The 72,089-nt window shown below is 40.4% G+C and overlaps 1 protein-coding gene across 1 annotated transcript; it reads right to left on the reverse strand.

The window, feature by feature from the left end:
- Positions 1–4,587: 4,587 nt before the first annotated feature.
- CD9 (CD9 molecule) lies at positions 4,588–56,457 on the reverse strand. Its single transcript, XM_001364626.5, has 8 exons — positions 56,040–56,457; positions 25,929–26,034; positions 13,825–13,922; positions 12,914–12,988; positions 9,171–9,269; positions 8,928–9,017; positions 7,634–7,717; positions 4,588–5,033 (listed from the first exon to the last, which is right to left on the reverse strand). The coding sequence occupies exons 1-8, from the start codon at positions 56,103–56,105 to the stop codon at positions 4,968–4,970; spliced, it is 684 nt and encodes a 227-aa protein (XP_001364663.1). The 5' UTR covers positions 56,106–56,457; the 3' UTR covers positions 4,588–4,967.
- Between the last annotated feature and the right edge of the window lie 15,632 nt (positions 56,458–72,089).

The following is a 72,089-nucleotide window of genomic DNA, read 5'->3' on the forward strand; positions in this document are numbered from 1 at the left end:
CCCACAATCCATCTCCAGAGACTGGCAAGCTTCAGCTCCCCCCCCCCCCCCGACATTATAATGAGAACTTTTGACCAGGATGAGACATGGCTTGTTGAGATTTCCACAGTGAATGCAGATGGTTCAAAAAAAATCCAATTTAAAAAGAAAGGAATTGAGTTAGCTGCCCTGAGGTCTGCTATTGCTTCAGTGTTGATAATTACATTGGGAACTCAGAACTCAACTCCTAACAGCATTAAAGGTTAGGAGGTAAAGGGATATTTGAGCCAACATGCCCTGTCTGGGTTTTATCACCACTGGAGGGGAGAAGGAAGAGAAGAGAGCAGAACTCTTAAGCTTTCCAGATGGTCTTGAGCATCTCACAGGGCCTCTTAGGTTTTAGTGAAAGCCCAATGTGGGTACATAATTCCTGCCCAGTTTTCTCCCCTCCCGGGGTAGAGGGGATCTCTGAGGTTCTGATGAATATGGCCGTCACAGAGCCACATTTTTTCCAGAAAATATCATCTTAGCCTCCCTCTGCAAGTAATACTGCGGGGGCAGCAGTAATTTAGGCTGTAATATGCACCCATAATTACAATTACCTCAGGGCAAAAAGTCATTTCTGAAACCATCTGACCTCAGGCTTCATTTGCTGACTTTCTTCACTGATTCTTGTCTTCTTTTTTGGGACAAATCCTCAAATTTATAGGTTTAACTTGAGCTCAATCAGCCCCTGCCCTGTGGGGAAGTTCTTGAAAGTTTTTTTTTGTGTGTGTGTGTGTGTTGTTGGGGGGACAGTTGATTCTTTTCTCTTAAACTCCTTACCTTCCATCTTGGAATCAATACTGTGTATTGGTTCTAAGGCAGAAAAGTGGTGAGGGCTAGACAATGGGGGGCAAGTGACTTGCCCAGGGTCACACAGCTAAAAAGTATCTAAGGCTAATTTTGAACCCAGGGCCTCCCATCTCTGGGCCTGACTCTCAAACCATTTAGCCACCTGGTTGCCCCTGAGGGTTAATTCTTTAAGGGAGATTATTTTATTCTTTTTGTCCAACTATTGACAAGATACCTCTACTTGGATGTCCCACTAATGCCTCCGAGTCATGATGTCTCAAACAGGAGTTATCCTTTGTCCTAAATTGATGAGTCCTTCTGACTTTGCTCTCAGTGGTGTTGTCATTCATATATGCTCCTGTGTTCAAAATCTGAACTTTAGCTTTGCCTCTTCTTTATACTTGCTTGTCATAGCCAATTAATTGCCTCTGGATTTTATCCACACAATATCACTTCCACTTCTCCCCTTCTCTCTAATTCCATTGCTGCCACACTAAATAGAAGCCCTTATTTCTAATAGTTTGGACTATTCCAATTACTTCTACTCTTAGCAGCAGGCTTTTCTGCCTTTACTCTCACCACAATCTATCCTTCTTACTCCGGGCAGACACAAAGGCCTTTACTCACCCACCATTGCTAAATGAATATAATTCAGGCTCTTTATCTTGGTATCTAAGGGCTTTCACATTAAAAAAATAAGTTTATATTGTACATTTTTCACATCACTATGGTTTTCCTCAGTTTCATTCCCCTATCCTAGAGAAAGCCGTCCCATGTAACGTAATTTTTAAAGGCAAAAAAGAAAGAGGGGGACAAATAAGCATAACTGACCAATACATGAAAAACGTCCCAAAATATGTGCAATGTGCTCCTATCTCTGCAAAGCAGTGAGCTGGAAGTCTCTTCTTATATCTCCTTCTTTTAAATAATATTTTGTTTCTTCCCACAATTACATGTAAAAACAATTTTTAACTTTTTTTTAAATTGAGCTGCAAATTGTCTCCCTCCTTTCCACTTCTCCTTGCTGCTTGAGATGGTAAGCATAGATTATAAATGTGAACACATTCATATCCCATTTAAGATATTGCTTTTATAATCTTGCAACATTCTTCCTTTATTTATTTTTTTTGGTGATTGTTCTACTTACTTTGTTGCAGTTACTGTGACGGTTGTTTTCTTGCCCCTGCTTATTTCATTCTGCATCAGTTCATGGAGATCTTTCTAGGCTTCTTTGTACTCAGTATGTTTGTCCTTTATTACAACCCAGTAATATTCCATGGCATTCATTGTTTAGTCTGTCCCAAATTAATGTGCATCTACTTTGCTTCTAGTTCTTTGCTATCACAAAAAGTGCTGCTATAAATATTTTGGTGTATTTGGGGCCTTTTTTCTTTTCTTTCTTATCGATCATACTTTACACTCTAACCAGCCTGGCCATCTCTTGTCCTGTTGCAAGTTCTCCACCTCAGTTACTTTATCATGGCAGGTTAAGTCTCATTCAGGTTGTTTTAGTAGCTCAGGGCAAAGGCTTCAATAAAATGAGCCGTCCATAGATTATATAACAGTTTACAAAAGGAAATTTATTTAGCCATATCATGGAAGGGGTACTCAGTCAAGATACAATACTGATTCAGATAGACCCAGCTCCCTTTGTCTCTATATTGGCCAGTGGGGCAAGGCGTGTTGACTCATCACAGAGGAGTATTTGCCAAGTCACTAACTCCTCATGGATTGGTCTTTATGTCCTTAAGCATCCAGAAAGTCATGCTAAAGGGTTGGCCCTTAGGTTTTGGACCTAATCAAGTGTCTAGGGTAGTTTTCTTTCCTTTCAGGGAAAAACTAACTTAGCCTACATTATGTATTAGGAAATCCTGGCGGATATTGCTATGACTGTATCCATGCTGGATGCTCTGTCTGGAATGCTATCTTTCTCAACTGTTAAGCCTAAATCAAATGCACCTACCTTCTTCAATTCCCTCAGTTCATGACTTTTCTTCCTTGCATCTCCTTTAGCACGTTGAAGCCATTCACTTGAGAGCTCCTTCTTTCATCCTTCTTATCACACACTGCTTAAATATCTTCCCCTATTATTTCCTCCATAACTCTTGTCTCTGAAGAGGTGGACTTTTTCCTTCTCAGGGCCAATTCCTTTATATCAGAGCTATGCTGTCAGAACTAGATTAGAATGCTATTGGGAAATTTTAATAAAACAAGTAAAATTACAACACAGATAATGTCAATTTTTTTTTGTGTTTTTTTTTTGTGGTTTTCTAAGTCAATACAGGGTTAGGGATTTGTTTCTCTTTTGATCCTGAACTCTATTTTATGTGAATCCTCAATCACATCTTATGTAGAAGGTTGCTTCCACTATCATCCATCATGTATTCCTACCTTCTAGTGCCTTCCTCTATCCTTACATAATGGGGACTGGCAAATGTGCAAAGTGCCTCTGATGGTGAATTCCCATGTGGAGAGAGCTAGGGAGAGATAGTGACTTCCCATGTGGGGAAAGTGAGCTGTATCTAAGGAGTTAATAGAAATGTCATGGAAAGACATGAAAATGTGTAGGTGCCTTGTAGCTGCTTCCAATGTGCTAATCACATGGTTTGAAGACTTTCTATAGTCAGAAGAAAGAGTATCTTCAAAAAGGCATTAATGTTGTTTTTTTTTTTGGTTGTACAGCCTTGGTGATTCTCTGACTCCACTGATGGTGCCCAAAAAGAGATAATGCTATATAGGAAGATGCCCTGGGTCATCTCTTCTAGGAGGCACTGGGAATATTAGCCTGGGTTCTTTGGCACTCTTTTCTGTTCTTTTCTAGGTAAAAGGTCTGGAGACCTGGGTAACTCAATGTTTTTTGTAGTCAGCTTAGAATTAATACCTCGATGAGTAAGGAATCTGGATGTGATGGCACCTTTGGATCTGAACATGGTGGGAACAATGTTATGTGGAAACTGTGCTAAGAGTATATTCACTCTTTTCAGAGTCTGAGATGAAGTTATTTCCTTTCCCTGAGCCTTAATTCACTCATTTGTAAAACTAAGGTGCTGGTTCCCTAAGATAAAAGTGTGTCCCTTAAGATTAGGGTGTGTACCTGGGGGACTTTTGTTCTTTTGATATCTTCAAAGCAACTATCTCTTTATAAAAGCTAATTGATATTAAGTGGTTAAATCTCTAGGTAACAGAGACTTGATAGTTTTATTTATGGAATTAAGGGACTATTATGTGGAAGGATTAAATTTTTTTCCCTTTTGGTGGAGTGAACAGAACTGGGAGCAATGAGCAAAATTTGCAGAAGTACATGTAGGCTTGATGAAAGGAAAGCCTTCCTAAACAATAAGAGTAACCCAAAAGGAGAATGGACCTTCAGGGCAAACAGTGGCTTCCCCTCTGAGGGAGTTTTTTACATAAAGGCTGCACAACCATATGTGGAACATGGGGCAAAGAAGATTCTTGTTCAGGTACTGGTTGAACTAGACCATCATGGTCCCTTCCAACTCAGATTCTGGGATTGTATTATGAATCAGGACTCAGAGAAGGCCCAGAGAGGTAGGACTAATCAGATATGTGGATTATTTGACTCTATAGAAAACTCAAGAACATTCCATATCTGAGTGGGGGAAGAGTGAGGAAAAGGAAGAAATCCAGGGTAGAACTACAAAAAGCATCAATAAAGCATTTTAAAAAAGTGGATTGTAGGTAATTTAATCCAATAACACAATTTCCTTTTCAATGGTCAAGGGAGAAGAGGCCATTTAAAAAACCCAGTCAAACTTATTGTCATAATCTTTATTATGTATGAAATTGTCTTCAACATAAGTTACATCCTGATTAAATCTGAGATAAGATTTTTAATCTATTTAAAGAACCATATATGGTCCTTTATTATGTACAATATCTTTGACTAGAGTCTAGCAAATATAGTACCTTTCATTGCAGGATTTCTTTGACCACAAAAGCAAAAACCAAAAAACCCTCAACTACAAATATCAATATCAAATAAGGCATTAAAAAGATAACAAATATAGAACAACTTTGTCCATTTAAAAATGCAGAATGAATACTAAAGTTAGTGGCAAACAAAATAAAACAAGACACAAACAAAACAATTCTAGAGGGCAGACTTTCCTGCTCAGGGGATGAAAGCAAAGACTCTAGACCATTTCTCGGTTCCTCCGGATAGCACAGCACAGAATCATACTGAAAATCATGCCAAAGATCTGGAATGAAAAGAAGCCAGAAATCAGATGGTTCTATTTGAAGAAGACCAGAATGTCCTGCTTTTGGCAGAGAGGTGATGACAAGGGGTAGAGAACAAGGAAGACATTTTCAGACATGGTTAATGAATTATTTGTGGTACCTAATTGTTTTTAATTTAAGAGAATTCTATTTGGGAGGTGATGAGGAATCAAAAGGAAAGGATGGTATTTTTCAAAATGAAGGATATCAACTATTTAATAAGAAAAAAGAAAGTTGAAGGGAAGAAGAAAAGGAAGGTAAAGCAATTATCTCTAAGATAGAACAATTACAAGGAGAACATTTTCTTTTTTTTTTTAAGACCCAAACTTCTATTGTAGAATTATTACTATCAGTTGTAAGGCAGACAATTGGCAAGGGCTAGGAAATTAGGAGTAAGTAACTTGCCTAGTGTCACACAGCTAAGAAGGATAAGAGGCCACATTTGAACCCAGATTATCCCATCTCCAGGTCTGGCTCTCTTCTCATTGAGACACGTTAGAGCCCCTCAAAGACATTTTCCTTCTTTCTTTTAAAACAAATATTTATTTATTTAGAATAGTTACTTTAGAATTTTCCCTATGGTTACAAGATTCATGTTCTTTGCCTCTCTTCTTCCCTTCCCCGCTCCTGGAGCTGACAAACAATTCCACTGGGTTATACATGTGTCATTGTTCAAAATCTATTTCCATACTATTCATATTTGTAATAGAATGTTTTTCTAAAGCCAAAACCCCAGTCAGATACACATCAAAACATGTAATCAATCAATCATATATTTTCTTCTGTGTTTCTACTCCCACAGTCCTTTCACTGGATGTGGATAGTGTTCTTTCTCATAAGACCCTCAGAATTGTCTTGGATCATTGCATTATTACTAGTAGAAAAGTCTGTTACATTTGATTGTGCCATAATTTATCAGTCTCTGTGTATAATGTTCTCCTGGTTCTGCTCCTTTCATTCTGCATCAATTCCTGGAGGTCTTTCCAGTTTTTAGAAATCCAAGGATGACATTTTCTATGAGAAGCTAAGACTTTACTAAAGTTAGGCATCACAGAATTTCCTAAATATTGCTAAAACTTCTAGGAACCCGAAATCTATTGTCTCTGAACGCTATAGAACCTTCATCTTTTGGAGATCTCCAGTGTACGAAAGTCATAGTCAGAGCAGGAAGGATCAATATGAGCCCTCATTTCTTAGAATAGAATAGCATACAGTTGAGTAGAAAGAATGTTAGCAGTCAAAGGGCCTGGGCTTGAATTCTGGCACTGCTATGTAAGCCCTGTGCGAGATTTATTCAAAGCCAAAGAAGGAACAAATAGCTAAGGAAGGACTAGAATAAGCATCTTAAGATGTCTTTCCTTTTGGGTGGTGGCAGGGATGGGTCTGGAGGAAGTGAGACTATTAATTGGTCTCTGCTTTGGGATTCAAGTGGGAGATTTGTCACAACCAGAGCTCTTTGACTTGACTATAGGGAAACCTATTTGCTTAAGAAGGGTCAAGCTCTTTTACTGCCTTATCAATTTTTTGGGGTTGAGAACTCTACTGGCTATGCCCAATTCCATTATAGATAAAAGAATGTGCAATATCAGGGTCCTACATGGCTTAGTCATATCAGTGCAGCTTTTCTTTGGCCATTGCCTAGGGAGTTTGGAATTTGTCACAAGCTGTGTTGACTCACTGTAAAGTGAATTATTTGCTAGTTCAGCATTCTTTTCTTCTTTTCTCATTGGCTACCTTCTGGAGTTTTATTAAAGTACACACTATACTTGGTAATATATATATATATTTTTAAACCCTTACCTTCCATCTTGGAGTCAATACTGTGTATTGGCTCCAAGGCAGAAGAGTGGTAAGAGCTAGGCAATGGGGGTCAAGTGACTTGCCCAGGGTCACACAGCTGGGAAGTGTCTGAGGCCAGATTTGAACCCAGGACCTCCCATCTCTAGGCCTGGCTCTCAATCCACTGAGCTACCCAGCTGCCCCCTATACTTGGCAATATCTGAATCCCTTCTAGAAGCTCTCATGCTGCTTGTAGCGGATGCTGGACCACGGAATTAAGAGGTAAAAGTCAGTTAAGTAAATTTGGCTCATCGTGATCAGCCGATTTGTTAAAAAGTTGGAAAGGGAAGAGTTTGCAACAATGGCAAAATGGATTTTAGGACTGTATATATGTAAGCAAAGGGCCTGAATAATCCCTAATCTGACATCTGCCCTTGGAAAACTGAGCAGTCCATATTTGAGGAGTTGGGGTGGAGAATCACTGCCAAAATAACTGGTGGTGTGACTCATGCATGGCGTGGGCCTACAGGATTCCCCTCTGCCTTGCATAATCTGGACGTGGGGCTCTTTCAGCTATTCCTCTCTGATCCCCTTTCCCAGGTGGGACTTGTCTACTCACCACTTAACAAATGCCTATTGCTTATTCATATCCTGGTTTAATGACTCTATTTAGCTGTATTTCTTTTTCCCTGCCAATGCCCATCCTGGAGATGACTGAGGTCTGATTTCCATAACTTCCTTTCTAACCTTGCCTAGCATTACACCAGAAGCAAGCAACCCTTTATCCTTTGCCCTTACTCACCATCACAACAGCAATCCCTATGCCGACGGCTCCAATGATGTGGAATTTATTGTTGAAGATTTCCTCGATAGCTTGTGGGCAAGGCTTTAAGGGAGAGAACACAAGTTTGCATCACATGCTTTGACTCAACTTTACCCATTAGATTCTAGACATCTTCTTGTAAACAGCACACTCTGGGATAGATTGATAAGAAGGTCAACAAATGGGGAAAAGGCAGAGAATAAGCATTCAAGAGCAGAAATCCTAGCTAGAGGCCAAGAAAGAAAATGCAGGGGAAAAAATGTCACAAAAAACTGGCTGGGAGATGTAGAGAGGAATACATTTTTTAAAAGTCTTTACCTTCTATTTTAGAATCAATACTAAGTATCTGTACCAAGGCAGAAAAGCAATAAGGACTAGGCAATTGGAGTTAAAGTGATTTGCCCAAACACAGCTTGCAAGTGTCTGGGCAACTTTTGAACCCAGGATCTCCCTTCCATAGGTTTGGTTCTCAATTCACTGAGCCACCTAGCTGCACCCAAAGGAACATGGTTTTACTTTGCTACCTTAGGGTTTGGTTCAGGTTAGGTATTTTCAAAATTACATTAATATTTCATATTTACAAAGCATTTTTATACTTTTATATCATATGCAATTCTTGACTCTTGGAATGTTAGTTGTATATTTTTCTATTTTGCATATGAAAAAACTGAGTCTTAGAGATGTCAACTTTATTTGTTCAATAACACAAAGATTAAGCATTGAAACAAGGAGTTTAACATTCAGGGTTCTTTTAACTATGCCACATTAAAAATGCCACATTGACTGTGAGTCAGAGGAGAGAGTTCAAAGGTATGAAAGTTATACCCCATGTATGAGGTACTGTGGGTATCACAGTGATTGCCAGGAACATTTGGGGTCTCTCCCCAGCCTCCTCCTATTTTGCACTGTGGACAAAATAGAGACAGAAGGGTATCATAGAGGAGAGAACAGGGAAGACAAAGATACCAGCTACCATGTTTACACTTTTACCTTTTGTCTTAGAATAAATAGTAAGTATTGATTCCTAGGTAGATGAATGTAAGGGCTAGGCAATGGGGGTTAAGTGACTTGCCCAAGTTCACACAGCTAGGAAGTGTCTGAGGCAAGATTTGAACCCAGGACTTCCTGTCTTCAGGTCTGGCTCTCAATCCACTGAGCCACCTAGGTACCCCAAGAGGTATTTACTTAGAAGATATTTAGAGATTAAATGGTAGTTTACTCATATAGCTGGGGGTAGAGGAAGAGGGAGGAGAGAAGAAATTATTGTTTTTACCTTCACAGTAAATGATGAGATAACATCCTTGTTGGGACAGATATCCAAGATGAACTGTTCTGGAGCCCCAGTTAAACCACAACAATCTAGCTGTAATGAGATAAGTGCAGTGCATGTAAAAAAAAGGGTAGAAAAGCAAAGTTTGGGTCAACTATTATTGGAGTTGGTATGCCATGGACCTGCACACCTGTTCATATCCCAGCCCCTCTGAAGAAGTTAGAGCCACTAAACATGGAGACTTACCGCCTGGTGGATGGCTTTGAGGGTGTCCTTGTAGGGACTTTCTTTGTCCTTCATCTTCCTGTAAGTTTCCTTATAAAATGCCTGGACCTCACGAATCACCTATAGATGGACGCAAAGAAGAACAATGACTCTTATTTCACAATTTTTTTTTACCCATTCCTTGTAGCAACTGTTGAAAATCATGTCTATTTAAGTAGTCACCTTTCCCTCTTTCAGTAGATGATCTCATTACTTATTTTTGGAGAAAACAGAGGTCATGTGAATGAAGTGAGCCCTCATGTTCCTTAGTCTCCTCCTTCTCTTCTCCCCCATCTTCAGTCTTCTCCCCTTAACTGACTCCCTTTTGTCTCCAAATTTGTCCACTATATTTGAAAAATTCAAAACTTAGCAAAAAACCCCAAACCTTTTCACCTTTTTCTTTCTGTTTACTGCCCATCATCTCAACAGTAGAGGTTGCTAAGGTAGGCAGCTATCTGAGAAGACACTAATGTCACATTTTTATGGAAATGCACACATTTGGATGCTCTTAGAGCTTGCTTTCCATGGCATGCTGGAATACGTTTTGTAACGTAAAAGTCAAGTCCCATATTTGCTAGTGAAGTCTCAAAGAGTGAAGTTCACTGTAAAGTCCTCAAAGGTTAGAATGATGGACCAAGCCTAAGAGAGAGTACCTCTATCTAAAAGTCTGCTTATGTGACTGATCTGACTTTTGGAACCAGAATATAGCCCAGATATAGAGTGGAATCAGAGAAACTTGTAACTACACCAAGGAACTCAACTGGAGGTTGACTGGTCAACTGGAATCTCCTTGAAGGCTTTCATTGGTCTTAAAGACCTTAGAATTTACAAAATCTTTCACTTCACTACTTCTACCTACTGGTCCTGATAGCATGTCTAACCCTTCTTTCACAGAACCATCCTTCATATCCTTGGAGACAGCCACTGTGATCTGTCTGGTTTTCCTTTTTCAGGATAAGCCTCTCCTTTTTTGAGGCTCATTATATCCAGATATATCGACCTATCAAGAGCTGGTGGCTATTCTCTGGTCATAGCCTCGATCCCATTACTCACAGATATTCTACTTTCAAACTTCCTAACTCTGGAATTCCTGATTATAACTTTTTTACTTTTCATTTCTACTTGTATATCACCACTCTTCAACGTGTTCTATTTTCACTGCAATTTTCAGTCATTCCCCATCCATTTCCCACCTTTTCCAAGCCATCATGCTTCCTACGGCCTTATTTTCCTGCCTTCAAAATCTTGACCTTATATTATAGTTAACCAGTTCAACTTTTCACTGTCTTTGACCCTGGAATCCCTTCTTCCCTTGATCCTCCCAGGCAATATGTTTTTATTGTCTTAGTACTGTGCACTCCATTCTAGACTTGTGCCATCTGCCTTTTTGGTTCCTATTCATAAAGGAGAAATCATACAATTATATTGTTGCATAATCTCAACTGGGCCCTCACTGCTGCCTCTCAATCCATTTATCCTGCCAATCTATTGTACTTCCCACTGGATCTGTTCCAAACCTTCCTTTTTAAGCTACATATACCATCACCTCCTTCCCTGCCTCTCTTGACCCACATCTGTCTGGGGGGGGGGGGGAAGGGAAGCCACTCATCAACAATTCTCTTCCCCCTAATTCTACATTTCAAGTAACCTCACCTCTTCCCCCATTTCCCCCCCTCCTATCTCAGAGGAACACACAGTTCTTCTTAACAAACACCAATCCTTCTACTCATATCTTTGATTCGGAACCTTCCCTTCCCCCTAAGAACTCCCCTCTTCAATCATCCCTTTTCTCTCCCTAATTTTAAACTTATCTATTCCTTCTTTCCTTGCTATGAAGATTCTCAAAGTCACATATCTCCTACTCTTAAAAAACTTTCACATTATCCAATCCATCCCCTCAAGCTGTCATTCAATACCTTTTTCCTCTGTTTTGTAGGCAGATTCTTAGGAAAAGATATTCACACTCAGGGCCTTCCTTTCTCTACTCTAACTCACTTCTCAACTAATGATATGGCTTTAATATCTACTACTTAACTGAACTGCTTTCTTCAAGGTCATCAGTGACCCTTTTATTGTCAAATCTGCTGATTTTTCCTCAATTCCCATCCTCTTTTCACCTCTGCAGTATTTGACACTGGTAACTACTTCCTTTTAATCATTTCTCTTCCCAGGGTTTTCAAAACACTAAAGGATTCTTCTCAATCTCCTTTTTTTTTAACCCCTCACCTTCTGTCTTAAAATTGATACTAAATAAATGTTTCAAGGCAGAAGAGTGGAAAGGGGTACACAATTGGGGTCAAGTTACTTGCCCAGGGTCACATATGTAGGCAGTATCTGAGGCCAAATTTGAACCCATGGCCTCCCTCTAGGCTTGGCTCTTTATCCACTGACTAGCCCACATTTCTCCATCTCATCCACAAGAATGGCAGGAGAGCCTGGTAAATGATTTGCTAAAATCTAGGCAAATTCTAGCTGTAGCATTCCTTTGATCTAAAGTCTAGTAACCTTGTCTAAAAGGGAATATTTAGTTATACTGGTCTCACTTGTTCCTGAGGAAGCCATGCTTTCTCTTTATTGCTTTTTGGGGTTTCTACTGATTTTCTTCTTACATGGCAGCTGTTCTCTGGTGTCTGGGATCTATCTATCTCGATACACAGGGTATGAATATAGCTATTAATTAAACTTATTTAAACTAATAAACCTTAAAGCTGATTCAAGACCTATCTATCACAGACACACGGATCTATCAAGGACCTCCCCATGCATGTATCTATATAAGCATTTCTCCATATGTAAATAGATATAAATGCTTACTATAGCATTAAGCTTCATGGCTTAATTTCCAAACTGAAAAGGAAGGGTGAGATAAAAAACCCTTTCCAGCTTTCTGGCTTTGAGCATTCAGTCATCCTTTTATCACTGTGTGACATTGTCTCACATTACACCTTTACAATGCAGTCAAACTCAACGACTCCCCATTTCTTAGCTCATGACATTCCCTTGCTTGACATTTCCTACTATATCTCTGCCTCCAGAAAGTTTAGCTTGAAAGTTCCCTTCTTCCACGAAACCTTGGATGCCCTTAGTAGAGTGAGGCTTCTCTTACCTCTGAACTATTAGCTTACTTTTTGCCCTTCTTGTAACACTCAAGCATGCTGGGCTTTGTATTCTAGTTATTGTATTTATTTTATATTCTCTTCTAGAGGAGGAACCGTGTTTCCAACAGCTTTACAACCTCTATGATACTTATTACACCATTTGGCTTTGCATTGGCTCTATATAATATATATGGACTCAATAAAGATACTAAACATCTCCTCTTTGCTTTTCTTAGAAGGCCATGTCTTCTTGAGCACTCTTTTTTTTTTGGTGGGGGTCTGGGGGAGGATATTTAGGAGGAAAGGATAGTTTACAATGTATATCTAAGTGTTGGGAGAGCCAAAGGGGATGAGGACTAAGAAAAGGTCATTGGATCTGATGATTAGCCTGTTGACAATTAGACATTTTAGTTTCCATCAAAGACTTCAACATTTTCAACTGAAGGAACAGGGATGAATTACTGCTGGTCCCTAACATGAATATACATGAGTATGTGTGTGTATATTACTTCATGAAAAAATAAGATTTTGCTAAAAACCAGCAAAGAGGTCAGCTAAAACCAGTCTCATTCCTCTAACCCAGAGTATTCTAAGAAATGGAAAAGAGTCCTTTCAGGTGAAGCCTACCTCTTCTTTGTGGGAATAACCCCAGATGGCAGCAGCTATTTCGATGGCAAAAATCACCAAGAGGAAGGCAAAGAACTGAAAAAAACAAAATGGGCAGGAGTTAGGAACAAAACAACCCCTATATTCTCATACCCCCATAAAAGTAGTTAGATCATTCAGGATGTGTTCTGTACAATTTTCGGCATATCCTTGATAGATAAGATTTTTCCTTGTGTCCTTAAACAAAGGAGAATGGAAATCCTAGGAAATGGGCTTCTGGAGACACTAGACACATGCCAAAGAGGGAAGGGAAAGTATTATTGTAGCAGTAGGATTAAAAGTTCGGGGGTGGGGGGAAGCCAAAGATTTAGAAGAGAGAAAATAGGAAGTCCTTCCAAAGGGAAAGGTAGACCAAAACAATCCCTAAGTTGATAAATTTATAAAAGCATAGATTTGTGGTTAAACAGTATGGTCACATTTTACTCACAAAGACCCTTGGGAAAATGGAGAAAAGGTGATAGATGCTGGAAAGAGTTAAGGGAATGATAGTTATTTTCAGTTGAAAAAGAGCAAAGATACCTGTGGATTCAGGGAAAAAAAGCAAACGTGGTCTTCAGAAAAAGGAAAAGCAAAGTTCTGGCACTTAGTTGCCTAGGGGTGGCCATGAGATAGAATCCAGGAGGAAAGAAGAGAAAACCAGTCACTACCAAAGAGAACTAGGATATAACTAGGCTGATAACCCACCATTAAATCCACCCCCATTCTCTTGCTAATAGATAGGGAAGGCTCCCTAAGGAAGGGAGATATTGGGATGGTTTGTGTCTTTGGAGGATCCTCTTCCAAGACAAAGAGGCATTCTGCACCATCTTTGTATGGATGGGATTAAGAGCATCTGAGGAGAGTGATGGGACAACTTCAAAAGGGACACTCACCAAGCCCAACATGCATTGGGACTCCTGCACGGCCCCACAGCAGCCCAGGAAACCCACCAGCATCATAAGGGCACCAGCCCCAATCAAGATATAAACACCTAGAGGAGAGGGCAGAAGGGAGAGAAGAAAAAACACACGAGTTTTACAATCAATTCTTATAGTAGTTCTACAAATAATTAAAAAAAAAAGCATCTCCTGGTTTAGTTGATTTTGTACACTAGGCCCAAGAAAAAGGAATATCCAAGTAGAAAGAACATCGGATTGAGAGGCAGAGGAAAGACATAGCCATGCTGGATCACCCTGGCCAAATCAGTGGACTTTTTCTGTTGCATGTGAAACACAGTGCTAGCAACCATTTTTCTGGTTGGGATGACATAGTTAATGGAGAATACATGTCTATGAATTTGCCAAGGTAAATATTTGACAATTCAGGGAAGTGGTTAGTGAAACTGAATTTCATAGAAGATGCCCTTTCAGAGTATTATGACCTAATTGGATTTAAGTTGTAGAAGTCTCACACAACAATGAGATGTCAGCTTCTTAAGACTGGAGAATTCTAGAAAATAAGGATTGTATTTTGCATGTTCTTTATAAAGAGCCAAGCTTGTACAGGATTGTGGTTAGGTGGGTGCTTATGAATGCAGCTAGTGGTTTCAGGGCTGGACATGGAGTCAAACAGACACTGGCTATGTTAACTTGGATGAGTCACTTAACCTTTGTTGGCCTCCTCTGTAAAACAGGGATAACAATAGCACCTACTTCAGAGTTGTGAAGATCAAATGAGACTATCTGTAAAATTGAGACAATATCATAAAGCGCTTTAAGTGTCTTATTTTATTTCATTTTTTTGGGTAAAGATATATTTTGTTTTTACCAATTACATGTGATAACAATTTTCCATATAAGTTTTCTGAAGTTCTGTGATCCAAATTGTCTCCCTCCTTCCCTTCCCTCCCCTTTCCTAGAGCTGGGAAGCAATTTGATCTGAGTTATACATGTATTATCAAAGCACCTTAAAGCATTATGACTATTATTAATGCTTTTTTGCTGATGAATTTTTAAAATGCTGAAGGATATGAAAGACTTTGCAAATGAAAATACCCATTTCCTTGGTAGAATACTGTCCCCTTTAGAGAGGCTAGGGCACAGAGGTGGCAACAAATGTGCTGCTGCTCAAATTAAAAAAAAAAATGGATTAGAACATTATCTCATTGAACATCAAGACTGCGATATCATTTGGGATGATCAAATATATGAATGTAAATATATATATATATTCTCACCCTTACCTTCTGTCTTAAATTTGATACTAAATATCAGTTCTAAGGCAGGAGAGCAATAAGATCTAGGTGATTGGAGTTAAGTGACTTGTCCAGGATCACATAGCTAGGAAGTATCTGAGTCCACATTTGAAGCCAGGCCCTCCTATGCCCAGGTCTAGTGCTCTACCTAGCTGCCCTGATCAATATATTCTAATAGTACAATCTCATATTTATGGAGAATTCCAAGACTTTCCTTGCAGCCTGGTGAAGCATTGGTCCCACTTTACAGATTCCCCTACCCCCCCCCCCTCAGAAAAGTAGAATGATTTGCTCTGGTTCCATGGTTGGTTTGCCAAATGAGAGAATTGGACTAGATGATCTCTTCAGCCCCCTTCTACTTTGAAATTGTCTTTATTATTTTATCTGGATTCAGGTATGTTTAGGATGGAAAGGTTTGTGTACCCCCGACCCTGTGGCAGGAATGCCAGAGGGGAACTTGGTGAGTAACACCATTAAGAGTTGGAAATAAGGTGGTGTAAGTGGGTGGCCAACAATGCCTGCTTCATAGCAGAAGTAGCACTAAAGAGTGGTGGGGTTGAGGTCAAACACATCCATGCTCTGCCAGGGGGCAAGGAAAGAAGGCTTCAGAGTCTCCGCTTTTATATTTGCTCATCCTGCAGGGAAGACACCGCCATCAAGGACCATCCTATGCATCTGATTGGGTGGCAAAGGCAGTACCAGAATACAAACAGCGTGATGTGTAAAAGTTTCATGGGACAGTCAGCTGTTTGGACTTGAATCTACATTATGGAGGGGACAGCTCAGTGGATTGAGCCAGACCTAGAGAGAGAAGGTCTTGGGTTCAAATTTGGCCTCAGACACTTCCCAGCTGTGTGACCCTGGGCAAGTCACTTGACCCCCATTGCCTAGCCCTTACCACTCTTCTGCCTTGGAGCCAATACACAGTATTGATTCCAAGACGGAAGGTCAGACTTAAAAAAAAGACATGGAAACATGAGCTCAAGTCTGGACTTTGAGAAAGTCAACCAACTTGGGTCTGTGATCTCAAATTGGCAAAGGCAGGTCCTGGTGAGAAGCTACTTTAAAGGTCCACTGAGGCACAGGGAGACTCAGTTTTTTGACAAGGTCACACAGCCAACACTTACAGAGCCATCTACTCTGCATGTTGCTTTTATAGGTACCTGTTTATAGATCTTTCTCCCTCATTAGGATGTAAGCTCCTTAAGGGCAGGGACCGTCTTTTTCTTTCTTTTTTTTTTGGTATCCTCAGCACTTAGCCATAGTACTAGGACTAGAATCCAGGTCTTTCAGACTCTATGAACAGGTGGCACAGTGGATAGAATACTAAGCCTAGAATTGGGAGGACTTGGGTTCAAATATGACCTCAGACACATTTTAGCCTATGTGACCCTGGGAAAGTCACTTAACTCCAATTGTCTAGTTTTTAACACTCTTCTGCTTTGGACTCAATATTGATTCTAAGAAGATAGGGGTTAAGTAAATTGTTTTTCAAGTCTATGAACATGCTATGCTGCTTCTCACAAATACACAGACTTCCAGTTAAAATTATAACTACCGATATGGGGAGTGTTCAGATAATAATACTAGGACCATATGGCCATAGAGGTAAGACATGAAAGGTACCTCAGAGCTCTTCTAAACTAATGTCCTCATTTTCTAAATGCAGAAATGGAGTCCCAGAGAGGTCATATGATTTGCTTATCATTTTTTTTTACCCTTTTTTTCTGTCTTAGTAACAACTCTAAGACAGAAAGGCAAGAGCAAGGTAAACAGGGTTAAGTGACTTGCCCAGGGTCACAAAACTAGAAAGTGTCTGAGGTCAAACTCAGGAAGATGAGTCTTCCTGACTCCAAGCCCAGCACTCTATTCATTAAGCTACCTTGCTGCTCCTGATGAACAGTAATTATTTTAAAAATCCTTACTTTTTGTCTTAGTAACAACTCTAAGACAGAAAGGCAAGGGTTAAGTAATGAGGGTTAAGTGACTTGCCCAGGGTCACACAGCTAGGAAGTATCTGAGGCCATATTTGAACTCAGGAGGATTAGTCTTCTTCCCCTTCTTTTAAATCCTTACCTTCTATTTTGGAATCAATATTGATTCAAAGGCAGAAGAGTGGTAAGGGCTAGTAATGGGGATCAAGTGACTTGCCCAGGATCATAGCTAGGAAGCGTCTGAGGCCAGATTTGAATCTAGAATCTCTGGTCTCTAGGCTTAGCTCTCAATCCACTGAGCCACTCAGCTTCCCCCAGGAAGATGAGTCTTCTTAACACCAAGCCCAGTGCTCCAGCCACTGTTCCACCTAGCTGCCCCACTAATCATTGATTACAAAGATAAAAAGCCTATTTTGCATTCCAACCCAGGTGCTCTTGCCCCCACCCATAGCTACCTCTTCTCTGCTGGTTCTTTCAGAGGCTTCAAACATTTATGGGCATTTCACTAGTTCCTATTCAAGACATTCTTTTGAAAATTGGATGATGTAAAACTTAAATTAGCTTCTAGTAATAAAAAGTATTATATTTTATGAGGTTTATTAAGATTATTAGAAGTCAAGGATACAAAATAATAAACCCATGTGCCTAGGACTGATTAGCCCATTCACATTTTACTCACTACATCTTGCCAAGTCCAAGTAGAGGAAGAGAGAGGTCAAAGTAGGTGTTACAGCCAGTTTAAATACAAATTGTGATCTCGCCCAGGTGGGGACTCAGGTGAGATTATAGGGAATTCTGGGAAGTACCAAGGACTTCTGGGGATTGAAGTCTGGGGTTTAAATCTCCATTTTACACTCCCCCGAGGCCCAAGGAAGATTAGTCTGTCTGCTGGGGCTTGTAAACATACCAACTTTGAAATGACAACAATTTGAGGAGAAGAGAAAAAGAGAACAAAACCAATAATTGCTAGACGCATTGACAAAAAGCCAGTTAGGGGGCAGTCCCCTTTGGCATGAAAGTATACATACAAATAAATTTTCAATCAACCACACCCAAAGTTCATTCTTGATCTTCTCCTGCACAGCTTGTGGTCTATGGAGGCATCTTCATGGTGTCTTCTCCAAACAGTTCAGTTTCTGGATTCAGAGAGGTAGCATGTTTCTTAACCTAAAATTTCTCTCTCAAAGAATTTAAAGTTTGCAATTTAAAATAATAATAAATTTACATTACCCCCCTGAAGAGGGTGATTGAAAAACACAGGGATAATCTAGGGACGCATGGCTGAGTTATGAGGTATATGAATCAATTGGCAAGAGAAATTAAAAAACATAAAATCCAAATAAAAAAAGATAATTTGTGGATGAAATATAGACTATCAAAATCTTATGTGTAAAAATTCTAAGTAAAGGAAAAATAAATCTATAACAGGTCCTTGAATCAGGGCCCAATTAAAATGATATAAACAATTAAGCATTTACCCAGTCAGTAGCCAGGACTATAGAAAGTTGCCACATTATGAAAGACAGAAAAGGGACTAGATTATAAGAGCCAGGTAGGAGCCAAATTTGAGATACTCATCTGTAAGTATTTTCACAAAGAGTGTGGATACAAGGAAAGCCTACACCTTAACGTATGTCAACGTGTCTAGCAAAGTTGGTATGTTTACAAGCCCCAGTGGACAGACTAGTCTTCCTCGGGCCTCAGGGGGAATGTAAAATGGAGATTTAAACCCCAGACTTCAATCCCCAGAAGTCCTTGGTACTTCCCAGAATTCCCTATAATCTCACCTGAGTTCCCACCTGGGCGAGATCACAATTTGTACTTAAACTGGTTGTAACACCTATTTGACCTCTCTCTTCCTCTACTTGGACATGGCAAGATGTAGTGAGTAAAATGTGAATGGGCTAATCAGTCCTAGGCACATGGGTTTATTACTTTGTATCCTTGATTTCTAATATTGTGATTGTGATTTTTATAAATTTGTGATTTTTAGAGACTGCAATGATCACTTCCAATTTATGGAGAGAAAAAACCAGAGGCTTGAAAGTGGACTTATCTTAGATCAGGCACACAGGATGGCGAGGGCTCTCATTCCTACTGTACACATCCGGCCAGAAAGTCCCAAGCCCAAATCAGTACTGAGCCACAGCTTCACATGCAACAAACAACAAGGTGGGTGACGCGGAAGCTATGGGCCAGAGGCCAACAATTTACATTTCCTCAGCCTTTGTTGACCACCACCTATCTGGAGTGATAGCATCACTTGGGTTTACTGTAAAATCTTTGCTAATTATGGTTATGATTTCTGGACATTCCCAGGGTTGAATGGCTTATCTGGAGGGAGGAGCCCAAACCCAGATTACATCTCAATGTTGGGCCTCTTAGAACCAAGCTTTATTACTATATGATGTTGAATGCTGTATGTAGAAACTCTGCATGATGAGGAGCCACAAAAGATCCCAACTGCTAACATTTTTATAGCTCTTTTTGGCAAAGAAAAATGTTCTCAAAATAATCATAGGACAGAAAGAGTACAAGTATTAGCCCCATTTTAAAGAGAATGAAAGTGAGGCTCACGGAATTTAACTGATGCCCACAGCCACAGAGATAGGAAGTGTTGGAAGTTAAGCTTTGAACCCAGGACTCCTGATTCAAGAACAGTGCTCTTTAAACTAACAAGGCCTCTTGGCTGGCAGTTAAGAGGCTGAGGTTCTCATCCCAGTGCTGCCTCCAATTTGCTGGCTGTCCTCAGCTCAGTGGAGCAGTGAGTGCCTTTTGATGTTTCTACCTGGGGCATGGAAAGATGAGTTACGTCAAGGTCTTCCACTATCTGGCTCTAATCTACCTTACCTTTCCAGCTCTATTTCACAACAATTCCCTTGCTGAACTCTACATTTCCGGCCAAACTGGACTAGCAGTTATTTCCCTGAACTTAATATCATTTCATTCCCTGCCTCCAAGCCTTTGTATAATGCCCACCAGAAACAGAGTAGAGCTCTAAATGGGCAGCTGATTTTATCTTCATGAGAAATTCCACCCCTATTTCGACCAATAACCCTTAGAATCAGCAGCCTGTTACAGTTTACAAAACAAATGCATGTTAGCTTTTTGGGTCTGACTCATGGAAAAAGTCATCTGTCACTGAGCATTCTCTGCTCTAGGATTACAGTATTAGCTTTGGTAACAACAAGTTGTTTATCCCATTCTTTCGAGTGGGTGCTTCAGGCCTCCCCCATTACAGGCATTTGGATTAGGAACATTTGAATTCTGGGTGCGGCAACCAAATGCAGGGATAGCCATTACACCAGGATATATGACTACTTCTGTGAGACTCAACAAAAGGAAAAGAAAATTTCCTACTTGTTCTTCCTGACAACCACCCACTCCCAACTTCCCTCCACTGAAATGGTGCCTGTTCAAGAGGGTTCCCAGATCTCCTGGGGGTTGTGCATTTAAGTAAAATCCAGGAAAGCCTTTGAACTCTACTTGTAGTTTGGAATGATTCTATTTCTCAGAGGCACTTTATGAATCTAGGGAACTATTTCAAATATCAGATTCTCTTGATATCAATTCTTGTCCTAACAGGTTAAGTCCTTTCTTTGAAAATCAGTATCCCTGGGGAGCCTGAGGAGGGTAAAAGCGTAATTGCTCTTTCAGATGTCTGAAATCTCTGGTTCCTGCTCAGGTGAAAACACAAGTTTTTTCCCCCCCATGACAGCAAACTCTTTCCTTATCCCAAGTATTGAGTATCGTATTGCCTATTAGGACCCACCAGGGCTAAGAACTCCTTCATCTTTGAAGGTCTTTCAGTAAGAGAACTTGTTGCTTTCTTGCATGATATAGAAGGACAGAATTAATTGCTTGTATCAGCTAACCACAGCCTCCCAGCCATGACCATTATCAGTATCGAAATCCTCCCAATACCAAGAGCTTCACCAACCACCTATGAAGGCTCTCTGACCACAAACATCCTGGCGGGACTTCTCCGCACTGTAAGAACCCCAGCTGATAGTATCAGTGGTGAGCTGTCTACTCAGTTGAGGCTTGGGGGGTGCTACTGCCTGCTGAAGCATCTGGGCATGTGTCCTGGGGATAGTGGCATCGAGAGACGTGTGCTACACTGGATAAATGCTTCTTGCATCACCTCTCAGCTTCCCCCAGCTCCAGCCCAATTTGTGAGATTCTCATTCTGTCTCAGCATGCATATTAATAATATATGTTCTGAATAGACGTTCTGAAATTGGATTTGTCTGTGCTTGTTTGAGTGATCTCTTCTGCTCACCTCGAAGTGGATGACCACTCCTGCTACTTTAACTGGAAGCACAAGTGGGGCTCCTTCCTAGAGGGTTGGTTCCCAAGTTTTCAAGGACCTTGGGGTAGCTGCTATCTAGAGACAAGGGTGCTGTGGCCAGTCTAGGAGCCTTTGGGTTTATTCCCACTGGAAAGGACCTCCAAGAAGTGTCTGTATACTACTTGCTCCCTAACCCAGCGATGGGGATGAGGTTATAAAAATAGCTGTGTCTCTGGCATGTTACTACATGGTTTAATTTTTTTAGCCTTTACTCAGTTGCCAAAACGTTTCAAACCGGAGTCCTGCAACATGTTTGTTATATGTAATGCATTTGTTATTCACCCCAAGTTTGAAATAATTTACAGTTAAGTTATCTTAGTGATGAATCACCTACCTCAGCCATGCCCAGGTATAGACAGGTACAGATAGCGAAGAGACCAGTAATGAGTTGGCAGACAGGACATGGGCACGAGATCAAGTGACTCACTAACCTACCCAATATTATCTTCCATTACTTTCATTCACATGAGTGGCAGCTGCAGCACAGCCAATAGGGGGCTGGCCACAGAGCAAAGGAGCTCTAGGTTCAAGTTCTGCCTCTGACTCAGTGACCAAGTGACCCTGGGCAAGTCATTTTGATGTCTCAATTCTCTAGGGAACTCCCTAGGGCTCAAGTTTTTAAAGAAAGTCCTCATATATTAGTATTATATTAGTAGGGGGAGTTCCCTACACCAATGAGTCTGCAGGTTCAATCTCCCCCTTTATACCTGAGAAAATGATTGCCATTCTTTCCTAAGAAGGTTGTGCCTCAAAATGGTACTCGTGATTAGCTCAGGAAAAGATGGTGGTAGTCATGCCACTGAGGATGCAGGGCCTTGGGACATTTTTCAATTCCCCCTACTTGGGGAGCTTCTGTTCATGTATTCCTAGGGCTTCTTAAACAGTTTGCCCAACTGAAAGAGGAAGGGGCTGGCGTGGATGACCCCAAGCTCCTAAATCCCAGGATCCTCTAAGATTTCCTGCCTTGTTCCTCAACTCTAGGCAGAACTACCAGTTAGCATTGGCTATCTGTTTAATTTGGACACAAATGCTTCAGTGTGAGCTTGCGAGAGAAACAAATCTGCATTCCTCAAAAGCTTTCTGGGTCTTGCTCCCCATCATATCACCTGCATGCACATAGCCAGTGGTAGTTGATCTGCTTTCCCAGGGATTAGGTTAGGCTGTTGAGGGTCAGAGTTCTCTCTCCATGAGAGGCAATATAGCTCGGGTTCCTGACTGGCTCAGAGTTAATGCTTTCTTTCCTACTCTTAGTGGCATTCAAGGCCATTTACCAGCTGGAGGTATTCCCTGTAGCAATCTGATGTCTCTGAAAATAAGGGATAGAAGGGTCCTCCACACAATCTGATAGATGCGACGACCACCTTCCAAATCACAGGGAAAGGTTTCATGGGAAGGTATGGGAATAAGCACTGGTATTGTGCCTTCTATGTGCCAGGCACTGTGCTAAGTGCTTTATACAAATATTATCTCAAGTGACAGAAAACATTGGATAGATAATATCCTCATGTTTCCATATAAATCTCTATCCATTTACTCCATTTTACAAAACATCAACTATCCAAGTTACCTTCTAAATCTGCTCTGATCGACAAAGTTAGCCAGTATCCAGAGCATGATTAACAAAATAAACATTTGGTTGTTGGCAGCAATCAGAACGGGGAGGTTATTCACCCGGCAGGGAGTACAGTGAAAGAATTGAGGGCCTCTTTGGGGAGTGTGGGTGTGGAATACTGGTATGCTTTTGCCCTTTAGCCTGCTGGCAGTAAAGGGGCACTGAAACGGTTGCTTCTTGAGCTCCTGATCTTTCTCTACTGGCAATTCTGCTCTCCCTAAGGAGGGATCAGAGAATCTTGGGGTTGGAAAGAAGGGAACATTCATAAAGCATCTATTGGAGTATGTGCTAATGCTTCAAAAACTTAATATTTACAAATATAATCCACTGATCCTCACAACCACCTTGTGAGCACCTAGGTGCTCTTATTATCCCAATTTTACAGTTAAGGAAACAGAGGTTAAATACTCAGGCTCTCACAGCTAGGAAGTGTCTATGGCAGGATCTGAATTTAGGACTTCCTGACTCTGTGCCTTGGGTTTTACTTAGCCACTCAGCTATTTCTGAAGAAGCCAAGAGGCCATCTTAGGCCAAGCTACAATTGTACAGGAGTCAGTCCCTTCTAGGATCAAAATATTCCAGAACTAGAGGCATCAAAGGTCTTCTAGTCCCATTCTTTCATTTGAAAGATGTGAAGATTACGGGAGATTAAGTGACTTTGCCTAAGTTCATTCAGATAATAAAAGAAGCTTAAGAAGCAGGATTTGACCTCAACCTCGTTGACTCTAAAGCCAGTGCCCTTTCCATTGTACCCTACTACTTCCAACCTCCAACAGACTGTTCTTGAAGCCCTCAGATGATCAGAAACCTGTTACCTACCTCTCATTGTTAGGAAATCTGCTTCTAATCTTTTCTACTCTTCCTACTGCTGCCCTCTGGGGCCAATCAAGACAAATGGAATCCTGATTTCATATGACATTCCCTCAAATACTTGGGCATTCTTTCTGGCCAGAAAGAATAAAGAACTTAAAAAAAAGGGCAAAATGTTGTTTTATCTCAAAAGGAGATTATGTGGGGGCAGCTAGTTTGGCTCACTGGACAGAGCACTAGACCTGGATTCAAATCTAGCCTCAGACACTTACCAGCTGTGTGATCCTGGGCAAGTCACTTGACCTCAATTGCCTAGCCCTTTTACTAATCTTCTGCCTTGGAAGTGATGCTCAATATAGATTCTAAGCCAGAAAGGAAGGATTTTTTAAAAAGGGAGATTATTTGCCTCCCAATTCCTCCCAACTCTGCCCAAAGATCCTTCAACACCCCCTTTTCCCCTATTTCCTTTTAAGCTGCCTCATTGTAAACACTTCTCCTGAAGCAACTGTACAGGATGGCACTACAATCCTCTCCCTCTCTGTTACTAAAAACAAGTTGGAACTCTATGGAAACCTGTTCTCTTCAAACTGGTTTTCTTACCCTAAGCTCACTACTGTATTTCACTTTTTTTTTTGGTGGTACACCCTAAAACAAAACAAAAGACAAAGCAGGAAAGGCCCTGCATTGAGTCTAGTTTGGAATGCACCTAAACGGGCTGTGTGAATAGCCTCCTTCCTGCCCCAACCAAGCTGAGTAGAAAATCAAAGTCAAAATTATCATCCCATTTCAGGCTGAGGGAGAAGAGAAGCTCTGTCCACCAATGTTGTTTCACCTCCTTTAAATTATGTCTCTGGTGGGTGGGAAGGCTTGAGCTCTGGATCATTTTAAAATCAAGCAGTTTCTTCTGTGTTTTGTAAACGAAGCCACCTATTTATTCAAAACCCTCAGCAGAAAATAGAACATTCTGTGTTTTACTTGGAAGCCTGGAAATCCAGTTTGATGGCCCTCAACCAACATTTAACTCTGCCTTACACCGTTTGTGTGAGGCATGCCATTATAGAACGATGCTTTTTCAAAGTCTTTTGAAGAGTTTAAATTTAAGAGGGAATAAAATAAACAATGATGGAGCTTGACTCCAGGAAATGGTTGAGAAAATACATCTTTCCTTCTCTGCGATAGATAAGGGAAACAAGAAAGCTAAATGCTTTCCACTCCATCCTTAATATATTTTAGAATCTTTGTAACAAGGAGTGACACATTTGGTGATGGAATAAAGGGCAGTTAAGTGATACAGTGGAAAGAGTGAGGAGCTTGGAGTCAGGAACACCTGAATTCAAATCTGGCCTCAGACACTTAGCTGTGTGACCCTAGGCAAGTCATTTAACCTGCTTGCCTCAGTTTCCTCAACTATAAAATGGGGACAACAATAACACCTATCTCCCAAGGTTGTTGTGAGGATAAAATGAGAATATTTGTAAAAGGGCTTGGCACATAGTAGGTGATTGATAACTTCTTCCTTTCCATGTGCATTTAAATTTAAAATCTTTACTATGCAATACAACCAATTTGGAAAACAAAGCCTAGGGTTCACATGAATCTGAAGTCTACATTCTTGGCTTCTTTGATTTACTACTACTAAGTGGCTTGGGAAACAAGTCTTACAGGGTTTCAAGTTCCCTTATTTGGAAAAACATAGGAACAATTAAAGCCTACCCAATTCCCTCCCTCTCTGGGTTTCAGTGAGTGGATCAAATGAACTTGAATTCCTTGAATAAAAGAGACAGCACAAAATGATGATCACCAGGGAAGGATTTTTTTAGCCTTTGAGGCCCAAGCTAACTTCCTGAAAACCAACTTAGTATTTCTGGCTCAAAGTGCCCCTTATTCAGACTTCACTGGAAAAATTATCCTTCAGTTTCTGAGGGTTCCCTGGACTGAAACTCCATGACTCAGTAGTGAAAGGAAGCAGGCAGCTTATCTTTCCAGCTAGTAAGCATAGTTAGCTGGAGAAAAGGGCACTCTTCTCATTCCTTCCCTGTGAGACCACTTCTCCAAGTGGGAAGCTTCCTATCCTCTTTCTCCCTTTCTGGTCTTACCTGTGTAGAAACTAGAATTGTTGTTGTCTTCCTGATCGAAGATGCTCTTCGTCTGAGTGTCGAATCTGAGCCATAGGCCAATGGCGAGGACTGCGATTCCTGCGAGCTATGAGACAGAAGATGTACCCATATTAGTAGCACTCCTGCACCCTACACTGTTATGCTTGCTTTTTTCCCTTTCCTTCCTTTTTAAATCCTTACCTTTTGTCTCATCATCAAATGTAAGACAGAAGTCAAGGGCTAGGTAGTGGGGTTGGATGGCTTGCCCAGGGTCACATAGCTAGAAAGTGTCTGAGGCCATATTTGAACCCAGGATCTCCTGACTGTAGGCCTGGCTCTCTGTCCACTGAGCTACCTAGTTGTCCTTACTCTTATACTTTCACAGTGTTTTGTGATCATGTTTAATTAGTGTTCCTTACCACATGCCAGCAAAAGGCTATTAGCTTGCAAATTTTACACACAAGACAGCAACCACTCAGATGAGAATAGACCCAGCAATCCTAAAGCCACCTAGTGTATGAATGAATACCAAAGAAATAATCCCCCCCCTTTCCTCTTCCCTGTTTCCCTAACTTTCCCACTAGTAACCCTCAAACCAAATAGTCCTAAGTGAAGTTTTTTTTTCCCCCCACCAAATATTAACCAATGGGATCACATGTTTAGTAGGGGACACATTTGCTGGAAGTGGTTGGAAGAAATCATCTCATTTTAAAGATGGAGAAATTGAGCCATGGGAAAATGGGGGATGGCTAGCTTGCCCATTGTGTAAGAATTGGGGCAACCTGAGTTTTTTTAGGGTAATAGGACAAAGTTGGAGGCAGGCTTTCTAGGGCTGTGTGTTCCATATGACCCTTACCTGTGTCATCCTAGGTGTTGGTACATTAGAGCTCCCTACCTAAAATCTCTCCCAATTAGGTGTATATGGCTACAACTGAAAGAGATCAAGCCTATGGTATAATGGCAAGCTAGACATACAACCCAGGCAGACTCCAGACCAGTTTCCTAAATCTGTAGCTTTCTTTTGCTATTGACCTGGAGGGACTTTGATGGCAGCGTTATAGACTCTAACAGCTGAGCATCTTCCACTTGGAAAATAGACCTTGTTGTTGTTAAAGAGGTCGCTTCCCTTCTGTTCTGTTCTGAGGTGACATGGATAATACTGGAGACTTGGGTTTGAAATTCAATGTAGCCATTTTCATGAAAGTTATCTTAAATAAAGCAATCCATCTCTGAGCTAGGATCTCAAATCTGCTTGTGTTTTCCTGATGGGAAGGAGAAACGTTCTTCTGAATGAACTTGAGCAGGGCACTCTCAAGTCACAACCGCCTCATCTATAAAATAGGAATAGGATTTATTTTTTGTATATTTTATATTTTTATTATATCATCTTTGCTATGGACAGTTTTTTGTTCCCCAACTTAGGTGTATCTTCTCAATTGGGGAAGTTCCAGGTTGGCTTAGTTTGATTTGGTAGTTTTATATAGGCATTTCTTTAGACTTAGAGAAGAACAATAACTGTGAATTCTTGGATTTTAGTCTGTGCTTCAGTTTTTCTACCTTTAAAAAAAACAACCCCAATAAGGCAACATTATCTAACCAAGAATAATTAAAGGGCCAGAAGGTCAATCAATCAACAAGTCTTTATTAATTACCTACTCTGTGTCAGAAGCCAGGCTTTCAAGCTCAAGGAAGGAAATAATCCCAACTTGCAAGGGACATATATTCCAAAGTAGTGACCATAAGTACATATGAAAATATATTGCACAAATATAAAAAGAATAAATATTAATAAACTCAAAAGTAATTAAATGCAAGGTAGTTTTGGGAAGGGGACTAGCAATTTAGGGGGAGGGAAATCAGAAAATGAAATCATGAAAACAAAAGATAGTGTCTGAGCTGCATTTAAAAAAGAAGAGATGGCCTTATGGGGTAGTGGATGGCATTATAGGCACACCCCATTTTATCATGCTTCACAGATATTGCCTTTTTATCATTAAAAAATTTTTTTTATAAATTGGTCATGATGGAGAAATCCAGAGCAATACAGCCTGATGGGGAAAAAAAAACTTAGTAAAGTGCCTGGCACACAGTCAGCACTTTGTAAATGCATCTGACTATGTGAACAAGGAGAAGGTATTGACAGAGAAATATTGTGAAGGAAAAAATGACAAGATTTGACCACTGATCAGATGTGGAAGGGTTCCCTCATATGGAGGGCAAATGAGGGGTCAAGGATAATATAAGATTATAAAACTGAGAGACTGAAAGCACAAAGATGCCTTTGCCAGAAACAAGGCAATTTGGAAGAAAGGACACACACTGTCAACAGAAAAAACATTCATTCTTGTATTTCAAATAATTTTTATCCATCCAAAATACTGCTTAAGGATCCAGAAGAGCTATGGTATTGAGATAAGAAAAAGCTGTGCTTGAGACTGATACACTGGTACAATCGAATGTGATGGACTTCTCCATTAGTGGCAATGCAGTGATCCTGAACAACTTGGAGGGATCTACAAGAAAAACCACTATCCACATTCAGAGGAAACACTGTGGGAGTAGAAACACAGAAGAAAAACAACTGCTTGACTACACGGATCAAGAGGGATATGGTTGGGGATGTAGACTCTAAAATGATCACCCTAGTGCAAACACCAACAACATGGAAATGGGTTCTGATCAAGGACACATGTAATACTCAGTGGAATTGCGAGTGGGCTATGGGAAGGGTGAGAGTAGGGGAGGGAGGGATAGAATATGATTATTGTAACCAAGGAATAATGTTCTAAATTGACTAAATAAATTAATTTAAAAAAAAAGAAAGAAAAAGCTGTGCTTTCATAGAATTTACAGTTTACTATATATATATATGATTAATGGGCAGCTACCTGGTGAGGCCTGGAGTCAGGAAGACTCATCTTTCTGAGTTCAAAACTGACATCAGACACTTGGCTGTTTGACCCTGGCAAGGCACTTTACTCCATTTAGCTTCATTTCCTCAACTGTAAAATGATCTGGAGAAGGAAAAGGCAAACCAAAAGGTAAACCCTGTTTACCTCCACTTCCTCAATTTTAAAATGATTTGGAGAAGGAAAAGGCAAACAAACCTAGTATCTTTGTCAACAAAAACCGAAATGGGTCATGGAGAGCTGGACTTGACAGAAAAATGACTGAACAACAAAAATATATACAATTATAAGACACAAAACTGCATTATACATATGGTAAAGAATAACACAAAGTGAGCTATGTCTCTCAAGGAGATCAGAGAAGACGCTGGTGGAAGTGATTTGAAAAGAGGAGGCATTTGGAACTCATTCAGCCCTGAAGAACCATAGAACCCCTTCTCAGTCATAAAAGTTCCCTCTAATATATGAAACCGGTTAGGTCACTTGAGACTGCCCTTTGAACACTGACTAGTTATTCCTCCCACAGGTCAGCAGGCTAACTGGTTCATTGCTCAATATCAGTATAAGTCCATTGACCGTTGTGGACAGCTTTGGAAGGGAAAAAGTAAGATTCAATGGAGATGATTTGAGTTCAAATAAATAGGCTGAATTTTTAGTTTAATTACAAAATAGCCATTCAAAGAGACAAAGGTCCATGGGTTTATTAAGAAAATAAAGAAAAATAAAGCAGTACTTCTTTTTAAAAAGCAAAAATGTATTCTTTTTTAATCTTCTCTCCACCCTTTTATGTTGAAGGCATTGTTCAGAATATTGCTGCTGGATTATAGATTATAGATGTAGATCTGGAAGGAACCATTTGGTTCAACACTCTCACACTAAGAAAGGTTGAGAGGTAAAGTAAATTGCCTAGGATCATATAGCTAGTATGGTTCTGGGGGCATGATTTGAATTTACATCTTCCTAAGTCCAAATCTGGTGCTCAATTAACTCTGCCACATCAGCCTTAGAACCTGTTCATCTAGAGGTCTGGCTAGTAAAATTGTAAAGATTCTTAGATGCCTTAATGACATTTTATTGGATTTGAGGGAAACACTCAACAGACTCCAATTCTGCAATTGGGAAGCTTGCCTGAGGTCCTGAAGGGGTTGTTCACCTCTTTAAACAAGCAGTTCATTTTTAGTATGAACTGAGCATAGCAGAAATATAGAGGGAGAATGAACAAATTCATATTGGCTTTCAAAGTGAAAAAAAAAATCAACTTTCCTCCTTTGAGCTTTCTGATTACCTTGCTTACTTGAAAAAGGGTTACAATCTAAAGCAAGTAGAATACAGCCCTATGAATAGCAATGGGCCCTGGCACAGGGTTTTGATTTTTGGAGAGACTTCAGCCCACAAATATTTTTCCTTAGTCAGTAGTGCTCTTGTGATGGAACACAAATGATAGCTAGGAGCAGTGGTGGCCTGGAGGAAGACTGTCTGTGGGCTGTGGGACAGTCCAATTTCCTTTCTTCTTTGAACCTATACTAAGGGGGCAGCCCTGGCATGGGTCATCTCCAGGTCCTTTTTACAGTAAGTTGTTGAGTGTAGTCATCCACTTGTTCCCTGAGATGATAAGAAAAACTCCAAATCCCAAAACACCATCCTGGGTTTGAATCTGGTCTCTCAAATATACAAAATCCTTGACCTTAGGTAAATTACTTAGCCCCACTAAATTTTCATTACCCATCAATAAAATAGGTATAATATTTGAACTGTTTTCTAGGGTTGTTGTAAGAAATGTGATGTATAAATCATAAGATGTAATAGAAATTATTATTATCAACTACTAAAAAACACCACGAAAAGAAGATAGGTGGTCTGAACAAACAAGTGAAATTTTATGTAGTTTTTGCTCTAATCTCTGAGCAGAAAAGGTGGGATGGGAAGAACTCTGGACCTGGGAGGCAGGAGGGAATCATGGTTCCAGTCGCAGCTTTGCCACCAATTAGCTTTGTGAATTTAGTTAAATCATTATCCTAGTTTTGTTCTCTGGGAGGGGCTTGGGATGAGATCCCTTCAAATGCTGTTATATTGAGTGACAAAGAGTTTCTCACGGGCAGCAAACTGACTGAAGTGGAAATGGGTTAAATGACTTGCCCAAAGAGGCACTTAAGTAGCAAGGCTTGATTCAAACCAACATCCTTAGACCCCAGACAATCTTTTCCACTGAACAACAGAGGATTCTGAGTCAAGAGGCTGTAGATCCCACCATTGGCAAAGCTACATAGAGAGCCTAGGAGCCCCATTTCTGTGGATGCTATTCCCAGAATTAATAGTGTCATTGCCTCGCTATATCAAAGCCAAAGGACATAATTACAATTGGCTGGAGAGGCATGAAGAATTGTAATGTTTCAGGCTCTGTGAGTAATTAAACTTTTATTCTGTTGATTGGAGGGAGGAGTTGAAAAGAAAGGAGGCCTGAGAGTTGTAACAAAACTCATAGTCACGGATGGATGAATGACTTTTGCTTCCTTAAAAAAAAAAAGCCCTTACTTTCTCTCTTAGAATCAATACTGGAAATGGGGATAAAGTGACTTGCCCAGAAGTGTCACCCAAAGTTTTCTCCCAAAGAGGATTTGATCATTTAAAGGAAGTACTTAAGACAAAAAAGGTTTCAGAATATAAACAAATAGAAATTTGGGAGGTTAAGAAGTTTTCCCCAACTCCAGGACAGGTTCTCCATCCACTAAGCCACTCCTCTTTGCTTCCTTTTCTGAATGAATTAGGGATTTAATTAGCCAAGGGAAATGTGTCACGTATGCCATTAAAAATAACACTTTACTCTAAATTTGCTGAAGAAATTGCCTGGCAGACCATTTAAAGAGGGCCAATGGAAGGAGACAATAAGTGATACCAAAAATAATAATTATAATATGGCCCTAACAGATCAAGATACACTTATAAGAAACTGTAAGAATACTAAAGGAAGTAAAGATGTCCACACTTATTAAGTATCTACTGTATACAAGGCAAGAGGCAGCATAAAACTATGAACTAGTTTTGTGATAGGAAGTCTGCCTTTTGATACATTGTGTACCAAAGAGCAAGTTACTATAGCATCTCAATGCCCCAGAGGCAACTAGAAGATCTTAGTTTTTTCCTTCCCCTCTTTCTTTCTCCTCCTCTCAGGCAGTCAATTTATTTAGAGCCCAAAGAGGAAACTACTCTCCCAAAGAGGATTTGGTCCTTAAAAGGAAGGACTCAAGACAAAAAAGGTTTCAGAATATAAACAAATAGGACTTTGGGAGGTTAAGAAACTGGCTGAGGGGGCAGCTGGGTAGCTCAGTGGATTGAGAGCCAGGCCTAGAGACGAGAGGTCCTAGGTTCAAATCTGACCTCAGCCACTTCCCAGCTGTGTGACCCTGGGCAAGTCACTTGACCCCCATTGCCTAGCCCTTACCACTCTTCTGCCTTGGAGCCAATACACAGTATTGACTCCAAGATGGAAGGTAAGGGTTTTAAAAGAAAAAAAGAAAAAAGAAACTGGCTGGATGTCCCTCAATGATGAAATGAAACTCAGCAATGAAAGTGACAGCATAGAGGTGCCATAGTTACAAGCACCTTAACAAAAGCCAATGCTTTAAGTTTTTATAGGGCTATTTATCCAGATAATCTCATATGAGTTTCATAATGATCCTATGAAGTAGATACAATAGAAGCTATTATTCTCCTTTTACTGAGGGAGAAAATGAGAAGCAAAAGTTAAGTGACTTACCTTTGGTCACACTATTGATAAGGATGGAAGAGAGTTCAAAGACAGGTTTCACCAGACTCCCAAATCCAGCAGTTTAATATCCTGTACTTCCTCCATACTTGCTATTCCATTATTGTCTGTCATCATAGCCCTGTCATTGGTTTGACCTATAGTCCCCTCTTAGGCCAATAGTTCATTGAAGGCTGCTTTTGCCTCAGTCACAGTTTTATCATGTGACAAGTAGGAACTTGTGTCTATACTGACAGCTTGGGGTAGAACCAGCCTCCTCTACACTTCACCTTGTTTTGTAACTTAGTAGAATGGAAATATTTTGTCTTGAACTTCTCATGTTATAATTGCATTAGATTTTCACTCCTTTTCTTTTAATTCCATTCCTGTGGAGTAATAGTGGCCTTGGGCATCCTGTCTTCTTCCAGCTGGACCTTGATCCTCTTATCTTCCATTCCTCCTTTCTATTGAATATTCAATCTTGCTGTCCTGTGAAATGCCTTGTTACTCCTCACCTCACCTATCTATTCCATGGCCAAGTCTTAATGATTCTATTTCCATAGCACTGCTTGAATCTGATCCCTTCTCTCTGAACTCACACAGCTATTTGCCCTAACTCAGGCCATCCTCATTTTCTTGCCTGTACCATTTTTAAAAATCAATTTATTAATTTAATTAATTAATTAATTTTAAAAGCTTAATTAAAAAAAAACACCAAAATGCCTTAAATTTCTTGTCTTAGAATTAATACTAACTGTCGGTTCCAAGGCAGAAGAGCAGTAAGGGGTAGGCAATTGGGGTTAAGTGACTTGTTCAGGGTCTGGCCTCAGTGTATGACCCAGGACTTCCCATCTCCAGACCTCACTCTCTTTCTGCTACGCAACTTGGTTATCCCCCTTGCCTACACTTTTGCATCAGCTTTCTAACTGGCATCTAGGTGATATAGTAGACAGAGTGCTGGATCTGGAGTGAGGAAGTCTTCAGTTCAATTCTAGCCTCAGACATTTAAGTGGCCCTGGGCAAGTCACTTAATTTTTGTCTGCTTTAGTTTCTTCCTTTGTAAAGTGGGAATAGTAATATCACTTAAGTCTCAAGGTTGTCATAAAGGATAAAATGAGATGTTTTAAAAGTAATTTATACATTTTAAAGTGCTATATAATGCTTATTTTTATGAATAATTATAATTACTGATCTCAAGTTGAATCCTTTATAATCCATCCTCCACTGAATTGCCAAAGTTGTTTTCCTAAAATGCGAGACTGAACAGGACACTCCTCTACTCAGACTCCACTGGCACCCCATTCTCTCTAGAATCCTATATGCTCCTCTGGTTGCTTTTTAAAGGCTGTTACAAGCTGGCTCCACCCAATCTTTCTAGCTTTGTTATATAAGACTTCCTTTTGACACTCTGTAGTCTAGCCAAATTAGCCTTAATTATGTTTCTCCCATTAGAGGCTCAACCTTCAGTCTCCAAGCCTATGCACTGATCATCATTCATGGGTGGAATATACCTCCTCCTCTACTTGGACTTCCAGACTACCTAGTTTCCTTTAAAATGCAGTTCAACACCGAGGAAAAGCAACTGCCTGAATACAGCAGTTGAGGGGACATGACAGAGGAGAGACTCTAAATGAACACTCTAATGCAAATATTATCAACATGGCAATGGGTTCAAATCAAGAAAACATGTAATGCCCAGTGGATTTACGCGTCGGCTATGGGGGGTGGGGGGGAGGAAAAGAAAATGATCTGTCTTTAATGAATAATGCTTGGAAATGATCAAATAAAATATTAAAAAAATAAAATAAAATAAAATGCAGTTCAAATACCATCCCTTGAACAGGGCGATTTCAAAAAGAGCCAGCAAGACCTATGTGAACTGATGCAGAGTGAAGGGAGCAGAACCAAAACACTGTACATAGTAACAGCAGTATTGTGAACAGCAATGTGAAAGACTTGGCTACTCTCAGTAATACAATGATCCAGGTCAATTCTAAGGGACTTTTAGGACAAAGAGAACCATCCACTTCCCGAGAAAGAAGTGTTGGAGTCAGAATACAGATGAAAACATATGATTTTTCACTTGTTTATTTGGGATTTTGTTTGGGGGGGGTTTGGTTTTATGTGATTATTCACTTATAAAAATGAAAAAAAAAATCAAATCAAGTACTGTCCTTTATATGAAGCCTTTCTCACTACCTCTCTGCAGATGCTAGTGCCTTTCCCCCCAAACACCTTTCATTTATTTTGTATATGCTGATATGGGTATTTAAATCTGGTCTCAAACATTTACTAGCTGTGTGACCCTGTTTGCCTCAGTATCCTTATTTGTAAAATAAGTTGGAGAAGGAAATGGCAAATTAACCTGGTATTTTTGCCAAGAAAACCCCAAATGGGGTCAACAAAGAGTCAGATATAATTGAAATGACTGAACAACAACAAATATATGGGTACATGGCATATCTTTCCTAAATCTTGAAGGAAGCTAAAATTTTGAGAGGTGAGGGAAAAAAAAACAGCTTATTTTGGGGAATGGGAAATAAGCCCCCTCTAAAGCATAAAGGCAGGCAATGGCATGTCCAGATCTGAAAAGAGGAAGTAGATTTGTCAGGTTAAAATTTAGGAGGGAAGACGGAGATCTATTCTATAAATGTAGAATGGAGTCAGTCTGTGAAGGACTTTTTAAAAGGCCAAACTAAGGAGTTTGTATTTTAGTCCAGTGATACTAGGGAACCACCAAAGATTCTTGAGCTAGAGAATAATATGGTTAGACATGTGTTTTAGGAGATTTACTTAGACAGTCATATGGAGTATGTAAAGAGTGGAAAAGACACTAATTTGGAGTCTCAGGGCCCAAATTCAAAACCCAGGTCTACCACTTAATGTGGAACCTTGAGCAAGATACTTTTGGGGCTTTGGTTTCCTCATCTGTAAAATAATGGGGTTAGACTAGACAACTTTTTTTTAACCCTTACTTTCTGTACTATCACAAGACAGAAGGACAAGGATTAGGCAAATGTAATCAAGTGATTTGCCCAGAGCCACATAGCTGGAAGTGTCTAATGCTAGACTGGAACCCATGGTTTCTGACAACTGGCCTGGCTGAACCACTTACCTCCCCTCATACTAGATGCCTTCTAAAGATCCTTGCAACTTTCTATGATCCTATAAAAAAGGAAAGAACAGGGGGCAGCTGGGTAGCTCAGTGTGTTGAGAGCTAGGCCTAGAGACGGGAGGTCCTAGGTTCAAATCTGGCCTCAGCCACTTCCCAGTTGTGTGACCCTGGGCAAGTCACTTGACCCCCATTGCCTAGCCCTTACCACTCTTCTGCCTTGGAGCCAATACACAGTATTGACTCCAAGACGGAAGGTAAGGGTTTAAAAAAAAATTAAAAAAGGAAAGAACAGAGATTTACCAGCAGACTAGCAACTGATTGGATATGGGAAGTGATGAAGAATGGGGAGTTCAAGAAAACTCATTAGTGACTGAGAGGATAGTGGTATACTCAACACTAATAGGAAAGTTAGAAGGAAGGGTAAGTGTGGAGTGGGGAGGGAGATGAGTTCCATTTTGGACCCTATGCATTTTAAGATGAGATGGGGCTTCCAGGTAGAGATGTCCAGCAAGGAGTTGCTAAAGTAGAACTGGGGTTCAGGAGAAAGACCAGGGATGGATATAGTATAAAGATTTGAAAGTCATTTAGAGAGATGATTGTTGTACCCATGGGAATGGAAGATATCACTATGACAGAAGATGTAGAGGGGAAAATTAAAGGGCCCAAGATTGCTGGGACTCTGGTTCAAGTTCTTCCACTAGCTAGTGTGTGATTTTGGCCAAGTCACTTTCTCTCTCTTTGTACTTAGCCTATTTTTTTGGTCTGACTCTGAAGTGACAGGGATAATGGGCAGTCAGATGACTGCTTGAATGTAGAATGAACACTTGGCACTGGGTTGGATCTAATTAATGTCTGTGCTCAGGGTATCAAAAAATTCAAATGTTTCAGTCTCTAGGCAAGGCAGGTTCAAGATGGCAAGAAGTCTATATCTGAGTGCTTGATTATTTGAAAGACAGAGGGTTTTTTGGTTGCTTTCCTTAGGTGGTTTGAGGAAGCAGGGTCAAATAAGGAAACAAACCCAGAAAGGTAAAAGACTTTGACTAAAATCACATAGCTGGCAGAGCTGAGATCAGAATTTAGGGCACAGAATCTCAAATTGACTTCTACTTTGATCTACACTTGAGGCGTACATCTCAGTGCTCATTCACCCACTGCTTATAGAACCTGGGTCTCCTGACTTTTAGGTCCTGAGGCTCTCTCCTCAACCAATTAAACCAGTCTGAGAGTGGCCCAGCCATATCAAGCTTATATTCATGAGTTACCTCAGCTTTGGCAAACAAAAAAACTTCCAAATTTAGCACCAGTCCACCATTTCTTGGTTATTCCTCTTTCCCATCCGCTATTCACTTACCTCTCTGTCAGCATATATGAGCTGAGCCAATAGCAACATTACTAAAACTCGTGGGACAAACCTTTATAAGGATAAGACCAGAAATTAAAAGGCAACAAAGGCATTTAGAGCTGAAATTGAAAACGTTTCCAATTCAAAATGAGGCTTAAATTTTTTTAAAAGTATTATGGAGATTTGGGTCACGTGGCAGTACAAAAGTTGCAAAACTGGTTTCTGTTTAGATGGAGTAAGTATTTCTATTCAGGTAGTCAGTTCAAAAGAAATACTTAAAGTAGGTGTGGACTAAGGAGGCAGGAGAAAATTGGGAGTCTAGGAATCAATGAGGGGGAAAAATTATTCAAGTAACTAAAAAACAGGTTCAGATATATCACAAAATGTCAGAGTTAGAAGAGACACCAGAAGTCCAACCCACACTTGGACAAATATCTACCCTATAACAAATGGCTATCACATGGAGGCAGTTCAGTTGGTGAAGTGGAAAGGGTGCTAGGATCTGGAATCAGAAAGACAAATTCATACCCTGTTCTCAGCATTTACTGGATGTGGGACTCTGAAATGTCCCTGAACCTCTTTGCTCAGCCTCAGCTTATCTATCTAGTTTCCTTCCTTCCTTCCTTCCTTCCTTCCTTCCTTCCTTCCTTCCTTCCTTCCTTCCTTCCTTCCTTCCTTCCTTCCTTCCTTCCTTCCTTCCTTCCTTCTTTCGTTCCCTCTTTCCTTCCTTCCTTCCTTTTCTAAAAAACAACCTTTCCTTTTAATTCCAAGGCAGAAGAGTAGTAAAGGTTAGATAGTGGGGTTCAGTGAAACCCTCAGGGTTACACAACTAAGAAACATCTGAGGCAATATTTGAACTCAGGGCTTCTCCACTGCAGGCCAGGTATTCTAGCTTCTGTGCTACCTATCTGCCTCCACCTGCAATTTTCTTCATCTTATTCATAATAGCACCTATCTCATAGGATTGTTATGAGGATCAAATGTGATTTTATAAGGATCTCTGAATCTTAGAAGCACTGTATAAATGTTGGCTATTCTTTGTATACGGTCATTCCATTTTCACTTGCCCTCTAATGAAGGAAAACTTCCTGAGGACTTTAATTATTTAGGAAAGTCTTAATCCTTAGAATGTTTTTCCTCCCATCAAATCTAGCTCTGCCTCTCTGAGACTCTACCCTTTCTATCTATTTCTAGTTTTCCTTTGAGGTCAAGCAAAATCAGAACAATCTGCTTCTAAAGTACTGCCCTTCAAATCCTGGAAGTTGACTATCATGGTACTCCTTTCCCCCAAGCATTCTTTTCTGTAGGATAAAAATTTCTTATAATATGGCATGAATTCCAGGTCCTTCTATATCTTAGTCAAGCTCTATCTTATTAGAGTTCTTCCTAAAATGTAGTTTAGAATTTAACAGGATACTTCAGATGTCATCTGAGCAAGGTAATCTCCACTTGAACTATGACCTGCCTAGTCCTGGACCCAGTGTCTCTCTTAATGATGCTTAAGATTCTATTGGGGTGACTTCTATTGAATCTGTCCCATGGGATCTTGCCTATCCTCTCTCTGAACCCCTTGAAATCTGTTCTCCAAGGCAAATCCTTTTGAAATTAATTATTTCCTTACAGCAGACATTTCTAAGCCCTACCTAGTTAGGTGTGTTTCCTTAAGCCCCTTCCCTGTTGAAATGCCCTGGACTTCCTCTACTATCTAGTTTGTGTTCATCTTAAAGTATCTTTCAGTATTTTAAAGAAAAGTTTGGTTTTTTAAGTGGACTTTATGTCACAAGCCTCTGTAATACACAAAAATCACCTCTTTCCTTTCTCCATCATCTACCCTTCAGAAGAGAAGCAATTTGGACCACTCTGTCCTTGATCAGTCTAGAGCCTGGAACTGTATTGAAAACAGATACAGAATGTGGTTCTCAATAGGTGCTTATTTTGAGTTTAGCAGGTGCCTCCAAGTTAGAGTACAAGATTGCTTCTTTAAAAATTTTAATTTAGGGAAGGAATAGAAAGTAGAGAGTTGGAGTTAGTGTATTTTGTAGGAAGGTTTTTCCCTATGTCTTGTCTAAATCCTACTGAAGGCATTATTTCTTTTGCCACTATGACCTTAAAGAATGAGGAAATGGTCATATGGTGGGGAAGAGAAAAGGAGGAAGGAGAAAATGCTACAGCAGAATTGGATAAATGCTTTGGGAAGATGGCACAAGATCACTGCTGATGAACATAGGGACTGATTAGATTTTTCTCTTCATAAGGGAAAGCAGTAAGAATCCTGGGAAATTCAGGACACCAGCCTCCAAAGTTAGGGGGGATCGGGAAGGAAGGTGGAAAAAATGGATAATAGTAGAAACTTCCCAGCTATCCCAGAACTATTCATTCAGCTCTTCAAGGCAGGAAGGCTCTAACTTAATTAGACCCAGGCAACAGCAGTAATACAGGCAAATTCCTGTGATTTTTTAATAAAGATGTATAGCTATTTAATATTTGCAAGGTCTTGATAGCAGTTAATTTGCTAGAATCTTACAACTCGGGGTAGGCATTATTAACCCCATTTTATGGTGAGGAAACTGAGGCAAAAAGATGTCAAATGACCTGTTTTCTCCTCTCTCCACCCTTTTCCTCCACTATGGTCACAGAATACCCCTTGTTCTTTACTGCCACTTGCAGGTTTTTCCTCTACCAACATCCCTCAGCAACTGCTCTTCCTTTGAGGTTCACACTATTCAAGTAATCCAGATTCTGATGGTGGTTATCTACTGACTCTCAGGACATACTTCTTTCTTCCTTAATGAGTTCACAGCCTAGCTTATAGTCTTTCTCTCCATCATACTAGGAAAACTCATCAAATATTTTTAAAAATCCTTACCATCTGTTTTTAGTATCAATGCTAAGTGGTAGATTTTTATTACTACTATTTAGAAGTAGTATCCATTCTAAGAAAGAAGAGTGGCAGGGGCTAGGCAATTAGGGTCACACAATCAGGATGTGTCTAAGACAACCTTGGTCCTCCCAACTCCAGGTCTGATGCCCTATCTATTGTGCTATGTAGCGGCCCCAAATTCAACACTTTGATGACCTCTCAAATAAACTAACATCCCAGTTCCTCAATCTACTTAGTTCCCAAGAGCTTCTTGTCAGCTATATCCAGAGAGGGTCATACCATTTATCCTGCCATTATTCAACTCCAAAATTCCTTTATCTGATCATAACCCTGACTCTTAATCTTGGTGTGTTTCCCCCCTCACTGTAACCCCCTCAGTTCTTTCTTAGACCATCATCCTTATACTGGCTACATTCTCTTGTCTTCCCTATCTTGACCCTTTGGTGAACCAGTTTAACTCTATGATTTTCTTCTCTCAAATCCTTTACTCCCCCTTGTTCTTTTACCACTGATCATACATACCCTGCTAACCTCAATCCTGGATTACTCCCACCATCTACTCTCTTCAGTCTTAAAAGTTTGTGTTTCTTGAGAAAAATTGCCAAACTGTGCTGAATGGGTCCATTATAAATTAGTTACTTAATACCATTTGGCCCTCACTGCAATTTTTTTTTACTCTTTTCTAATCAATTTGACCTCAATCTTCCCTAGAGCTGCTCCAAATTCATCTCCCCTTAGGTCTTCCCATAGTACTTCCTTTTTACACTCTCTCTCACACTGAGGACCTTATTTACTTTCCTTGAAAAAACTTAAGGTCATTGGCATAGTTTCCTCTTCTTTATTCCTCCTTTTTTCCTATTACTCAAACATCTTTCCCCACTATCACCTTTTTTATTCATATCTTGCATGAAGAAGCTTACCTTTTCTGGCCAAGGCCAATCCCTGCATATGCATTAAAAAAAATAACACTTACCTTCTGTCTTATGACTAAGGAATGTCTGAAGTCACATTTGAAACAAGGTCTCTATTTCTGTCTGTCTGTCTGTCTGTCTGTCTCAGACTGACGTGCTACCTACTGCACCAGAGTTACCTCCGAGCTAAATAAAAATACTACAAAGGAGGAACCGCTGGAGTCTGCTGCAGATTAAAGCATACCATCATCCACTTTTATTTCCTTCATGAGTTTTTAATTGTATGTGTGATGTGTGTTCTGTTGAGACATGGGCAATATAGAGATATGTACTGAATGAAAACACTGGTATAACCTATATCACAGTATTTACTGCCTGAGGGAGGTGAAGAAGAAAATCTGAATCCTAAAATGCCAGAAAACATTTATCAAAAATTTTCTATATGTAACTGAAAAAATAAACGAACTAATCAATTTTTAAAAATACCTTACTCTTTCCTGGAACCTTGACGTGGATCAGTAAAATGCTAAGTAAGAAGTCAAATCATCATGGGCAAACCTTAGCTAGGTAAATCCTTAATCTCAATTTCTGTTAAGTGAAACTGCCTTTCTATTTCTGTGCTCCCAAACCCAAGAACCAGAACAACTCTCAGGCAGAAATCATTTTTGCTGGAAAGGGTTTTAGATAACATCCAGGGCAAACACGGGTATATCGATTATAGAGGAAGAACCCAAGTCCCAGAGAAATCATATAACTTGCCCAAGGTAACCTAGTCAAGTTAAGTAGCAGAGGTGGATGTAATTAAGTTTATTTTTCCCTTCCAAACAAATTCTTCACCATATCTGTAATCTTACTGAGAGAGGCACTTCCTGGAATGATGCCGATCACACATAGTCCATTTATGTCTTCTCATTCTGTGTGACTCTGCTCAATGTTTTTCTGGGAATTCTTGATAGGACCGGCCCAGCCAGGAGCCTCCTTCCCCCCAGGTTTCTGACATCAATGGAACACACAAGTGATCTGTACTTGATCTGGGGTTTCCCAACATAACCGGTTCACCTTCTTTTCTAGATAGTCTCCCTAATGAAGCTCTTTATGCCATGTCTCTTGTATTATTCCTTGTGAAGGGCTGCATGTGCCCACCATGACCCTCTACATTACCCTATGAGTAGCCTCAATGTGAATCCTTCAGAAACTGTTACATAGAGCATTGCTAGAAAAACAGTATAGGCACTAGACCTGTTATTTCATTGATATGGGAAACCTCAGGATGAGGTTCCCTATACTCATTCAGGTCGGGACCATCTCATAGGTGCCTAGAACCCTAAGCACAGTCACAAGGCCAGGATGCTTCAAAGGCTAGAAGAGCAGAAGTGAGAGAAGACTTGGAATCAACAGAAGAACACGGTGGTTCAAGTGACCTAAATGTTAGGACATAGTCCTATGAGAAGGCAGGTGAGGGGATGAATTTGGAAACCACAGTTTACTAAACAGTAAAAGAGGAAGAGGGGGTAGAGCCATTACAGAGGTCTCCCACGCTGCTGATCATATGATTCTATTCAGGGGATGAACATTAGCCAAGGGAAACTTATTGCATAAGCAATGTGGATTCAGCATTTGTTATTCTAACGCTTCTCCTATTCAGGACTCAACCTCCCTCCCCTCTTCCCCCATCAGCTGGGGCCCAAGGATAGAACCAATAGTTTCCCATCAGTCCTTGGACATGGGGGGGGGGGGGGAATCAGGTAGTTACAAGAACTTGGAAAAACAGCAAAATTGAGAACTCTTTCTTGGGGTAAGGATAGCTTCAAAACTGGAGCCATCATCCTCGGAGACTAAATAGCTTTTAGCATGGTCCACTTTAGAACCCACTGTTTAAATCTTGCTAAACGAGTTTAGTCTGTTCACATATTGCCCTCCCAAATCCTTGACTTTGCTCAGGCCCAAATACAGCACTTGGAATGGAATGTTTATTGCCACCAACCCCATCACTGTTGAAATTCCTTTCTTATTTCAGACACAACTCACAAGTCACCATCTCCCATTTCCCTTTTTTTAATATTTTTCACAACAGTGCTTGGGATTCTCTGCTTGTCTCTTTCCTCCCTATCCTTTTCTACCTTATACTAGATTTATCTTTGTATGTGTTAACCCCTCCAGCTTTGGTCTGTAAGAACGTGGGGGTCAGAGCCCGTGATCTCAGCTTTGTCCCATCTTCACTGTCATTTAGCACCTGACCCAGGATTGTGTCCGTGGATTCCACATTCAGTTCAACATGCTGTGTATTATACATTGTTTAGTTTAATGGTAAACTAAATGGAGTCCAGAAAAGTCACCGGACCGAGGAATTTATGACAAACAAACCAAATAAACTGTCACAAGCTGACACACCTGCTTTCGATTGGGCTTGGGTCTCCAAGGGTCTAAGATTCCACCCTGCTGCCACAACAGGGCCAGCAATTTCCTGTCATCTGCGGACCAGCAGTTTCAGAGAAACTTTCTCTACAAAGTGCCCTGAGATTCTGAGCATATTATAGAACTTTAAAGCAAGGCTACGACAACGAGCAGACCCAAGTTATGAGTGAATTAGTACAAGCAAATGGAGCTCTTCGGCATTTCCCAAAGATATTTCCCTTTTTCACAAGCATGACTCAAGAGGAGGCTGGGTTACTGGGAGCATTGAGTCAGGCAAAGAAAAGAGAATGATTATTTTAGTCAGGCCAGAGCTAAACTCTACCCAAATTCTTCTTCTCCTCCTGCTCTTTCTGGCCTGCTGCCACATAGGTTATATTCCCAGAATCTGTAGTACTTTTACCTTTTTAATGAGCCTTTTATCCTTTGCTGTATACAGATCCTTTCTAATAGTTATTTTAAAAAATCCTCTTTCTCTGCATCATGCAGTTCTGTCAAATAGGGAAACTTCTGGTCCCTGAAGGTCCCACAGAAACCACTAAGGCCACTGGCTGGGAGTAGAGAAGGGGAAAAAACCCTCAAGATTTTTTCATTGACTTGAAGACACTCTTTACATTCGAATGACATCACTAAAGGGCAGCCAAACTCTGGTTAGATATAAGGAACAATCTTGGTCCAAGAAAACATGATAAAACACACTTCTCTTATCTCCATAGAAAGGTGGAAGACTAGGGGTATGAAATGTTATGCATGATAGGAAAAGGAATATGTTGGAAGCACAGTGGATTGGCACTCACTGGATCTGCAGACAGGAAGCTCTGAGTTAAAATTCAAACCTCAGAAACTAATTAGCTGTATGATCTTGGGCAAGTCACTTAACCTTTGTTTCAGTTTCCTCATGGATACAATGAGGATAATAATAGCATCCCCAACTCCCAGGGATGTTAGAAAAAAGAAGGAGACCTCTGTAATAGGTGTTGCTTCTAAAGTACTGGATAAATGGGAGTTGTTACTGTTATTTTGCTTGACTTCTTAAAAGGGAGGGTTCAAAGTGTAAGTCAGAAACTGTGATGTAAAAACAAAACCCAACAATAGTACAAGATGAGAAAGGGAAGTACAGGTATACTTCATAATGTTCCCAACACAATTATTATTTTAAAAAACCACACACAACCTACATTCTGTCTTAAAATTGATACTAAATATTGGTTCCAATGAAGAAGAGTGCTAAACAATTGGGGTAAATGACTTGCCCAGGGTCACACAGCTAAGAAGTATCTGAGACCATATTTGAACCTAAGTCCTCCAGACTCCAGCCCAGAGGCTCTATCCATCAAGCCACTTAGCTGCCCCTGAACAATAACTAAAATCTCCCAGTTAGGAAAGCCATCTCTAATAGTGTTCCATGGCTACTCTGTTTCTATTATTGTTAACCAATTGCTCCGTTGTAACACAGTTTTACCTAAAGCGATGCTTGAGGAACCAGTTGGCGCCAATAGAAGGGGTTCACCTTGCCTGCACGGCTGCTCTCCAGAGCCATCCCCCTAATGGGGAGGGTCTATGCCAGCCAAAAGCAGCTTTTTTGGGCTCACAAGCCTCGCTTTTTGGAGCAGGTTCTTTGGAGTAATTTGGCACATCTGCTCTCAGTCTGTTAAAAAAAGAGAGGAGGGGGGTAAGTCATCTTAGCTTGGCTGCAGTTGGAAATCTGGCAAAGCTCACCATACTGTGCATCTCTCAATAAGCCTTTGTGCCTGCGGACAGAGGGCAGATTATCAGCCACTGGCCCCGCTCTCACAATGTGCTTCATGCTGCCCCACCCCCTCCAAGAGCTATGTCCTGGCATTGAGGGGTGTCACGGCAGCCCCGAGCTCCTCTCCGCTCTGGCCTCAATGTTTAAGAGGGTGCCACGTGGCTGCAGAGACTTTTGGGGGAGACCCCTCTAGGTCCAGGCTCCCCTTGGCCTCCTGCTGCCACCCCTTCTTCTGGCCTTGTGTCTGCTCAGTCTGTGTCTTCCCTGTTTTAATGACACCTGAGGGACTCCTGTGGACGTGTACAGCATGTACATTTTCACTAAGTACAGAGGAAATCTTGATCGGGGACTCTGGTCCTATCATCAGATTTCTGCACAGAGGCTTCAGCACTACCTAACAATTCAACTAAAACATTTCTTGATCATCTACTATGTGCAAGGCATCACGGCTAGGTGGAACAGCGGGCCAGAGTGGTGGATTATCATCAGGAAGACCCAAGTTTAAATCTTGCTCAGACACAGGCTGTGTGACCCCAGGCAAATTACTTAACCGCCATGTCTTGGTTTCCTCATCTGGGAGTAACAATAGCACCTACCTCAGGGAGTTAGATTGAATGAGGTTTCGTTTGTACTGCACTTTGCAAACTTTAAAGGGCCATATAAATGTTAGCACTTATTCCTATTATCATCTTTAATATCACAGCTAAAGGACTGAAGTTCAAGTAGGGACCCTGTGGATGGAAATCAGAGGCCAGCCAGACTCTGGAAGGAGCAGAACAATCAAAACCTATCCACTGGTTATGGAAGGGGGAGATACTTTAAAAATGTAAATTATTCCAAATCATCTGTCCCCAAACCTCTTCAGTTCTGGGACTCTGGAATCTGTTGCATTAGAAGTTTCCTTTTTAGAATAAAAAGTTTTTCCCCCTAATTTGGAAGGGACCTCACTGGCTATATTGTAAACCCCATATCTCCAAAAAGAAGTACCCTCTCACCCCTTCCATAAAATTGACAAATAGGCAGCTAGCCTTTTCTTCCTTTTTTTTTGCATGAAAAAATGCATGCAGAATTTATTGATTGGTGTGAAAAAATAAAGCACTATTAGAAATTTGAGTTACTAAGATTTTCCAGTCATTTAGTGACTATTTATTAAACTAGGTGATAGATAAAATGCAATTAAGGCAATTATTTTCATAGTATACAATCATTTAGGATATGAAATGTACACCAGCTAGCCTTTTCTTGAGGACCGTTAGCAAGTAGGTAACACATAAACACACACAAGACAAAAGATAAACTCAACCACTCTCCTTAATGTGTCTATGCCTACCATTAATCTTGACCTTTCCTCCACAGATCACTGGGTCTTTAGCGGAATGCCCTAGATATCCATCCTTGCCTCTATGCTATAGTAGGAGTTAAAAAAAAATGAGTGACTTGGATGATGGGACGTAAAGTATGACTGTTAATATCTGAGGATGATGCCAAATAAGGAAGGATAGCCAGCATGTGATATTCTAGAGTTAGGATCCAAAAAGCTCTTGACATATTGGGACAATGGACTAAAAACTGACAAGATGAGTCTTTGTCATGGTTTCAAAGGCAATGAACTTCACAAGTAAAAGATAGAAGAGGATTTAACTAGACAACAATTTGTATTGAAAAGATCTGGGGAGACTCAGTAGATTGTAAAAACATATGACAAATGCTGTCAACAGTATGATAGGGACTAAAAATGCTAATGGATTTAAGAGAAGCAGAGAGTCCTGGACTAGGAAGGGAGAGTCCACAAGTCTAGGCATCGTATCTTTGGGAAGAACAATGATAATCTAGAATGTCTGGAGGAAGACAGCCAGGGAAGAAGCCTCAAGACCATGCCACAAGAAGGTCAGTAGGAAGAATTATGGATGACTGAACTGGAGAAGACAAAAGCCAGAGGAGGAGAACATGGCAGCAGTCTCTAAATATTTAAATAGCTGTCACATAAAAAAGGAATTAGACTTGTTTTGTTTGGCCCCACTGTATCCTTTTTTAAAAAACCTTTACTTTGTCTTAGAATTGATATGAAGTATTGGTTTGAAGGTAAAACAGCAGTAAGGGCTAGGCAACTGGGTTTAAGTAACTTGACCAGGGTCCCAGAGCTAGGAAGTATCTGAGGCCAGTACCTTTTCGTCTCTAGAGCTGCACCCAGATCCCAAAGTATCCTCTTAAACCATAAGTAGCAGCTTCAAAGAAGATTTTCAGTTCAAAATAAGGGAAAACTTCTTGAAAGAAATGTTCCCCCTAATAACATTTTTAAATTCTTTAAAAAGTAAAGGTTAGGGGGCAGCTAGATGGCTCAGTGGATTGAGAGTCAGGCCTTAGAGATGGGAGGTCCTATGTTCAAATCTGACCCTAGTCATTTCCTAGCTCTGTGATTCTAGGCAAGTCACTTAACATCTCTTGCCTGGTCCTCACTGCTCTGCTGCTTCAGAACCAATACACAGTACTGATTCTAAGGTGGAAAATAAGGATTAAAAAAAAAAGTTGGATCACCAGTTGTTAACAGTATTGTAGTTGGGGATTTTTGTGCAGTTGTTTGTTTAGACTAAATGACCTCTGAAATCTTTCTAAAACTCTTGAAATTCTTTGTTTATTTTAAATGTAATATGGGAGGTTCTTCTGAAGCTAAAGATCTACCTTTTCCTCAGAAATCACCTAAGAAAAGACCAGGTAGGGCTTTTCAGATCCCCTGCTTTGGGGAGAAGTAGAAGATGGTATGACCCCTGTGGGTAACCTCTTGTTCAGAAATAGTCTCAAACTATGGGAAAACTGGATCTGAGAGGTGAAGCTTGGCAAGAAGCTAATAAAAGCACACTTTGTCTGAACTACAAATATAAGTCATCACTCATTAAATTTAGAAAAAGAAAGAGGAAAAAGAGTTCAAAGCTGTTCTTGGGGCTGTGATTAGGTTGAATGTCTGAGCCAGGATGGGTGGGAAAGCTTGCTTAGGCTGCTTCTGAACATAAGAACATATGGAGTTCTTTCTCTCTCCATTTATTTAAAAAAAAAAAAAGGATTATTGGTATCTTGATCTTTTATACAACATTGTTTCCTGATTTTCTCCTCTCCTTCACTAAGCCTTCTCTTTTAACAGGAAAATTCAGCTGAAACCAGCACATGGACTCCATCTGATATCACATGCAACATTCCACACCCCCAGTCTTCCACACCTTTCTATGGAGAGAAGAGAGGCATATTTCATGATCTGTTTTCCTGACCAAGACTAGTTACTACCAATTTTTAGTACTGTTAGTGCAATTTATTTTAATTCTATTTTCCTGGTTCAAATTATTTGCTCTGCAAGTAATTCATGAGAATCTTTCCATGGATCTCCGAACCTTCATTCCTTATGGTTTAATTGTAATTAATTATATTAATATACCATGATTTGCTATTCTTTAACTGATGATCACTTTTGTTTCTTGTCTTTAGCTACAAAAATAGAGTACAATGGAAATTCTGACATAAATGGGAGCTTTTATTTCTAACTTTTACCTCTGTGGGGCATATGGCCAAGTTAGATTGTTGGACCCAGAGGCATGAGCAATTTGTTGATTTCCCTCCTCTCTCCATTATCTTAAATAAATTTCCAGAATGGTCAGACTCATTTCCACCCTCTTCTTATTCAACCCCCAGGATAGAAGCTGGGAAAGGGAGGAAATTTCTGAAGGCTACAACCCTGTTGCATAGTGGGAAAGTTATAGGACACCAAGATAGAATAGGGAGAATCACCCTGGGAAAGACTCTTCTTGAGATAAGGGGGATTATAAGTGTGGTTATCTCTCAGGTTCTGTCCTGGAGCTTTTTCTCTTCTCTTTATATACCTTCACTTATTGATCCTATCAGCTCCAATGGATTTAATGACTATCTCTATGCTGATGATTCTCAAATCTACTTTTCCTGCTCCAATCCCTCTGCTGATGCCCAATCTCACATCTCGGATAGGCCATCCAATAGACATCTTTAATTTAATTTGTCCTAAACAGATCTCATTATCTTTCTACTGAAAATACTCTCCCTCCTCCCCTCTCCAACGATCCCTTTCCCTATGTTAGACAGAGTAACATATTCTACTAGTTTCTCAGGTTCACAACCTAGGGTCATCCTGGAATCCTCACTATCAATCATCCTCCCCATATCCAAGCTGTTACCAAAGCCTGATGGTTTTACTTTTGCAGCATCTCTGGAATATTCCCCTCTCTCTCCTCTGACACAGCTACTACTCTAGTACAGGTCTTTTTCAGTTCATTCCTGGACCAGTGTAAAAGCCTCCTCATGGTTTGCCTGCCTCAAGTTTCTCTCTCCACACCACTCCATTCTCCCCTCAGTGATGTAAGTGATTTTCCTAAAACTCCGATCCGACTGTATCACCTTACTATTTCCTATTGCTTTTAGGATCAAATACAAAATGCTCTGTTTGGCATTCAAAGTCCTTTGTAACCCAGCTCCCTCTGCCCTTTCTACTCTTACGCTTTACTCCCAGACATAAACTCTTCAGTCAAGTGACACTGGCCTCCTAGAAGTTCCATGAACAAGACATTCTATCTTGTGACTCTTCAAATTTTTACTGACTTTCCCCATGTCTAGAAGGCTCCTCTGCTCTAATGAATGACCTCTCTGACTTCCTTTTAGGTTGTTAAATCAACCTCTCTCTTAATTCCAGGGCTTTCCCTTTAATATTTTCTATTTCTCCTGTATATAGCTTACTTTGTATACTTTTTTTTGGTAGATTATCTTCTCCATTAGAATGCAAACTCCTCAAGGGCAGGGATTGATTTTTGCCTCTTTTTGAATTCTCAGTATTTAACACAGTACTTGGCATATGGTAGATGCTTAATAAATGTTTACTGATTGATTATCACTAGAATGGCAGGAGAGGGCTGAGTTCCCAAGATCTGAGATTTGACAACAGATAGCTTGATCAATGAATATATAAATTGGTTATCAAATTATTCCATCTGGGACATAGATGGGCCTTCTGTAGCTGCAGATTGTCATATGCAACAGAAAATGAAAGTGAGTTTTCTGAGAAATAGAGTATACAAGCTATCTGTTGTCAAATCTCAAATATTTCAAAACCAAAAATTTGAAAAGATATCATATTTGATTTCTAGACCCCCTTTTGATAAGAAGTGAAACTTAGTGGGGGCAGGTATCTTCCTTTTGGTTGACCATGAGGTAAATCTTTTTAAAATTATTATGTTAAAAACTCTTACCTATGTATTGATTCCAAGGCAGAAAAGTGGTAAGGGTTAGGTAATGGGAGTAAAGTGACTTTTCCAGGGTCACACAGCTAAGAAGTATCTGAGTCTGGATTGGAACTCAGGACCTCCAGTCTCTAGATGTGGCTCTCAAGCCACTGAGCCACCCAACTGCCTGATAATTAGATAAATCTTAGATTATATCTTCTATAGTCAAAGACGATACCACTGACAGCAATGACTCTTAAGTAGTTGACAAGGTTGATGCATGACCAAACACTGTGTGCTGGGTAGGCTGTTCTGGATCTAAGGTCACACTGTTCTCTCTGTAATATCTGTTCCTATTGTCAGCTAAAGGCACAGAAGATAAAATTGTCAATGCTTGATTCAAATAAAATCTATTGCCAGCACTGGCTGGAACAAAGGGTGGAAGATGAGAAAGGGGAGCTTAGAATGCAGAGGATGAATATGGAATAGAGAAAAAAAATTTAACTTCATCTCTTCCTTCCCTTCCCTTTCCCTTTCTCCCAACTAAACATTATAACTTACTGCTTGGAAGATTGATATAACACTTGTAATCACAGAGGCAGTTTGTTATAGGGTAAAGACCTCTGGATTGGGATTCAGAAGACTTGGGTTCAAATCCTTGCTAAGTCATTAACCATGTCCTTGGGTAAGTTAGAAGTATTGGGCCTTAATTTCTTTATTTGTAAAAAAGGGACTTAGATGACATGATCTCTAACCTTTTTTTTAGCTCAAGCTTTTAAGATTCTAAGATACTAGATTTTCCCAGTTAACTTTTCACTTGATTGCCAGACTAAAATCATGTGAGGATTTGTCAGGCTTTGAGCTCATTGGAGGAAAGGTACCATGTAGATCCAGGTATCACTAAAAGTGGCCACACCCATTTACAAATGAACTGAACTGAAGAGCCGTCAAAAGGAATCCACCATTTTTTTTAAAATGGAAAATTCCCAAGTAACCTGCTTCTGCAAAGTCTTGTTCCTGAATTTGGGGGTGGGAAAGAGGACAGAGAAGAGATGCTCTTTTTTTCACTGGTTTCAGGTGCCTTGCTCTTTCTCTCTCTCTCTCTCTCCCTTCCCCAACCAGCCAGAGCTTTGGCGATAATAGCCTCATCCGCCCATTTTGTGCAGATGCCAGAGGCGGGTAGCCATTTCAGTACAAAGCTGCCTCTTCAGAGATGGTTTTCTTGGCCCAAATGTCCACATCAAGAATTAGAGCTTCTTGGAACTCTGAAGAAATCAGGGAATTAATTTGGTGAAGGGGTGGGTGTTAGGCTCCTTTCTGGCTTCCCTAAATCCCTGCTCTACATGCTGGCACTGGCAGATTATTCTTTTTAAAAAGGTGGGGCACTGCCCCACAGCTTCACAAGTTCCAACATATGAAATGAGGCTACATGATTCAGTAACTACAAAGACAGTGAAGGTAAGGGGTGGCCTTGCACTGTGGAAGGAGGGAGACAGAAAAGAGGCTGTATGTGCCTTTATGGACTGAGCTGTGTTCACACCCTGAACTTGCAGAACTCCACAAGGAACTGTTCTCATCCCATTACAGACTCTGCCTGCTCCTCTTATTTCTTTCTATACACCCTTTTTAAAAAGTGAAATTAACTTTTAACAACATAAGAGCTTCTGTGTGTGGGCGAGGAATCAGAATATCCAAACAGAATAGCCCTAAGCTTAGAGCCAGCAGGGAGGGCTCCCATCCCCTTCACCCCCACCCAGCTCTAGTCAGCAACCTGGCAGGGTGAAGTTTGAGGAAGTGGGCAAGGCTCCTTACTGAGTACACAGTTAAGAATTACATTCTAGAGGTGAAACTGAAGTGAGGCACAAACAGGCCCATTGGATATAGTGCTGGAAGGGTACCTTAAAAGCTAATGTTCAGTTTATCCCCCTTACTAGTGAAATACCTAACCGTTCTGCCCGAGGCTAGATCTTTGAACTGCTTTTTCTAACAAATCAGAGAAAAGAGGAATCAGGACTTGTGGAAACTGGCATAATCTTGATAATCTTCTCAACCTTCCAATAAGCTATAACCTTATTTAATGCACAATTTAGACTTGTTTCTACCTTTAGATTTCTGCTTTAAGCTGGCAGAAGGGTTGGATCAATCCTGCCATAGGAAGACAGTGAGGGGGCCAGGAGCCTTATGGGACCATAGCTTTGTAAGGGCAAGACCCTCATTTTAAGGGGAAACTAAGACCCAGAAAAGATGAATGACTTGTATGTGGTGTCAGTGATGAGAGCCCAGGTACCAGTCAATAAGTGTATATTAAGCTCCTATTCTGTGCATGGCGCTGAGCTCTTTCCATTAATTAAAGTGCTCCTGACAAAGAGATGGCTGCATTGCCATTTTCTTCACTCTCTCTCCTCCCCATGTCTCGTTCAGAGTAAATTCTTGGGTAAGATACTTGGAGAGGTGGAGAAGAACAGTTAGGAAAGGTGGATTCTTCTCAATTATAAATACTAGGGAGCTAACAATCCCTTCCACATTCCTATCAAATATGTATAGATAGGGTCAAATAGCACATATGGGTGAAGATAGTACATATTCCATATAAAAATGCCACACTGTAGCTCAAACTTTATCCCTCATCGAGTGGGCCAATATTTATTTTGGGAAGGGAGCATTTGAAGGAAATAAAAAATTGCCATAAAAATGGATGGTTTGAACTATTCAGGTACTAAGAGAGCAGCAGATTGTTGGTGTGGTTGCTAGTTTCTAAGAAACAACTCCATCCCTGAGCACCAGACTAGCATTAGATGTCAGAAGGGCAAGGATATAGTTCAGTTGGACATCTCTTAGCCTAAAGGGAACCAATTCAAAACAATCACATTTATTAAACACCTACTATGCTCAAGAATTGCCTTAGATCATGGGACTATACAGCCTCAAACCAAGAGAGTAGTTTTCTTTTTCTTTTCTATTCAGCAACACCGGATGTATTAGACACACAATTGTTTTAAGATAAGTGAGCATACAATACTTTAAGTGGGAAATAAAAGGAAACCTGGCAAAAAGAACTAGCCTCAGAGCTAGAAAGGACCTGGTCTGAGTCCTGCTTCTAACACACACCAGCTGTATGAACAAGTCACTTAACCACTCAGGATCCTAGGCAAGATTATAAATTACAAAGCAAGTGGCTACTGACAAATTTGGGAGATAGGAAAAACCTCACTGGGTTTTTCCAATACAAATAAAGATATAAGTTAGATGCAAATTTTTTTTAAAGTATGAAATGAGAAAAGTAGTTGTTTCGTTTATCTAGGCTTTCCCCCAAGTGCCCAACAAACTTATTATTCCAACATCCGCTCCAAAATAATATACATATGCCTAAATTTTTGGTAAAGAGACAGACAGAGAAGTGAAAGCATAACATTTCTTTCTTCCTTCCTTTAAACCTTTCCTTCTGTCTCAGAATCAATTCCAAGACAGAAAAGCAGCAAGGGCTAGGCAAACAGTTAAGTGACTTGACCAGGATCACACAGTTAAGAAGATCACAAAGCTGCTCAGAAGGATACCAGTTAGGTTCCGAGTATTCCCAGCAGTGGCCAGGGTTAAAGAGTCACAAAAGGGACTCCTTGGCCTCCATCCTAGTTTCTGAGAGGGTTTACAGATGGTTGGGGTGGGATATGGCAGAAGTGCAACATGTAGGGAGAAGGAAAATTCCAAGTTATAGGGTAAAGACTCTTCCATGATTCTTTCTTCTTCATATTAGTCCATTCCAGAAGCCAGTTAAAGGAGGGAGATAAATAGTATGACAGGTGGCAGGATACAAGAGCTGATCAGCAAAAAAGGTTCATCAGACATTCCCCAGGAGAAGGAAGGAGGGGCAAAGCAACAGGTCCTGATGGGCAGCATTCTCTGCAACAGTTTAGTGCCCCAGTTTGGTTTGGAAAGACTTTGCAAGGATTATGAGATCCTTCACTACCTCCCACCCTCCATGTCTTTCCCTAGCATAGGGCTAGAGAGAAGGGCAATAATTTTTTGTTCCCCCACTGCCTGGCCTCCCCAATCTGAAACAGTAGATTTGGAATCAAATAGGAATACTGGGTCTACCTTTATTGTGTGACCTTGGGCAATTTTTTTTTAACTCTTTGGGTCTCAAGATTCCTCCTTTCTAAAATGAAGGAGGAGGATTAGATGATCTTTAAGGTTCTTTCCAATCTATGATCCTCTAGGTAAACAAAAGAATTCTGGGTATCAACAAGGAATCAAAGAGAGATTTTTTCCTCAAACTGTCTCAAATTCCTAATTCCAGCAAATGGGAAGAGATGCAATAATGTTCACCACTGCTCCCTACCCTCCAGCTAGCCGTCTGCTACATTTTTATTTTGAAAAAAACTAACTTTCTCCAAGTCTCTTTCTGAAATAGCACTGTTCTCCTGTGAAGAGGACTGAGACTTAATCCTTATTTCTGAGCCACTTTAAATGAACATGAAAGAATAGAATTGGGGGGTGGTGGGAGTGGTCAGTTACTGGTTTTTCCCCCCAAAACTCAGTTTCCTACTCTGAAAAAGTGGGGCCATGAGAATGGGGAGGGCCTTAAGATGTTGGCTGAGCTAAGGTAGAGGCTAGCTGGTTTAGTGTCTGGGTTAATGAGGTTGCAGTTGCAGATCCTTGGGGCCACCCTAGGCTAGAGGAAAGAGAGGTGAGGCATTTCTCTCCTTCAACATGAGAGCACCCGATCCTTTATAGAACACTCCTAGCCAAGAGAACAGCAGTACTCAATGGGGAAACCAAGACAGATAGAGATCTCACAGTTCCTCCTCCCTCCTCTCCCGCCTCCAGCATTTTCAGTTAAGATACTTATCAACCTTAAAGAGAAAAAGAAGAAAGAAAAAGCAAAAGACAGGCTAGCCTATCCGGTAGAGTTAGACAGAAACTGCCTTTCTCACGGATGCTAGTCTAAGCCTCAGTAAAGGTGAGTAGAACCAGGAAGGACAAAGGTCCCTCCAGTTGACTTCTACAAGGATCTGGTAAAGGGGTGCAAGCCCCAACAATAATCAAATCAGGACGGACAAAGGGACGTAATATTCCCACCTCTTTCCTACTCCTTTGGGAGGAGAAAAAGTGAAAAACATTTCTTAGCACCTTCAGCCCTTTCCCAAGAACTCTTCCTCAGGTTGCCCCACCTCAGCATGACCACTCCACCCTAAAATCCTGCCGTCGAGTCCTAGGCTGCACCTCCTAAAAAGTCTTTCAAAAGATCTCTCCCACCCCCGAAACCTTCTCCAGTGCTAGTAGTCTTGGGACGGGGTGGGGACTAGGTTAGGCGGGGGTGGAGACTCCAGGGTGGAGGAAAAACAAGCCCGGACCAGTCCGCACCCAAAGGGCGAGAGAGGAGGGCAAAGATGTCCAGGATCCCACATCTCCATCCGGACCGTAAACATCTTGTTGGTCCCAAGCCCTGGCCAGTGCCCAGCGGAATTCTCCGTTACCCTGGCGTCCACATCCCACCTAGTCTCCTTGGCCCAGGCTAAAAAAACGCTCCTCCTCCCACTCCTTTTGGTCGGGGACTCACTTGTCCCGGCCCGTGCGGTCGCACGCCACCCGGAGGCGATGCCAGCTGGCGACTAGGGCACACACTTTCCCGAGTCCGGCCAGTTTACCCAGTCCCGTCCCTGCCATGTTCCCTGGCATCCGACCCCGCACCAAGCGGACCCGGCAGCCGGCTCTGTCTGCTCCAGCCAAGCTGGGGGAGCAGGTGGAGGGCGGGGGTGGGGAGCAGGGGAATAGGGTGCCGAGTAGAAGGGGGAGGAGGCATTTGCCTCTGCTCACTCACCCAAAAGATGAAGTTAAATCCAAACAGTAGATATTTAATGCACTTGGTACCTCCTTTGACCGGCATGGTGGAGACTAGGCTTGATTAGATTTGGGTTCTCAGTGAGGGGAGCCGAATGCACAGAGACTGGATAGAACCAAACAAGTAACTAAACTAAGGTAGGAGCGGCTACTGGGTGGCCTTAGGGCTGCACTTTTAAAAAGTGCCACTCCTTAAGGCGCTTCGCTGGGGCTCTGTGCGCATGTGCGAAGAAATTCCGTGCCCCTGCCCCCGCAGACCCCTCCCCTCTGCCAGCACCTGCCCCGCCTCCGCCCTCCTGACCCGCCCCACCCAAGTCCTGGGGGTGGTATCCAGCCTAGGAGGTGGCTTGTGTTCCTGCTGGCTTCAGTGACACTGCCATGGCCAAGGTGCTGCTGCATGTCCAGGAAACTCTTCCTGTTATCCTCAGGAAAGTGACTGCCTTCCATTTTGCCCCAGTCATTGCAGAGATCTTGGCGGCCGACTCCATCGATCGCCTCTCACCTTTCTGGGGATGCTGTAGGCTGAATCCTCCCCTTATCGAACTTCCAGACCCTTCCTACTAAGTTCTTCTCACTAAGTGCACTCCTTCCTTTCCCAAACCATAGGTGGAAGGGAAAACAGAAATCTTCTAATCCAAGTCTTATCGCTTCATTTTTTACACAGGAGAGGAAATTGAAGCCCTAAGGAAAGAAGTCACTTAAGAAGGGAAGTGACTTCCAGATCTCACACAGAGTAAGGAGTACTGCTGCGATACCACCTCTCCCCGGTTTTCTTTCGTCCCTCGTTGAACAGATTTGTTAAGCCTTCATTTTGAGACATTTTCTACATTTCTCATTCCCCATACCTTGCATCCAATCAAGTGATCCATTCATTTAGCAAAGTAGCCATGCTTGTCAGAGAAAAACTTTGAAAATGAACCTCTTGGGGGCAACTCAGTGGATTGAGAGCCAGGTCTAGAGATGAGAAGATCCTGAGTTCAAATGTGATCTTAGACACTTGCTAGCTGTGTGACCCTGGACAAGTCACTTAACCCCCCCATTGCCTAGCCCTTACTGTTCTTCTGCCTTGGAACCAATACATAGTATTGATTCTGAGATGGGAGGTAAGGATTAAAAAAAAGAAAAAAGAAAACCAACCTTTCTCCCTTTGCATAAGTAGGAGAATATGGGTATGGAATAATGTATATATTATCAGTCAGGTGATATGATGGTTGGTTTTGCTGAACTGTTTTTTTCTCCTCATTTAAAATGTTTTGTTATAAGGGATTATGGTCACTGGTATAGTAAGTTCATCCAGAAATATAACCAGTATGAATTAATTCCTACAACAAGAGGACAAAAAGAGCCCAGAAAGCACTTTAGTCAAATAAACAACTGACTTAATTGCTGAGAAGAGCAATGTGGCTGCCAAAAGAAACATAGGGTTAAAATAGAAACCAGTTTTTAAAAAAAGGATGATTGAAGGTTATGAGCTCTACTGTCTCATAAAGCAGAAAGGAATAGTGGAGGGTAAAGCCAGTTTAAATGAAGCTTGGCAAGATATATAACTAAGCAATGTCAATCCAAGAACATGCAAGGATGAACATGGAAGAACTACAAAGAGAAGAAAAATGGAAAAGATTTGCAAAAACTATTGAAACAAACTGATTTTCTGATTAAAGACTGTAGAAATGCCATATTTGAATCTTAAGATGACAGTCCCAGATGAGCTTATAGAAGAGTAGAAATGCTAAAGAGAACACAGGATAATGGTTGGATTCTGCTGAAGTATTTATAGAAGAGATTCAGGCTGGAGGTAATACAGTTGTATGGATGTTGAGATATCAATATAGATTTAAAATATCTGGAAAAGAAGATATCAAAGAGATGTGTGTGTGAAATTTTGGGCCTTATTAATACCAAAAAGGATGACCGATAAAATATTAATAACCATTTATATGACCTCTCCTGTCTCTACAAAAAATCTTTGCAAGTTCTTTATAAGTGAATGGAGAGTTTTTTCTCTATAAGAGTTTTTTCATTGTTGTTCAGTCATTTTAGTTCTGTCAAGACTCTTCTTGGCCCCAAGGTTTTTTTTTTTTTGCAAAAATACTAGAATTATTTGCCATTTCTTTTTCAGCCCATTTTACAGATGAGGAACTGAGACAAGAAGATAAGTCTTCTTGATTTCAAGACCCGTGTTCCATTTCCTGTGCCACCTAGCTGACCTGTCATGAGAGTTTTACTAGAGAAAAAAACAGAGATGTTAGAAATAATATTTAACAATCAACTAATACTTGTCATACTTAAATATTCAATACTGGTAATAATTTGGTAATAATTTACCATAACTAAACTAAAAGATGTAAGAATTAAATACCCAATTGTGCTATTATTTGTTAATTAAAAAAAAGATTTACTATGGTAGAATAAAATGATGACATCCAGACTGTTGCAGAGTATCACACTTCCATACATTAAGATCAGTTAACATTCTTTGGCTGTTACAACAATAAAAATAATCATATTCAGTGATCTCCTAATAATAAACATCAGGCAAGGTATGAAACAAGGAGATAAGCATTTGCCATTGTAAAGAGGAGGGATCCAGCACACAGTCAAGGTTAATAGATTTTCTGTGGATGGTGAGATCTTCCAAATGTTCAATCAGTCAATATTTAAGAGCCTACTATGTGCCAGGCATTGTGATAATTGATGGGGAATACAAGTACAAAAAAAGAAAAGACAATCCCTGCCTTTGAGAAACTTACAATCTAATGGCAGAAGACAAAACATAAAATGAAGCTGTAAAGGTGTGGAGGGCAATGAGGAAGTTACCTTTATAGGGGCAGGATGGAAATTCAAGAGAATTCTCAAAGTAATGCAGTTGGGTGAGAAATGGAATCTTCTAAGCTAAACTTTGTATGAATTTAATATAAAATTTCCCCCCTGATTCCATCTGAAAACCCATTTTTGGTCAGTATCAGGTCCCACTCTTTGACTGGGCACCTTATGGCTACCTGGCTGGCCAGAATAGACTGGCTTAAGTTCCCTAGTGATTCATGGTATCTGAAAGATGGTGCTCTGATCTCTACTGAGATAGTCTATCCAACCAGTGTCCCAGAAGATGTGGTGAAACTGGTTTTATAAGAATGGGTCTGAGGAAGCAGGATTTATTTTTGGGAGACAGGGGATAGGAGACTCTTACTAGTGCAGCCACTTTTGGCTGACAAATGGAGACATTGCAGGAAACTCAGATTAATTAGGCTCAGTCAAATGATCGTGTTATTTCTCTCTCTCATTTTTACTAATAAATAATTATAAGTTCATATGCAGTCTCTAGAGAATTCTAATCATAACAGGTCTCTCCTTAAATGGAGGTCTTGAGGTTTTAAAAGCTGATGGATTTTGCAGGATAATGAGTTTTTTTTCCCCCTAATAGCAAGTGTTGTAAGTCATGGTAGAAAAGTCTTTCTGAAGAAGATGACATTGTGCTGGTTGCATCAAGCACCAGAACTCTGCAGTCTCCAGGAAGAAAATTTTAATCACTCAGAGTGATTGCACTATCTACACAGGAAGGGCCAAGTGGATGAAGAATATCTATTTCTCCGATTTCAATGTACATTTGGATTATACTCAATGATTTTTGTCCAATAGTATGTATATTGGAGACACAGTGCAAGTGGACCATGATCTGAACTCTGAGTGGGACAGCAGGTGAGTGGGGAGTGGGATGGATTGCTTTAGGGAAATTGAAAGGTCTTTTACTTATTTGACTTGGGAAGCCAAGTTTCCCAAGGAAACAAAGACCCATTTTTTCAATATTAACCGGCATTGTTATGTGGGATGGAGGTTTGTAACACCACTCTCTCCAAAGAACTAAAACTGAGTAACACACATGGTAAATGATAGAGGGGTTGAATGGTGGGAATGAACAGGCTGCAACTGTAACTGTGGAAATCTGATGAACAATGAGTAGAAAAGGATATCATCAAGAAATTATTTGATAGAAAGAGATGAGTTGGTCACATGATAAATGAGAAGGATGACAGCGTGCTCCACTAGTAGCTTTGTGATGACAGAAAAAAGCAAAGAAGGGCTCTAGCATGTTGAGCAGAGCCCCTATGGTGAACTCTTGGAAGAATATGGTCAAGAGTGGCACAGAATGGGTAGGCATGGATGAGTTGCCATCTGTATCATTGGAAAACATTCCCAAATTAATGAGCTAACAGATTTATTTGAATTTTGAGTGTCATATAGTCCTGTTTATGCCTGAATTAGGATTCCTTTTGTAATATAAGGTGTCTCAAAAATCTTAGTGCAGTTTAAAAAAATAGTTATCCAACCTTTGCTTTAAAACTCTAATGAAGAGTTACATATGAGTTCCCAAAGTAGCCTATTTCACCTTTGGATAGTTCTATTTGTTAGAAAGATTTTCCTTATGCAAATACCCCTTATACCTGAGTGTAATGGTGTGATACTTCAAAAAAAAGGGCCTTGATTCTGGGAACATGCAGACTGAATTAATTTCTTTACTAGTGACCGATTTGATTTCCTTTCTTTCCAAGGGACTCTCAAAAGTATTCTCCAGCACCAGAGTACCTTCCAAAAAGGTACTGAATGTAGGAAGTTGATCACTATTGTCATTAATTTCCTCTACCACAAAAGAAACAGGTGCTCATTGACAAATAATTACAATGCAGTTACCTGTTATACATTATACTCTCAGAAGGTTGATATTTAACATTAAACATGAAATGCTTTATGGGACTGCTGAACAGTCATAAAACCTTTATCTTGACTCTGCCCTTTGAGCAACTCTCTCAAAGTTCTGTATCTTTTGGCAAGCCAGGATATGTAACTCTTGTTGCTAAGTGGCCAACTTTTTTTGATACAATTTTACCACAATAGAGGTTGAGAGATGTGGCACATGGGGGTCAGTTAGAAGCCTTGATTTGCTCAAACCTTTTATATTTGTAAAAAACCCTTCTGTTTAAGAATCAAAACGAAGTATTCTAAGATTCTAAGGCAGAAGAACGATAAGGGTTAGGCAATTGGGGTTAGGTAAATTGCCCAGAGTCACATAGCCAGGAAGTGTCTAAAACCTTTTGTCTCTAGATCTGGCTAGCCACTGAGCCACCTAGCTGGCCCTGCACATATCTTTCATAAAAAGGCCAAAGTAGATGTCTTGACAGAAATGTACAGGGCACAGACTCAGCACTCCACAGCAAGTGTCTCACTCAGAATACGTATCTTCAGGAGGGCTCTAAAGTGCAGACTTATTTCCATACATCCTTCATAAACTGGCTACTGTTACATTTAACATCAATCTACTTTTCTAAAACATATTAGTCATTAATCCTTCCCTCTGAGACTAAACAGAATAAGTCTAACCCTTCTTCTATATGATGATTGTTCAGATTCTTGAGGACAGTCATCCATCAAGTTTTCCCTAGGTCCTGAGTCCCTGCCTCAAGGAATTTATATTCTATTGAGTCATATCACATTCACAAATAAGTAACCAGTTAAAAAAAAAAAACCTTACTTTGGAGGCAGCTAGGTAGCTCAGTGGATTGAGAGCCAGGCCTAGAGACAGGAGGTCTTGGGTTCAAATGTGGCCTCAGACACTTCCTAGCTGTGTGACCCTGGGCAAGTCATTTGACCCCCATTGCCTAGCCCTTACCACTCTTCTGGTCATGGAATCAATATTGTGAATTGGTTCCAAGACAGAAGAGCTCAATCCACTGAGCTACCCAGCTGCCCCCAAGTAAACAGTTTGAAAGACAAAAAAAAGTACTTCTACTGGGGGACTCAGGAGAAACTTTGAATAGGAGGTGGCACCAGATCTGAGCCTTGAGGAAGGTATTCCAAGAGGAGGATATTGTAGGATATTTCTCTAAGAGGAAGAATTTCCAGGAGTGAAAATTAGCATCATGATGTTCCTTCTCAATGCTGGGATCCCCTAATTTAGGGATTCTTCCCCAAGGTCCTTATGCTAGAAGTCCTTGTCCTTCTAACTGGAAGGGAGAGCTTTAAATTTGTCTATGGCTAGTCATAGGATTAGAGCATATCAGAGTGATAGGGAGATTTTTAGAACCCAAGTGCCCAAACTGTACCCTCACATCTTGTGATACCCTTCTATCCCCACCCTAGACAGGGAAGGGAGAAAACTCTCCCATTGGGTTGCTGGGCAGAGGGGTAGGTGATTTGAAAAATGTACTCAGGCATGGTGGAGAACAAGGGAACAACCCCCCTCTGGCACGGGTGTCATAGGTTCACCAACATGGATCTAGTATGATCCTTTGGCCTTCTTATTGCTTTCCCAAATATGCCTTTCTATCTCTAGTTTAATTTGACAACATTTTTAGCTTTACTCAAGGCTCAGATTAAGTGCTATTTCCTACAAAAAGACTTTCTTCATTACTTTAGTGGTTAAACCTTCTCACCCACTAGACTTGTGATTTCACTGATAGAGAAACTTCCTGGGAGGAATTTCTTCCACCAATGATGATGAATACCTACCATTTAATTTACACATTAGAGAGTTGTTTGAGGGCACTGAGAGGTTAATTTATTTCTTCAGGATAACATAACTAGTGGTGTCATTGGATTGGACTTAAACCCTGAATTTTTGACTCTGAGACCAGACTTCTGTCTATAACATATGTTTTCCCTTATTTATTTGGTAAATGTAATCCTTATTTCAAATGACTCTCACATTGACTATAGATACAATTATTATATCTTTAAGAGACAAAAGAAATGCTGAGAAAAGAAGTTTGGGCTAATTGTTTTGAAATGACAGTTGAAAAATGTCTTGCTTCTTTGGATTCAAGGAGAAAGTTTGTGTTTTTGACTTCTGAAGTATGCCATAAATTGTGGAGAGAGACTATTAAAATTGTAAGCTTCAGAGAAAGCTTCAACCTTTCCTGTCATTGCTTTAGAGAAGCTAAAGAAGGCAGAGATGGAAGAGATGGAGAGATCTTGATGAAGCTGTTTTCACCTCTATCTTCTGAAAAGGAATTTGGAGAAGAGACGTTACTTAATATCTTGGGGAGGGGGAACCTAAATAGTATAGGATGGACTTTTCACAAATGAAGTGTCAACTTGTATTATAGTAAAGATTTTTTTTTTAACTCTTACCTTCTGTCTTGGAATCAATATTGTGTATTGGTTCCAAGGCAGAAGAGTGGTAAGGTTTAATGGGGGTTAAGTGACTTGCCTAGGGTCACACAGCTGGGAAGTGTCTGAGGCCACATTTGAACCCAGGACTTCCCATCTCTAGTTCTGTCTCTCAATCCACTGAGCTACCCAGCTGCCTCCTATAGTAAAGATTTTGAAGGGACCATGATGGTGAAATTTTACAGTCAAAATATTGAATGTAATTATGTCTGCTTATTTTTTTAACAAGTTGTATATATCAGACATTTTAACATTTATTGAAGTCATTGGAATTTAAGGTACTTTTTAAAAAATAAGAGTTACAATTACTGGGAAAGAAGCTTTCCCTAGAATATTAAATATAAATATTTATTTACATAAATAATAATATTTAATCAATAAAACAAATAGTATCTCATGAACTAGAAATGGGCTCAAGCTAATTAATAAACCAATGAGAAAGAAGTGTCAATCTTGAGAAAGAAAATACTACATATACTCCTGGCTTTTTCTAGAGAAGAGGATAATAAAACTTTAAATGAAGAGTCAAATGTCAGGTTAGGGGTGACATACAAATAAGGATGTCAGATTCCCATAATGACAGGGGGCCTTGGCTGTATAATTTTATATAAGTAGAGGCTCAACTCTGGAATTTAAAAATATTTTTTCTTTCTTTTTCATAGAGTCTAAATGCAAATTGTTTGATATATTACTGGCCTTTAATGACAATTACTTGTTTGTTTACTAGTTTAGAATTTTTATTTATTTGTTAAATATAACTTTTATATTATAAGTATTTTAAGAAATAAAGATTAATGCGTAAAATACTGGGAGGTTTTTGGACTGGCAATTCATAGGAATTTCTTGATTTTAGGAGTATATTCAGCAATTTTTTTAAAATAAAAGGCATTATGGGAATGTAGAAATAAAATATTAATTGCCGGCAATTAATTTATAGTAACATTAGGCCTGGAGATTCCACTCAGTCAGTACTCAGAACACTGTAATTGTACAAAATGGTACAGGGGAAGTGATTTACCTTTCTGACCCTTTCTGAGAAGGAAGAGTTGGTCAATAAGATGGAATGAATGCTTAATGAGGAAAAAAAGGCTCAACAGCAAAGATGGTTGAAAAATAATATGAGCCAGAAAGAAATGGCTCACGTAAGAGTTGAAAGATGCTAGGTCCCTTAAACCAGAAAGAGATGGATCTTATGAGGTTAGATTTACACCAGAAAGGTAAAATACCTTATGGGGGCAGGGTTGTGGTTAGATATGCTACCACTGGCATAAATTAGGAATCATCTTTAGAGAGGACCCATGGAACCTAGGGAAGAAAACCTAGGGAGCAAATGAGTAAAGTTTGGATTTTACATTACAAAATTGGCAAGCATTTGTCTTAGAAAAGAAAGACATGCAAATGAAGAGCCTTAGAAGATTTGCTTATGGGCTAATGCCCGACATTATATGGTGAAATAATTTTCAAAAACTTGATCAACATTTTGGGATACCAACTAGTAAACTGGGTAGTGCAATGGATAAAGGGCTAGACCTGGAGTCAGGAAGACCTGAGTTTGAGTCTGACCTTAGACTTACTGCTAATTATAAATTACTGACTTTACAAGTTGAGGTTTAGTGAATCAGGTGATGAGGAGGAGTATGAGGAGGAAGATGAGGAAGAAGACTTAGGTGGAACCATGGGTGGAGCTCTGGACTTGGATGGAATTCTGGATTTGGAATTGGCATGGGCATTGTACCCCCAGAAACCCGGGCAAACTATTACCAGGAAAATTCCTCAGCTCCCTTACACCCTCTGACTCCCAACCCCAAACATCAGACCCTGAGAGGATTATCCTTCTTGGATTGTCACATTGATTTGAGATGGACAGAGACACACCTCATCCATCTGTCCTCCAAATCAAGAGAACCACCCCCATGCCTTCTGGCTAACCTCCTCCTTCCAGCCCCTTGTTCCAGAGTCACTTCTTCACTGTTTTAGAGTATAAAATCCCCAGAGCTGTCCTCTGGGGGACAGCTTTTCCATCCATGCTGTCCTCCTAAGGAGTAGCTCTTCCACCCGCTGTTCCACCTAGGAGTTAGGCTTCCACCTATGCTGCCTCTTGGTCAGATTCAACATTACTTTCCAAATTTATAAATTTCTCTTTATTTTTAAGTCAAGTTTCAGAGTCTTGCTTTCTTGCAAAAGGTATCCTTCCCCTAAATCATCTAAATAAAATTAAAACAAAAGTATCCTTCCCGAACCCCAGGGGTTCAGCTCTACACCCTACAACAGAATCAGGAAGACCCAAATTCAAAACTGGACTCTTTTTATTTGACCCTAGACAAGTCATTTAACTTTGGCTGCCTGTTTCCTCATCTATAAAATGGGATACTTTCACAGATTTGCTATGAAGATCAAATAAGATGGTATTTGTAAAGTGCTTCGCAAACCTTAAAACAATATGTAAACACTAACTATTATTGTACTTACTGTTATTATTATTCCATCAACCGATTCAAGTAGAGAGAATATACAAATAGATTTAAATGAACAGGATCCATTTGTCCTGTGGCCACTCTGAGGAGGTTATGAATGAACCAAAAGAAACAGTTACACAGGCCACCAGGCAACAACACTAGAGATTATCACTATGAATGGGCCTTTCATGTAATTACATGTGTTTATTGACATACTGTAATTATAGCATTTAAGTTATAATTATAGCATTTTTAATTAGAGTTTTATCTAATTATTTTCTCTTATTTATTTACTTAAACATTTGTAGTATAGCAACACTATCTGCCTGTTAAGTAGGCACGGCTTTTTTGGTTGATTGTCTATATACATGAATGATTGCACTTCTTTCTTCTTTATCAGCCTCTTGATATTATTATAGTGCTTTTTAATTATTTCATTTTGTTCTATAGGTATGCATTTACTCTTGGGATGTGTATGTACTATGCTCTGCGTGGAATTTGGACATTTTGTCCTGGAAGCATTCTCTTGATTGATATTTTGTATTGTGCTATTTTGATGGCAAGCATTATTTTTTTTAACCCTTGCCTTCCGTTTTGGAATTAATTCTGTATATTGCTTCTAAGGCAGAAGAGCAGGAAGGGCTGGGCAATGGGGGTTAAGTGACTTGCCCAGGGTAATCCAGCCAGGAAGTTCCTGAGGTTAAATTTGAACCCAGGATTTCCTGTCCCTAGGTCTTGCTTTCAATCCATTGAGCCACCCTACTGCCTCCTATGGTATGTATTGTTAATGAATATTTACTTAGAACAATATTTTGGGAGATTACCTGGGATTCTGGGATAAACATCCATGTTATTTTAAAGTGTTGATGTTTATTTTGGTGCTTATGCTCTATAATTTTGTGTTTCAAGCACCACTCAGCTTATTTTTTTACAAAACATTGCAAAATTTCTGGGCTTGAGAGAAATGTCACCTTGGGCTCCCAGACTTCCTCCCGTGATAGCATTGTTATGGAGATGAGTGACTTAATCAGGAGTTATTCACTAGTTTGGTGTTTGGGTTTAGAAGCTTCTGGGAAGAGGAAACTGGAAGAAATCATCTATGTCGCACCTTTTGGAATGAAGTGCTGCTGGCAGGATCATTCTATATCTGAGTATCTAGATGCTAGAGCCCCCCAGCACTCTCCCTCAGGACTCTGGTGGGATGTGGCAGGCCAGTGGCAATTGGAACTGATGGAATCTCGAGTAGAGGAAGAAAAGACAGAAGGAGAGAAAGGGCTCTGACCTAGGTTCAAATCCTACCTCAGATCTCATGCTGTGAAGTTATGGTAAAATTATATCCTTTAAAGTTTTCCTAAGACTCATTATATCAACCTGTGGTTTAGATTTCTCTTAGAAGGATTCCTTCTATTCCTTCCTATGACTTCCCATCTCTAGGCCTGACTTTCAATTCACTGAGCCAGCCAGCTAGCCTGGAGCTCACATTTCAGTGGGGGAGATAGCATTCAAACAACTATTTATATACAAATATATATATAAGTGATCTCTGAGGGAAGGCAGTACTGGTGGATGGAAAGAATTGGGAAAGGACTTTTGCAGAAGGTGGAATTTGAACTCTTATCTTGAAGGAAGCCAGAGGATTCAGAAGGTCAGATGAGGGGAAGCATTACAGGCTTGGGGTGCTGTTCAGGGAATAGTGAGGACAGTGAAACTACCCAGCAGAGTATATGGGAAGAAGTAAAGTATAAGAAGACTGGAAAGGTAGAAAGGACTCAGGTTATGAAGGACTTTGTTTATTTTTAAAATGTTTTAAAGAATTAAAAAACCCTTACCTTCTGTCTTAAAATTAATACTGTGTATTGGTTTCAAGGCAGAAGAGCAGAAAGGTCTAGGCAATGGAGGTGGGGGTGTGTGTTAAATGACTTGCCCAGGGTCACATAGCCAGGAAGTATCTGAAATCACATTTGAATTCAGGACCTCTTGTTTCCAAGTCTGACTCTCAATCCTCTGATTGTCCCTGTGAAGGGTTTTAAAAGCCAAACTGAGAATTTGTTGGTTCTGGAGGCAATAGGGAATAACTGGAGTAACCTTGATTTTGCCTGCTTGAGAAGGAGGGGGGCTTCTTAGCTTCCCAGTGCATCCATTCCATTACCTTAGAGCCACCCCTTCTCTAGCCTTTTTCATCTCTAGATCAATAATCCCTTGCAGGCACCCTTTTCTCCCCTCCTCATTCCCTCCTTCCAGCTATGCACAGCTTCTGGATACTCTGGGACGACTCCAGCCTAGGAAAAACTTTTATGGATAATGATAATCTGAACTCATCCCTTCATGATGAACATACTTCCACCCATCATAACCTTTCTATCCAAGTCGTTCTGAATCTCCAATTGCCATGGATCAGACTCCAGCCCCCCAGCTTTCCTGATTATTCCCACCTGCCTTAATCTCCTCCACCCAATCCCAGTCTAAAACAATCCCCTACTTCTACTGTGGTATTTCCCAGAATTCCTGCTTATGAGGTAACAAACTAGCTTTATCTCAAACCGTTTCCTTTCTGCCTCTCCCTTCTTTTATTCCTAGATGCCCAACTCCCTCCTGATGACACAACTTCCCTAAATACCTTTTCCAATCCTGATTTCACTTCACTCTTACCCTGACTCACTGATTGTGGTAGGGAAGTTGGAGACTCTTATTCCCATGACCACTTCTAGGCTTTCCCTCCACCATGTCACTAATTCATCTTTCCTCCTTTGAGGTTCACTCAATGCATATCTACTGCCTAATCAATATTCTGATAGCTGTTGCCTTCCAGCCTCCAGGACAGTCTCTATTCCTCAATGAGTGCAGTGCCCGGCCTTTTCTTTTCCTTAACTCCCAAATTTTCTTTAATATATTTTAATTTTAATTTTACCAATTATGTGTAATAACAAATTTCCACACAACTTTTCCTGAGTTATATGATCAAACTTACCTCCTCTTTCCCTCCTCTCCTCCCTCCCAATGCTGGCAAGAGATTCATTTTGGGTTATACATGTGTTATCATGCAAAACCTATTTCCATATTGTTCATTTTTGTGAGTAATCTCATAAAACCCAAACCCCCAAACAGAAACGCAAATAAACAAGTGAAAAATCATATGCTTTCATCAGCATTCTGACTCCCACAGTTGTTTCTCTGGATAGCATTCTTATGGGTTTGTGATTTGGAGTTTAGGCTTGAAAAGATCACTCCATCGCAAAAATGAATAATTTGGAAATAGGTACCAAGTGATGACATTTGTACAACCTTGTGGAATTGCTTTTCAGCTCTGGGAGTGGGAAGGGAAAGAAAACAAATCATGTAAATGTGGAAAAAATATTTAAAAATAAATATTTTTAATTCAAAAAAATTTTTAAAGCAATAGGGAAGTTTTGAGAAGAAAGATAATGAGTTCAGTTTGTTACATAATGAGCTTAATATATCTATGAAACAACAAGTTCAAAGTGTCCAATAGACAGTTGGAAATCTGTGAGGCTAGAGGTCATGATTAAATAATTAGGTCTGACAATCATCTGCAAAGAGATGATATTGAATCCATGGTAGCTAAGGAAATCACCAAATGAAATAGTATAGAGGAAGAAAAGAAAAGGGCCCATGACAAGAGCCCCAAAAGAAGGGGCTCTTGGCAAATGGCCTCCATTTTTTCCACTGAAAAAATGAGCAAAGATTGTCAGTTGAGAAGCTAAGATGAGGGTGACCAGAGGGCAGAGTAACCAGGAATGAAAAGGTTTAGAAAAACTACTAAGGTGAGTGAAGCAGGGAACTGATTTAGAGAAGGGTAAAAGGATTTCCTTGCTGCAGTGAGAATCTAGTTGAAATTATGTTACATAAATTTATAGTGGATCCAGCACAGTTTCAAGATTTTTTCTATCTTTTTTTTTTCAGCAGCATATGACAAGAAACAAAGGTAATGGGAGTTATCTAAAGCTAAGCAGGGCAAGTTCTTTGATCCAATAAGGGGGCAAAACACTGGAGGGAAGAGGGAAGTGTAGCATTGACATAATTCATGAAGGGGTTGAGATGGGGAAGAGAAAAGAGGTAGACCATGGGGGGGGGGTAACAGTTTAGGGAAGAACTGAGGCATAGAAAGAAAGGACCCCCCATGGGAGTCCTATAATATTTACCTGAGGTGGAAAGAGGAGGCTAAGGAAATGGGAGAATAATAATGACTCAAAGACAAAAGTTGAAACACATGGGGAGTAACACGAACTCCAAGGAAATAAGAGGAATAAGAGAATAGGTGGGGAGTACCAACTCCTTGATACTCTATAGTCAAGAGAGTCTGCTTTGGGGGTGACAGTGTCGCTAGAAAAAGTGGTGAGTCTCAACTCTTTGGTGCCTCCTATAGCAATAAGAGGCATTGGGGGCGACCGCGTCGCTAGGAAAGGGGGAGTCTCAACTCCTGGTGCATCCGATAGACAAGGAGTCTGAGCATTAGTAGGAGGCACTGGGGGCAACAACGTCGCTAGAAAGGGGGAAGTCACAACTCCCTGGTGCCCAGACACTGGGGCGACTGAATTGCTATGAAAGAGATACAGTGAAGCAAGAGAGTAAGAGGAGAGGAGGGAACAGAGGGAGAGAGGAAGTGAAGGGCAAGAGAGTTAGTTCGAGAGAGCTGGTAAACAGTTAGTAAGAAGCTAGTAAGAGGGAGTTTCATGCTAGTTCCCCAGTATTTATTGAAGGTTTTAGGAATGTGGATCAACGAATACAGAACACAACATGGGTTTTAACATTGGTTGAATTGACAATGACGAGATCAAAGAGGTGAGGATTAATCCAACCAGCTGTTTGCAAATGAGTGTAGTCCCAGCCCAGCACCATCCTAATCCAACTGCGCTATGCTAATGAAAGTACTCCGATTGGAGGCAGCATCGCCTGGTCAAGACCCAGCTCATGAATTTGCCCATCCTTGCTAGTGCTTCCACCTGTCCCTTTCTATACAGTGACCATCAAGAGGTCTGACCATGTGTCTGATAATACAATATCAACACATCAATCATACTTCCCAGATGCCAACATGCCTGGTATGCTACAGAAAGGCTGGAGGTAGTGGTGCAGAAGAACATAATTGGGGGTTGAAAGGCAAGGGGAGAGCTAGAATGACAACAGATTGTGATTAGATAACACTTTGGGATGATGACATGATCAAGGATGTGACCATCTTTATGTAGTTGAGGTGGAATGGAGGACTAGATTAGGGGAAATGAGGAAGGTTAGGGAATATGATGTTAAGATATTTGAGGAGTTTCAGTATGTTATGTTGAAGTCCCCTCGTATTAAGATGAGAGTTGAAGAAGAGGAAATGACTTGCTTATACAAAAATATTTATAGCTGCTCTTTTTGTGGTGGCAAAGAATTGGAAACTGAAGGGAAGTCCATCAACTGGGGAATGGCTAATGAATTATGGTATAGGATGGTGATGGAATACTATTCTGCTATAAGGAATGATGAACAGGATGATTTCAGAGAGCTGGAAAGAACTACATGAACTACTGATACAGAGAGAAATAAGAAGAACCAGGAAAACACTGTACACGGTAACAGCAATATCGTGGAATGATCAATTGTGATAGACTTAGCTATTATCGTCAATAAAATGATCCAGGACAGTTGTGAGGGACTTATGACAAAGAATTGAACTGAATGTAATCAAGAATCAAAACATGCTTAAAATTGTGTATAGCAGGGGTAGCCGGGTGACTCAGTGGGTAGATTGCCAGGCCTGGAGATGGGAAGTCATAGGTTCAAACCTGGCCTCAGATACTTCCTAGCTATGTGACCCTGGGCAAGTCACTTAACCCCCATTGCCTAGTACTTACTGCTTGTCTGCCTTAGAACCAATACCAATAGATGAAAGGCAATACAGTAAGTATCAGCTGAGAGAGGAAAGACTGGAGAAGCCACTAAAACTGAGATCATAAGGAGTTAAGGAGTAAGGGTTCTTTAAAGTTTTGATACCTTTTCCTTCCCTTCCCCTTCTCCATAGCCCTAACTTTTCCTTTGCTCCTAAAGAGCATCTATTTTAACTCTGGAAAAGCCACACTTCAGGCAGAGGGTCTATTTTACTGTTGCAAATTTTATATACAAGTCCTAGGAGGCATTCCGATTAGCCAGATCAATGAATTTTATTAATTCACTCAACAAACATTTATTAAATGTAACATTAACAGCTTTTCATCTTCCAGTCACAAAGGATTACCACAAAGAGCAATAAGGTTAGAATTGTGAGAATTTATTTTTCATATACTATATTAATTGCTATTTAAGGATCATGGTTTAGAGAGAATTTTTTGTATAGAATTTTGTATTCCTGCATCTGGGTTCTCAGGCAGAGATTCTGCTTTTTACATTTTCTTTGTGCTTAGGAATGCCAATGA

Source organism: Monodelphis domestica, chromosome 5 (genome assembly GCF_027887165.1).
Source record: "Monodelphis domestica isolate mMonDom1 chromosome 5, mMonDom1.pri, whole genome shotgun sequence".
NCBI lineage: Eukaryota > Metazoa > Chordata > Mammalia > Didelphimorphia > Didelphidae > Monodelphis > Monodelphis domestica.

Excerpts from the sequence above, each read along its gene's own strand:
- CD9 (XM_001364626.5), bottom strand. The coding sequence starts at position 56,105 with ATGCCGGTCAAAGGAGGTACCAAGTGCATTAAATATCTACTGTTTGGA. Across the intron at positions 12,989-13,824 it reads CCCAATGCATGTTGGGCTTG|TTCTTTGCCTTCCTCTTGGT; the intron begins GTGAGTGTCCCT and ends TGTTTTTTTCAG. Across the intron at positions 7,718-8,927 it reads TCTCATCATTTACTGTGAAG|CCTTGCCCACAAGCTATCGA; the intron begins GTAAAAACAATA and ends TCTCCCTTAAAG.